General features: G+C 44.1%; 2 protein-coding genes across 4 annotated transcripts; one reads left to right on the top strand and one right to left on the bottom strand.

The window, feature by feature from the left end:
- Nucleotides 1-28,071: 28,071 nt before the first annotated feature.
- LOC129858084 (protocadherin-18-like) lies at nucleotides 28,072-34,842 on the bottom strand. Of its 3 annotated transcripts, none has more exons than XM_055927028.1 (4): nucleotides 31,956-34,842; nucleotides 31,397-31,485; nucleotides 30,887-31,071; nucleotides 28,072-29,585 (listed from the first exon to the last, which is right to left on the bottom strand). In XM_055927028.1, the coding sequence occupies exons 1-4, from the start codon at nucleotides 34,452-34,454 to the stop codon at nucleotides 28,624-28,626; spliced, it is 3,735 nt and encodes a 1,244-aa protein (XP_055783003.1). In that variant the 5' UTR covers nucleotides 34,455-34,842; the 3' UTR covers nucleotides 28,072-28,623. The 3 variants fall into 3 exon arrangements, with proteins under 3 accessions (XP_055783003.1, XP_055783005.1, XP_055783004.1); XM_055927030.1 differs by having other exon boundaries at nucleotides 30,956-31,071; XM_055927029.1 differs by having other exon boundaries at nucleotides 31,397-31,452.
- Nucleotides 34,843-37,451: 2,609 nt separating this feature from the next.
- On the top strand, nucleotides 37,452-64,344 carry LOC129858632 (mucin-2-like). The gene is made up of 3 exons (XM_055927941.1): nucleotides 37,452-37,681; nucleotides 60,442-61,684; nucleotides 64,216-64,344. Exons 1-3 carry the CDS (start codon nucleotides 37,452-37,454, stop codon nucleotides 64,342-64,344), a joined length of 1,602 nt encoding a protein of 533 aa, XP_055783916.1.
- The last annotated feature ends 7,745 nt before the right edge of the window (nucleotides 64,345-72,089 follow it).

Below are 72,089 nucleotides of genomic sequence, written 5' to 3'. Positions count from 1 at the left end.
GTCAGTTGGGTGAGCGTGAAAAGAGAACTAATCATAGACGTCAGTATTCTGAATGATCGTTGAGGAGCCGAGGGACACCCATCTGATGGAAACACCGTTTGGATGGATAAAACAAAAATATGATGAAAAGGAGGGAGAGAAAGACCAGTAGGAGAGAGAGAGAGAGAGATAAAGTGACAAAAAGAGAATGAGAGAGAGAGGAGAGAGCAGGAGGGAGAGAGAAAGAGAAAAAGAGAAAAAAATGGATTTTGAAATTGCCTTGCGCCATCTCTGCTTATTATATTTCACATCTTATTATGCGCCAGGGTTTTTGGAGATGGCTGTTTGTCAACGAATGTGCCCGGAATAGTAATGATGCCTTTCCTCAGTCAGTCATTCATGTTCATTTGCAGGGCTTAGAAGAAAGAGACAGTGTATTGTTACAACAGTCGTACATCCATGCATACTGTAGAAGCAGACACAGACACAAGGTCTCATGGCTCAGTATGAGCTTAAATAATATTTATTCATGTTTCCCATGATCATTCCTTTCCTTTCCCTAAACATGCTGCTCTATATCTTATCATCATGTCCGTATGTGTGTGTGTGATAAACAGAAATAAACATCAGATCCATCTCTCTACAGATGGTGGCTTCTGCCTGTCTGAACAACAGGTCTACTGAATAACCTGGGGGTGAGTGATGGACAGGCGCACCTGAGTGACAACTGTACAAAAGAAGAGTGAAGCGTCAAGGTGAAGACAGGTGGGGTGTTTCCATGGTAACGGGATCAGTTGAGAGAATGAACTTGAGTTATGTAATGTGGGAGAGAGTCTAGCAGCTGTCATTCATTGACTGATGAAAGTAGAACACTATGAGGGTGTTTGTACTTCCCTCTGCAAAGCATTCTGGTTTAGGATTGAATTTACTGACCATATGAACTTATTGCCAGTGGTGTGTATTCATTGATGCCAAGGCAAGCCAGGCTTCCCCAAAACTGTTACCGATAAAAAAATATAGAAAATAAATAATAACTCTCTGTGTTTCATAATTTTCCTTCATTTGCAAGATGCTGGATGTATCTCACTGGTGAAAGCATACAATCGAGCGAAACAGCGCCCCTCTTTCTCTGTATGTGTAGGCCATCTATCTGATACTGTCTGGTCCAAAAGAGAATGACATTATTGCCGCTCGTAGCATTGAATGTGAGGAAAGCCAGCAAGCATTTGGCCTCCCTTGATAAAAAAATGATAAAATAATAGCCAATCAACGTTGAGCAAAACTGAGCGAGCTCAACTGTGATTGGTCCTGGCGCACCCAAAAAAATTGTCACGGGAAGCAAGCTTTGATTTAGCTTTTCTCTGAACACAATGCATCGAGAGCATACATCATTGACAGAAACAACTTGAATTGTTGCATCTCATCTCTTCGCGTTCTTAGGAAACTATGCAGTATTTTGTTTCTTTTATATATTATTTCTTACACTGTTACCCCAGGAAATCTTAAGTCTTATTACATGCAGCCCGGGAGGAACTATTAGATTTAAGACCAAAGTCAACTTACCAACATTATGACCAGGAATACGACTTTCGCGAAGCGGATCCTCTGTTTGGTCCACCACCCAGGACAATGGATCTGATCCCAGCAGGCAACCTAAAAGCAACGGCGCTGCAGAAGGGGTAGACGGAGAGGTCTTCTGGTCAGGCTCCGTAGATGGGCACATCGCTCACTGCTCCCGAGCTACTACTCGCCAATGTCCAGTCTCTTGACAAGAAGGTACACAAAATCCGAGAAAGGGTTGCCTTCCAGAGAGACATCAGAGATTGTAACATTCTCTGTTTCACGGAAACAATGCTCACTCGGGATACGTTATCAGAGTCGGTACAGCCACCTGGTTTCTTCACGCATCACGCCGACAGAAACAAACATCTCTCAGGTAAGAAGAAGGGTGGGGGTGTACGCCTTATGATTAACGAGTCGTGGTGTGATCATAACAACATACAGGAACTCAAGTCCTTTTGTTCACCTGACCTAGAATTCCTTACAATCAAATGCCGACCGCATTATCTACCAAGATAATTCTCTTCGATTATAATCACAGTTGTGTATATCCCCCCCAAGCAGACACCTCGACGGCCCTGAAAGAACTTCATTGAACTCTATGTAAACTGGAAACCACATATCCTGAGGCTGCATTTATTGTAGCTGGGGATTTTATTAACAAGGCAAATCTGAAACAAGGCTCCCTAAATTTTATCAGCATATTGAATGCGCGACCTGGGCTGGCAAAATTCTGGATCATTGTTACTCTAACTTCCGCAACGCATACAAAGCCCTCCTTCACCCTGCTTTCGGCAAATCTGACCACGACTCCATTTTGTTGCTCCCAGCCTATAGACAGAAACTAAAACAGGAAACGCCTGTGCTCAGGTCTGTTCAACGCTGGTCCGACCAATCGGATTTCATGCTTCAAGATTGCTTCGATCACGTGGACTGGGATATGTTCCGGATAGCATCGAACAACAACATTGATGTATACACTGATTCGGTGAGCGAGTTTATTAGCAAGTGCATCGGTGATGTACCCACGGCAACTATTGAAATCTTCCCCAACCAGAAACCGTGGATTGATGGCAGCATTCGCGCAAAACTGAAAGCGCGAACCCCTGCTTTAAATCAGGGCAAGGTGACCGGAAACATGACTGAATACAAACAGTGTAGCTATTCCCTCTGCAAGGCAATCAAACAAGCTAGTATAGAGACAAAGTAGAGTCGCAATTCAACGGCTAAGACACGAGCGGTATGTGGCAGTGTCTACAGTCAATCACGGACTACAAAAAGAAAACCAGCCCAGTCGCGGACCCCGATGTCTTGCTCCCAGACAAACTAAACAACTTCTTTGCTCATTTTGAGGACAATACAGTGCCAACGACACGGTCCGCTACCAAAACCTGCATGCTCTCCTTCACTGCAGCCAATGTGAGTAAAACATTTAAACGTGTTAACTTCTTCTGGCTGCAAGCCCGACGTCGGTACACTTATGACAACAGCCAGCTCAAGTGCAGGGCGCGAAATTCAATATATATATTTTTTTTTAATATTTAACTTTCACACATTAACAAGTCCAATACAGCATATGAAAGGTACACATCTTGTGAATCCAGCCAACATGTCCGATTTTTAAAATGTTTTACAGGGAAGACACAATATGTAAATCTATTAGCTAACCACGTTAGCAAAAGACACCACTTTTTTTACTCCAACAGTTTTTTACTCCATCAGTAGCTATCACAAATTCGACCAAGTAAAGATATAAATAGCCACTAACCAAGAAACAACTTCATCAGATGACAGTCTGATAACATATTTATTGTATAGAATATGTTTTGTTAGAAAAATGTGCATATATCAGGTAAAAATCATAGTTTACATTGCAGCTACAGTCAGAAATTGCACCGAAAGCAGCCATAAAACTTACAGACACCAACGTTAAATACCTAATTACTCATCATAAAACGTTTCTGAAAGATACATAGTGTACAGCAAATGAAAGACAGGCATCTTGTGATTCCAGCCAATATTTCCGATTTATTAAGTGTTTTACAGCGGGAAAAAATGTAAAAAATGTAACGTTAAAAAAAAATGTAGCGTTATATTAGCTTAGCACAATAGCCAGAAACACTTGGGCGCCGGCGACTACAACAGATATATGAAATAACATCATAAAATGGGTCTTACTTTTGCTGATCTTTCATCAGAATGTTGGACAAGGTGTCCTTTGTCCAGAACAGTCGTTGTTTGGATTCAGAACGGACACTTTCCCTCTTCATTTAGCAAGCGCGCTAGCCGGGTGGCACGACACTCTCCATGTCAACAAACGGAAGAGAACGGAACACGGCATAACTCCCGAAAAAATGTCAATAATCTGATGAAACTATATTGAAAAAACATACTTTACGATGATATGGTGACATGTATCAAATAAAATCAAAGCCGGAGATTGTAGTCGCCTATAACGGCAGCTAAACAAAAGGCAATCCCACTGTCCAGCTCGCGCTCTTCAGAGTACCGAAAATGGTGGACACGTCATTCCAAGATGATGTGTTCCATCTCAGACCAAGATAATCACCTCATTTCTTCTCTCACAGCCTCTTGACACCCAGAGGAGGGTGTATGACGTGCATGTATACTAATAGGTCTTGTGCCCATTTATAGGCAGAAGAACAGAGCATCGATTTCAGACTTTCCACTTCCTGGTCAGGAAATGTGCTGCAGAATGAGTTCTGTTTCACTCAGAGAAATAATTCAAACGGTTTTAGAAACTACAGAGTGTTTTCTATCCAATAGTAATAATAATATGCATATTGTACGAGCAAGAATTGAGTACGAGGCCGTTTGAAACAATAAAACATAAAACATAAAAGTGTGTACTGCAAGACAGAGTGATAGACCATGTCGTCAACATGAAAGAGAGGGCGATCATGGCATTGGTTAACATGTTTTTTCCTACTTGCACGCACGCGCGCACACATACACACACACACGCAGAAATCAGAACAATGGACAGCCACATCATTTAGCTTACGTTGATTGTACTAAACATATTTTGGTATCTTCTAGTTGTCACTGTGTTACACTAAGCAGAGGTGATTTAATGATGTTTAAATGTTGAAGTTGAAATAGTGCTGGAAAAGTGGAGGCAGTTCCTGTTTTCTTTATGACTTGTGGTAACTCTCCATGGTTCTTAGTCAATAGTTGTTTAGTGATTTGAAAATGTCGGAAACATTAACTTGCTTGACCATGCTGTAGTCCATTTACCTGTTCGTTAAATGCAATATGCTTTGTGGACTTCACCGGACAGAGGTTTCTCTCTGGTTTTGTGATGAAACAAAGTTTAATTTATTTTGCCACAGTATCTTCTTATTGTCACGGATTCGGCATATACAGTGCCTTCAGAAAATATTCAGACCCATTGACTTTTTCCACATTTTGTTACGTTACAGCCTTATTCTCAAATTGACTAAATATTGTTTCAAATCTCAGCAATATACACACAATACCCCATAATCACAAAGCGAAAACAGGTTTTTAGAAATTTTTGCAAATGTGTGTAAATATTTACATAAGTATTCAGACCCTTTGCTATGAGACTCTAACTTGAGCTCAGGTGCATCCTGTTTCCATTGATCCTTCTTGAGATGTTACTACAACTTGATTGGAGTACACTTGTAGTAAATTCAATTGATTGGACATGGTTTGGAAAGGCACACATCTGTCTATATAAGGTCCCACAGTTTACAGTGCATGTCAGAGCAAAAACCAAGACATGAGGTCAAAGGAATTTTCCGTAGAGCTCCGAGACAGGATTGTGTTGAGGCACAGATCTGGGGGAGCGTACCAAAAAATGCAGCATTGAAGGTCCCCAAGAACACAGTTACCTCCATCATTCTTCAATGGAAGAAGTTTGTAACCACCAAGACTCTTCCTAGAGGTGGCCGTCCAGCCAAACTGTGCAATCGGGGGAGAAGGGCCTTGGTCAGGGAGGTGACCAAGAACCCGATGGTCACTCTGGCAGAGCTCTAGAGTTCTTCTGTGGAGATAGGTGAACCTTCCAGAAGGACAACTATCTCTGCAGCACACCACCAATCAGGCCTTTATGGTAGAGAGGCCAGACGGAAGCCACTCCTCACTAAAAGGCACATGACAGGCCACTTGGAGTTGGCCAAAGGCACCTAAAGACTCTCAGATCAAGAGAAACAAGATTATCTGGTCTGATGAAACCAACTGAACTCTTTGGCCTGAATACCAAGCGTCACATCTGGAGGAAAGCTGGCAGCATCCCTACGGTGAAGCTGTTTTTCAGTGTTTTTCAGTGGCAGGGACTGGGAGACTAGTCAGGTTTGAGGGAAAGATGAACGGAGCACAGTACAGAGAGATCCTTGAAAAAAAAACTGCTCCAGAGCGCTCCGAACCTCAGACTGGGGAGATGGTTCACTTTCCAACAGGTCGATGACCCTAAGCACACAGCCAAGAAAACGCAGGAGTGGTCCAGGACAAGTCTCTGAATTTTTGAGTGGCCCAGCCAGAGCCCGGACTTGAACCTGATCTAACATCTCTGGAGAGACCTGAAAATAGCTGTGCAGCAACGCTCCCCATTCAACCTGGCAGATTTTGAGAGGATCTGCAGAGAGGAATAAGAGAAATTTCCCAAAAGCAGGTGTGCCAAGCTTGTAGCGTTATACCCAAGAAGACTCGAGGCTGCAATATCTGCCAAAGGTGCTTCAATAAAGTACTGCGTAAAGGGTCTGAATACATATGTAAATGTGATATTTTATTTTTTTATTTTTAATAGATTATTATGGGGTATTATGTGCAGATTGATGAGGGGGAAAATTGTTTAAGAAAATTTAGAAAAAGTCAAGTGGTCTGAATACTTTCTGAATGCACTGTATAATACGGTCGCAAGGCATATGAACTAACAGGTTATAGAACAAACAACGCAGTTATAACAACACATAGGTTGTAATATGGCTTTTTTTTCTGGCTTGGCTTCCTCTGTGATTTTACCCACGCACCGCTACTGCTTATTCAATTGTCAAATGCAAGCCTCCTTTCACGCCTCGTTGCTCTCTAATTTGACGAAGACTCACTGAATCGTCCCCGCAGCCTGAAGTTACTATGGTTCAAAGAACTGTTCTGGATGTGGTTGTCAGTGCAGCTTAGTTTCCCAAAGTAAAACTTGACAGAAACGTTCTGTGATTACTGTAATAACCTGACATCCTCACATTGACAAATAGCCCTGTATTGTCCACTTTACTGGTTCTTCTCTGCCAGAAAAAGCAGCCCCAATTCTAACCATACATCTACTGCAGCATTAATCACATTTCATTTATATTTAACTAGGCAAATCAGTTAAGAAGAAATTCTTCTTTACAATGATGGCCTGCCCCAGCCAACGCTGGGCCAATTGTGCACGGCCTTATGGGACTCCCAATCACGGCCAGATGTGATACATCCTGGCTTCGAACCAGCGACTGTAGTGACACCTCTTGCACTGAGATGCAGTGCCTTAGACCACTGCGCCACAGGTAGGCCTATGACACAGTACTGCAGCACTGTAATAGACCTGGGCTGGAGCACTATGGTTCAACTGTGAAGAGACCAGCACATTAGTACAGGAGAAAATAGCATCCCAGATGTTCCCTTTTCACATTCAACCCTAGGCTCAGCACTTTTTCATTGAGTTATGAGCGACCAACGACCAACCCATTGCATTTTGAGGCAAATGCAAGTTAGCCCCCACCACCCCCTTCTGCTCAAGTAGGACTTTATGGAGAGCCATAACAATAGGGAGGAGGGGTATCCATTTTGAAAAGTGCTTACAGTCCAAAGCCCAGAGTCATAATCTAGAGTCCTGTAGCTCTCTCCCCCGAGGAGTGGAAGACTGTCTGAGAGAGTCTCTCCAAAGCTGTGAGGAGTTTCCTTTCTCTCTCGAGATCTCTGTACTATCCCACTTGGCACAATTTGGTTGAATCAGCATTGTTTCAATGTAATTTGTCAACATATTGCGACGTGACGTATATAAAAATAGGCTGAACAGCACCTCCTACTGGAGAATGTATCTATCTACAGCTATCCTTTTCGATATCCCATCCAGGGTTTTAACCATGCGCTGCTTAGCTTTGATATTTGTCACTGAGGATTACCAATGTGCTATTGTGAGAATGATTGTTGAGAAAGCTCACTTAAACATGAAATAGATTCACTGTTGCTATCAAGGTCGTTCCAAAGGGTAGATTTAACAGAGTAAATAAAATGTGACCAAACGATATCAATCATTTATCATCAGTGATGCTATTTAGGCATATATAGCATTTGAAAGTATTCAAAAGCTATTACATCAATTCAACCCAGAATTCAACTAAAAATAGATAGTACAATAGGCCTAGAGTTTTAAGCACTGGTTGATTTTACTGTCACGCCTGTTCCCGCTCTTCTTGCCCTGGCACTCGAGGGCGCCAGGCTCTCCAGGATTACACAATCAAGCCACCATCAGTACGCACACCTGCCTTTCCTCGTCACGCGCATCCGCGCTCATTGGACTCAGCTGAGCTCTATTACTTGTGTTGTTGCCTTCCCTATATCTGTCTGTTCCCTAGATCTGTTCCCTGCTTCGGGATTGATGTTTGTCATATGTCCTTGTTTACCCGTGTGCTAACGCTGTTCCTGTCGTGTTCTCTATTAAATGTTTGACTCCCTGTACCTGCTTCTCCTGTCCGGCGTCACTCCTTACAGAATCCCGACGCCATCATGCATCGGGGTGTACTGGCGTTCCGGTTGGTGGTGACATCGGTCCTGGGTCGCCGCCGATGGAACGGGGGTGCCTAGCCAGCTCGTCGGGCTTCCACGCCCTAGCTGGCTCGAGAGGGATCCTTGCCCCGGTTGGCTCGGAAGGCGCTCATCCCATGTCGGGCCACAGCCGGATTGTCAGGTCTTGTTCGCCCTGCCGGCCCAGGAGTTTTCTTGTTTTGTTGATGACGTTAGGCTTGGATTCCACCGCCGATGGAACCGGGGGTGCCTAAGCCAGCTCGCCGGGCTTCCACGTCCTAGCTGGCTCGAGAGGTTTCCTTGCCTCGGTTGGCTCAGCAGGTTCTCATCCCACGTCATGATCCACCGGATCATCGGGCTTCCACGCCGCAGCGTGATCGACAGGCGTTCATGCCTCAGCCGGATCGTCAGACTCTTATGCCTCAGCCGGCTCGACAGGCTCCCACGCCCCTGCAGGTTTGTGGGGAATTTACCCCAAGCCAGCTTGCCCAGCTGGGACGGCCTTGGTGGCGCCCCTAAAGGGGGGTATTGTCACGCCTGCTCCCGCTCTTCCCCCCCTGGCGCTCGAGAGCGCCAGGTTGCCCTGCATTATGCACTCCTCCCACCATCACTTACGCACACTTGCCTTCCCTCGTCACGCGCATCAGCGATATTGGACTCACCGGGACTCACTCAATCACCTGTTTATTACCTCCCCTATATTTGTCAGTTCCCCAGCTCTGTTCCCCGCTGCTGCATTGTTTGTCATATGTCTGTGTTACCCGTGTGCTGACGCTGTTCCTGTCTCGTTCCATGTCCATTTCCTATTAAATGTTTGACTCCCCGTACCTGCTTCTCCTGTCCGGCGTCGGTCCTTACATTTACATTTTAATTTATTTATATTGAATTGTGGTTGGTTGTCAACACAACCAAATATCAACATTTGAAGGATGTATCTTCTGTTTGGATAAGTTCCGTCTGTGCCACCAACTTAGTCTGTCTTCTAAACATCTCCATCTCAACCAAAAATCTAAGTTAAAAGAATAGGACTAAATCAAATCAAACATTAAAGTGCATTTAAAATTTGATTTGATGTAATAATATTCTTTAATCTCAACTGCAATACAGGTTATTTGGTTCTGCTATTAGATTAATCGCAGTGATATACATATTAATATGTTGTGTAAATGCACAAAATATCTAACATTGTATTCCCATTTGAACTTTGCTGTGCTTTTAAATAGTTGAAACTAAACAAAAAATATCAGACAGTTTTTCCATTGGAAATTGTTGTGCTTTTCTATGGTCGACATCACAGCGACAAGACATTGGAAATTCAACTCACTTTTGGCTGTCTTTTTGACTGGGTGAATATAAGTTGTAATCTCATTGATCAGCGTCTCAAACTAATATTACAAAATGATCCACGTTGAAATGATATTGTGCGCCCAGTGGGATGTTAGTCTCTGCAGTAGCATTCATTAATCACCACTGTAGCAGTTTACTGCCAGAGAAGGGAGGAGGGAGAAGGGAGGGAAGTAAGGAAGAGGAGGGGAGGGTCTGTCCCCCGTCCCAAAATATTCCAGGATTTATCATAGGGGATTGAGGAGGCTATTCTATTAGGGCGAGGAGACGTGTAAAGCATTAAGCCCTCATAATGCTTAACAATATCAAGGATTTATTTCCCGCCCATCCAAACGGCTCTCCAAGGTAGGTGCTTAGATAATGCCAGTGAAGGAATTGCAAAATCAATAATTATGGTCTGCCACCAGGTAGCGTACTGTACCTTCTCCCCTCATTAGTTTAATAAAGTATACCCCACTCCCTCTGTGTGGCCTATGGACATATTTTAACGGATGAGGGCAGTGGATGATCTTCATAAGTAAAAGTGACGATACATGATCCGTTTTGTCTCATCATGAGTAAGATTATATGGACAGGGGGAACCTACTCTAAGATGCTTTGTGAATATGGGCCCAGTTTAGATGAGTAACTATAGACTAGAAAGTCTGAATAGCATGGAACCATACATTGCAGGTCAAGGTTGCTATGGATGTTGTGGGTGGTGCATGTGGTGGGGGTGGCGGTGGTTGTAGTGTTGGTGGTGGTGGTGGTGGTAGTGTTGGTGATAGTGGTGGTGGTTGTGCTATCTTGCCTTGTTCATAGTTAATCAAATAATACTCATTCTGCCCCTTCAAAAATATAATCAATAACAAATAATAAATACAAAAATCATGATAATAATGTCACATGCTTCATAAAAAACAGGTGTAAACTAACAGTGAAACACTTACTTACGGGTCCTTTTCCAACAATGCAGAGTTAAAGATAATACAAATAAAAATAGTGACATGAGGATTAGATACACAGTGAATAATGAATAACAATAACGAGTAAAAATGACATGGCTATTTACAGGGAGTACCAGTACCGATTCGATGTGCAGGGGTACGAGGTAATTGAGGAAGCTGCAATTACATATACACCTCTCCTCCAGGCCATAACCCTCCCAGTCAACCAGGGACTGGAATCCCCTGCCCTGCGGTCGAACCTTCAGGAGGCGCCTCACTGCATTTCATTGCTAGAGGCATCACTACAGACCCTGGTTCGGTTCCAGGCTGTATCATAACCGGCCGTGATTGGGAGTCCCATAGGGCGGCGCACAATTGGCCCAGCATTGTTCGGGTTAGGGTTTGTGTAGGCCGTCATTGTAAATAGGAATTTGCCATGTGGTATCAGAGAGAACAGTCTATGGCTTGGGTGGCTGGAGTCTTTGACAATTTTGGGGCTTTCCTCTGACTCCACCTGTTATAGAGGTCCTAGATGGCAGGGAGCTCGGTCCCAGTGATGTACTGGGACGTACTCACCACCCTCTGTCGTGCCTTGCAGTTGCTGTGCCAAGCGGTGATGCAGCCAGTCAAGATGCTCTCAATTGTGCAGCTGTAAAACTTTTCAAGGATCTGAGGGCCCATGCCAAATCTTTCCAGCCTCCTGAGGGGGACTGTGTGGGTGTGTGTGGACCATGTTAATCCCTTAGTGATGTGGACACCGAGGAACTTGGCCCGTTAGGAAGTCCAGGATCCAGTTGCAGAGGAAGGTGTTCTGACCCTGGTTCTAAGCTTGGTGATGAGCTTTGGAGAGGACTATGGTGTTGAATGCTCAGCTGTAGTCAATGAACAGCATTCTTACATAGATATTATTTTGTCCAGGTGGGAGAGGGCAGTGTGGAGTGCAATAGAGATTGCGTCATCTGTGGATCTGTAGGGGCGTTATTTGAAATGGAGTGGATCCAGGCTAAAGCTGGGAGTGCAAAAACTTGAGACTTCCTTAACATTAGAGACAACACACCAGCTGTTGATAACAAAGAGACACATCCCTCCTCCCTTCGTCTTACCCGAGTCTGCCGTCCGGTCTTGATTGAGTTGTAGGAAAAGCAGCGAGATTTATATCCATGTTCTCATTCTGCCATGACTCTGAGAAACATAGGATATTACAGTTTTTCAGGTCTCGTTGATAGGATAGTCTCGAACGGAGCTCATCCAGTTTGTTCTCCAGTGATTGCACATTCGCCAATAGAACACAGGGCAAATGCGGTGTATTTGCTCCCTGACGTAGTCTCATCAGGGTGCCGGCTCTTCTGCCTCTCTTTTGCTGGTTCCTCTTTTGAGTCCTGAAGATTAAGGCCTGATCCGGATTAAGAAGAACGTCCAAAGCTTCCAACTTGTTGAAGCATACATTTTTGTCCAAATCGAGATTAGTGATCGCTGTTCTGATGTCCAGAAGCTGGTTTTGGCCATAGAAATTCTGGGGGAGACATTATGTACACAAAAAGTTAAGATCAGACTAAATTTTAGAATTGGTCAAGAGCCCGTAAGACGGCTGCTATCCACCGCAGCGCCATCTTAGATTATTTCTTCTTGCCATCCTCTTTAATGGCACGAAGGAAGCTTGAATTAGCGAAGCGAGAACAATCATAATAACCTGAATCGACAAAAGAGGCTACACTTCACTACCTCCTCTCAACTGTAAGAAACAAGATGGATGCTGTCTTGACTAGAAGAGATTCTTAGTTAAGAGGCAATCAATGCACTTGGCTTTCATTGTAATGAGAAACATTTATTGAATGTTTGTGTTTTGGGCCAGATGCTGTGTCTATGGGATTGGGAGCATAATCAAAGGCTGAACTGATTACAGCTTGAGGAGTATTAGTGCTAGCTAGCTGCAAGGCTCAAAGTGGTTGTGTTGTGTAGCCTAGCGCAGAAAGAGGAGCAGCAGCATATTGTATTTTAATACACCATGTGGTGCTACTCTAGAGAACATTGAGGAAGGATAAAGAGGAAGGATAATGCTGCTGTAGTCTATCCCAACTTTGATTATTGATTACAGTTGTCACGAAGTGCTATACAGAAACCCAGCCTATAACCCCAATTGAGAGAGAGACTGCAGAAAACACAGATTTTCTTAATGTAAATGAATTAGCTTAGCAGGTTGTAATACATTGGAGCATAATTAAATGATATGGCAGGGTCATCGACGAACTCGGGCGTATTAGATGTGGTGCTTAATGCGAGCAGGCAAATTCAATCGCTCCTATTGATCAGCCACTTTATGTTCTGTACCGTGGATCCCAGCACCTGACCTCCATTTCATTCTCAAGTCATTACAGTCGCCGGGCAGAATTTAGTGTGGCTGCAGGCTATCCGATGATACATCCAGAAGAGGAGGAGGAGGAGGAGGAGGAGGAGGAGGAGGAGGAGGAGGAGGAGGAGGAGGAGGAGGAGGAAGAAACTAAGGACTAAGGAGGAAAGATACATGTGGGTCGTTGGCTGGTTGCCCCCTTCTCCCTCACTGGTTCAGATCAATGAGGTTGGCTAATGGCTACATGTTAAATATACCCTTCCACTCCAGGCAGAACAAGAACGTCAGTTAGTGCTGCATCAGTTTTATTCTGCCCTGTCCCATAGGGTGCAATGTGACAGACAATTTGAAGTCAGAGTAGTTACTTATAAATAAGGAACAGATTGGATGGGGTTGAGGAGGGGGATGTGTGGAGGAGGGAAAACACGGAGAGTGGGAACGATATTGATTACACTTTCCATTTAAGAAAATGAGAGTTTGAGACCTTTAGCCCTGGCCGGACAATGTTAAACAATATGATGAGTGGGAATCAATGAGGTTGGGTTAGACTGTTTTGGGTGTGGGGGGTGGGGAGGTGAAAGGCCCATTAACCATCCAGTTTAGGGTTGCCTCGGGAGGGCAGTGGCCCAGCCCAGACCAGACCAGACCAGACCAGACCAGACCAGACAGTGAACATGCATAATCAATAGGATCAGTGCGTAATATCAATATGTCTGTGGATGGAGAGAAGAACCTTACACAAGAGAACACTTTCCACGATAAAGCTTTCTGTTTTTCATTGCTGGTGGACGTGGGACATACTAGAAGTAGTCACAGGAATACATATGTCCACATGGGTGAAAACTGTATAGGTCTACAAGCGTCCAGTTCATTTAAGCCCATACATCTGGGGAGCTAGAGGGGAAACGGCGATGCAATCTTCTGTTGTCTATTTGAGGACAATAACCGTCCCTCAGCAACAAAGGAAGACCACTAGAGGAGTTGGAAGCAAATGATTTGTCCTTTACTGTTGTTCCCATGCTTTTACACTGTCCACTACTGTTGTTTCAATGCTTTTACACTGTCCTCTACTGTTGTTTCAATGCTTTTACACTGTCCTCTACTGTTGTTTCAATGCTTTTACACTGTCCTCTACTGTTGTTTCAATGCTTTTACACTGTCCACTACTGTTGTTTCAATGCTTTTACACTGTCCTTTACTGTTGTTTCAATGCTTTTACACTGTCCTCTACTGTTGTTTCAATGCTTTTACACTGTCCTCTACTGTTGTTTCAATGCTTTTACACTGTCCACTACTGTTGTTTCAATGCTTTTACACTGTCCACTACTGTTGTTTCAATGCTTTTACACTGTCCTCTACTGTTGTTTCAATGCTTTTACACTGTCCACTACTGTTGTTTCAATGCTTTTACACTGTCCTCTACTGTTGTTTCAATGCTTTTACACTGTCCTCTACTGTTGTTTCAATGCTTTTACACTGTCCACTACTGTTGTTTCAATGCTTTTACACTGTCCTCTACTGTTGTTTCAATGCTTTTACACTGTCCACTACTGTTGTTTCAATGCTTTTACACTGTCCTCTACTGTTGTTTCAATGCTTTTACACTGTCCACTACTGTTGTTTCAATGCTTTTACACTGTCCACTACTGTTGTTTCAATGCTTTTACACTGTCCTCTACTGTTGTTTCAATGCTTTTACACTGTCCTCTACTGTTGTTTCAATGCTTTTACACTCACTTCTACTGTTGCTATTTTCTCACTAAGAGGAGAAGAAGGGAAGGAACCAACACTGCTAGAGGTCAAGTCAAACAGCTTAGGAGACATGGCCAGGGAGAGAGAGAGAGAAGAGAGGGAGGATGAGGTGTTGGAGGAGGAGGAGAGGGGGAACCAGCAAACATAAGAGCAGAGGAGGGTAGCCAAACAAATCAATCAATCAAATGTATTTGTTTATTTATATCCCCATTATCTTTTGCAGAAGCACCAGCTACTCTGCCTAGGGTCCACAAAAAACGTGACAAGTAACAAAACCCTGATAGACAAGGACAGTCACACAAATTGGAAGTACAACATATACAAACAATGCTTCCAATCCTATCGAGACACAGCATCTGGCCCAAAACACAAACTTTCAATAAATGTTTCTCATTACAATGAAAGCCAAGTGCACTGATTGCCTCTTAACTAAGAATCTATTCCAGTCAAGGCAGCATCCATGTTTCCATGCACCCATGTTTCTTACAGTTGAGAGGAGGTAGTGAAGTATAAACAATAATGTATTTCATGAAGCCCTTTTTACATAAGCAGTTGTCACAAAGTGCTATACAGAAACCCAGCCTAAAATCGCAATTGAAGAAGACAGGAGGGTGGATTAGACATTGACCAAACAAATAACCAAATCAGAGAGGGTGGCCAACCCCCATTCGGCCTCTTGGCTGTTTTGTTTTGATCTGACATGCACTGTCAACAGTGGGACCTGAAATGGACAGGTGTGAGCCTTTTCAAATCATGTCCAATCAATTGAATTTAACACAGGTGGACTCTAATCAAGTTGTAGAAACATCTCAAGGTTGATCCACGGAAACAGGATGCACCTGAGCTCAATTTCGAGTCTCATTGCAAAGGGTCTGAACACTTATGCAAATAAGGTTTTTCTGTTATTTATTTTTAATACATTTGCAAACGTTTCTGAGAACCTGTTTTTCGCTTTGTCATTATTTGGTATTGTGTGTAGTTTGCTGAGGAACATTTCTTTATTTCATCAATTTTAAAATAAGGCTGTAACATAACAGAATGTGTAAAAAGTCAAAGGGTCTGAATACTTTAAGACGGCACTGTGGAGAATATGAAGGAGAGGGATGGCTTCTGGATCAGTGTGAAAGATACGATTCCACAGAAACTGTTTATGCGTACTGGTGTATGGATGTGTGTGAATGCACGGGTATGTTAAATGCTTTTCTATGTGCATGTGTGTGAATGCATGTGCTGTCCCCTTGTGAACGCCTTTTACATCCAGAACAAAACTGTATATTACGGGCAGTCATTGGACACAGTCCCCATAATTCATCACAGAAATCTCCCTTCATGCAAGATTAATATCCATTTAAAGGCTTCCACTATGAAAGGTTATGAATGGACTTTAATATTAACTAGCTTTGCCTTGAGGATGATTATTCTAGTTAGTATACATTCTCATTCCTCTCTCTCTCTCCCTCTTTCATTTTCTCTCTCCATTTTCTTGCTCTCTTACATGCTCCTTTTCTCTCTCTCTCTCTCTCTCACACTTTCTCTCTTTCTCCCTCTCTCTTTCCTTTCTATTTCTCTCTCAAGCTCCTCTCCTCCTTCAAGGCATGCATCGTAAGCGTGGTACGTGTTCACATAATGGAAGGAGATAACACATCAGAATTATACTGTGGAAAAAGTGCTTTCATTTGTCTAACACTCACAGAGCGTGCACTCTGAAATGGGGCTTGGGTGGAAGTAAAAAAAGGATTCTTCACTTGAAATATTGATCATTATGAAAATTCATGCGTAGCATTTCGGTCACGCTAGATTTATAATTTCATGTCCTCTCAGCTGCTAGTGCTTCACATATGGACAGAAAGAGGAAATGTAGTGCGTGGGGGATTCTTCGTGTACAGAACGTTGCTGATTTAGAAAATGTGTTATGTGGTTGTCTGTTTCTCCACACATGGAGGGGAAACCTATTTAATTTTAGCATGCACCAAATGAAGTGCTTCTAATGTTTATGTGTAAATACAGAGCCGGTTAATAAAGTGAGTTTTGACATTCATCCCTCTAGACAAAAGATGTATGTTCCCTCTATCTGCATATGTACCCTCTCTGTCTGAAAACTCATTAGAGGAGAGAATGAACTTACAATGTGTTTCATCACTCTTCATGCTCTCTCTCTCTCTCTCTCTCTATCTATTTGGCTACAGTCCCGGAGACATTGAACATATCGGGAGTGTTTTATGACATGGTTCAGGCCTCAAGTGGAACTAGAAGACAGGATGACAGAGTGAAAAATATACCTCATTGTGTGTGTGTGTGTGTGTGTGTGTGTGTGTGTGTGTGTGTGTGTGTGTGTGTGTGTGTGTGTGTGTGTGTGTGTGTGTGTGTGTGTGTGTGTGTGTGTGTGTCAGAGGGCGGCTACTTGGGGAGAAAGAGGTGAGTCAGAGAGGCTCATAGTCTGGCTGTGGGGGTGATTCTACTGTCTCTAGTCTATCAGAGTCTGGCTGTGGGGGGTGATTCTACTGTCTCTAGTCTATCAGAGTCTGGCTGTGGGGGTGATTCTACTGTCTATAGTCTATCAGTCTGGCTATGGGGGTGATTCTACTGTCTCTAGTCTATCAGTCTGACTGTGGGAGTGATTCTACTGTCTCTAGTCTATCAGAGTCGGGCTGTGGGGGGTAATTCTACCGTCTCTAGTCTATCAGAGTCTGGCTGTGGGGGTGATTCTATTGTCTCTAGTCTATCAGAGTCTGGCTGTGGGAGGTGATTCTATTGTCTCTAGTCTATCAGAGTCTGGCTGTGGGGGGGGATTCTACTGTCTCTAGTCTATCAGAGTCTGGCTGTGGGGGGTGATTCTACTGTCTCTAGTCTATCAGAGTCTGGCTGTGGGGGGTGATTCCACTGTCTCTAGTCTGTCAGAGTATGGCTGTGGGGGTGATTCTACTGTCTCTAGTCTATCAGTCTGGCTGTGGGGGTGATTCTACTGTCTCTAGTCTGGCTGTGGGGGGGATTCTACTGTCTCTAGTCTATCAGAGTCTGGCTGTGGGGGTATTTCTACTGTCTCTAGTCTATCAGAGTCTGGCTGTGGGGGTGATTCCACTGTCTCTAGTCTATCAGAGTCTGGCTGTGGGGGTGATTCTACTGTCTCCAGTCTATCAGAGTCTGGCTGTGGGGGGTGATTCTACTGTCTCTAGTCTGGCTGTGGGGGTGATTCTACTGTCTCTAGTCTATCAGAGTCTGGCTGTGGGGGTGATTCTACTGTCTCTAGTCTATCAGAGTCTGGCTGTGGGGGTGATTCTACTGTCTCTAGTCTATCAGAGTCTGACTGTGGGGGTGATTCTACTGTCTCTAGTCTGGCTGTGGGCGTGATTCTACTGTCTCTAGTCTATCAGAGTCTGGCTGTGGGGGTGATTCTACTGTCTCTAGTCTATCAGAGTCTGACTGTGGGGGTGATTCTACTGTCTCTAGTCTATCAGAGTCTGGCTGTGGGGGTGATTCTACTGTCTCTAGTCTATCAGAGTCTGGCTGTGGGGGTGATTCTACTGTCTCTAGTCTATCAGAGTCTGACTGTGGGGGTGATTCTACTGTCTCTAGTCTATCAGAGTCTGGCTGTGGGGGTGATTCTACTGTCTCTAGTCTATCAGAGTCTGACTGTGGGGGTGATTCTACTGTCTCTAGTCTATCAGAGTCGGGCTATGGGGGTGATTCTACTGTCTCTAATCTATCAGAGTATGGCTGTGGGGGTGATTCTACTGTCTCTAGTCTGGCTGTGGGGGGGATTCTACTGTCTCTAGTCTATCAGAGTCTGGCTGTGGGGGTGATTCTACTGTCTCTAGTCTATCAGAGTCTGGCTGTGGGGGGGGATTCTACTGTCTCTAGTCTATCAGAGTCTGGATGTGGGGGTGATTCTACTGTCTCTAGTCTATCAGAGTCTGGCTGTGGGGTGATTCTACTGTCTCTAGTCTATCAGAGTCTGGCTGTGGGGGTGATTCTACTGTCTCTAGTCTATCAGAGTCTGGCTGTGGGGGGTGATTCTACTGTCTCTAGTATATCAGAGTCTGGCTGTGGGGGGTGATTCTACTGTCTCTAGTCTATCAGAGTCTGGCTGTGGGGGGTGATTCTACTGTCTCTAGTATATCAGAGTCTGGCTGTGGGGGTGATTCTACTGGCTCTAGTCTATCCCACTACCTCTCAGCAGTTAACACACTCAATACGTCAACATTATGAGGTCATTGCATCTCATCTGTGTAGCAAACCTGTTTCCTTCTCATTTCTCAAGCCAATTGAGCTCATGGAAAGCCGTAGTCATTCCACCCGCCTGCGATACGTTAGCAGCCAGCCTGCCCGCCACACTCCCGGGCCTGGCCTAGCCTCGTCAGCAGAACAGTGGGATAACAGAGAGGGCCGTTACCGAGGCGAGACGCCGCCTCCCTGAGCCAACCCTAATGGAGCACTGTGAAAGCACATGTTAAAGACCAGAGGCTAGCTCCATGAGGATGAATAGATCAGGATCCATTTAGTTAGATTTCAGAGTGGGGAGACGTCAGTCAGTCAGTCAGCCGGGCAGGGATACTCACGGCTGGGGTGTGCTAGGCGTTGGTGGAGGAGGTGGTGGTGGTGGGGTGAGTAACCGCCCTGCTTCCCTGACTATGTAAGTACTAGCGTGGTCCACGGAGGAGAGTGAGGGGACTACGTGACCTCGGCGGCTCTCTCTGCCTTCACCCGCCACCACAGCTCAATAATCAATGGGATCCATTTGACTGGGGGTCAGCGCAGGGCTGTGATCTCTCCCCTGCCGTTGTTAATAAAATCTATCACGCCACAGCGGAGTCCGACCGAGACGCATAATCGATAGGGCTTTATGAGAGAGAGCTGCCGGTCGAACATGGATCCCCCATCAAGCAGGATTCACCTCTCCATGACCCTTGCGTGACCTTTGACCTCTATCACTCAGGGCAAACGAGGTCGGTGGGACCGGTGATAATAGAGTGGATAAATCGAATATGTCTCTTTATCAAGAGGATGACATTTCCTCTCAGTTCTATTTCCGTATTGATGTGATGTTTCTGGCCATGGCAACCAGGGATGGTTACAGCCAATAGTAACAGAGACACAGGTGGCTGATCTAGAATGCAGAGAGTTGGAGCAATCACTGAACCAAATGGGAAAATAAACAGACAACGTACACACTCTCACACACACACACACACACACACACACACACACACACACACACACACACACACACTGTACATAAGACACAGAGGTCAAAGGTTCTTTTTTTATGTTTTTGGTGTCACTGGGGTCACAGAGAAACACAGTCAGGGGTCAGACCCCTTTGATTTTTTTACTTTTTATAGTTATAGACAAATTTGTTACACTGTGTGTACATGTGCATGAGTGTGTGTGTGTTTGAGAGAGAGTGTATCTTGACAAAAACAGTAAAAGGCAATGGAAGCTACAGGCAAACACACAATTAGAATCTGACGCTGAGAGTCTTCTGGTGATTGGTAGATTGTATGGGCAACTTTGCTCTGAAATGAGTCATATTCTCAACTTCTCCGTCTAACTTTATTTTTCTCTTTGATGAGGAGGAATGCCTCATGGTGCAAAGAGATATTGAGAGATGAGCGAACTGACATTATCAAATATTTGCAGAACTCTTCCTCCACTAAAGCAGTTGCTCAAATGAATTGATTTTGGTCTGTGTCTCTCCGCCTGGCGCTCAGTGGAGGTGGAATGGGTAATATCTGTGCCAGTGGAGACTAGAGATTCATTACGCTCTGTTCTGTTCTGTTCTGGCAGTGAGAAGCAATCAGTTTTGTAACACTGAGAGAGATAGACACCCTGTAATAATGGGGGAGACCTACAGTACAAGCAGCTAACATTACACATGGGGAACCCCCAGGTCAGAACCCTAGAGGATGGTAAAAGTGAATTGTTTGGCAATGTTAATGCAAAACCTATGTTGTTGATGTACAGTTTTCATATTCACACACAATGAGAATAAACTGGTGTTGAATGTAGGGAACAGAAACAGTGCCATCTAGTGGATAAATGGATAAACACAAACACAAACGCGCAATTACTGTATGCAGTTCTGCTCTCATTCACACACACACACACAAAGACATGCACAGAGAGGATGGTGACTATGGCAACAACATGCAATCTAATTGAAATAATCAGGGAATACGATGACATGTAAACAAACAATAAATTGCATAGATATTTCTGAAATGTTATTCTCAATGGTCATGTTAAAGGCAGTGAACTCCCAATGTACACACGAACACACAGAAGTTCAAAAACAAACACAAACAAACACACACACACACACACTCCTGAATAAAGTATAGGCCTCCACAGCGGCTGCATCATGTAGTATTAAATAGAGTGAAGGCATTAGTGGGCCCACAGGTGCCAGCCAGGGCTGTGGTGGAATACTTAGAGAGAGAGAGGCATTCTAGCAGCCCATTAATCTCCTGCTCTGATCCCCCACCCCACGCTAACATATTTACCCTAATTAAACAAGACAAACGAGACAGAGCCAAACACTCTTAAATCTCCATGATAAACATCTCAGCGACCGGCTGCAATATGGAATATGTTGGAAGACGTCACCGTTTCACCTTGTCTAATTACCCAGAGATCTTGATTAATATGCACGGCTCCCCTTCGTTTCGGATGAAGCAATCAATCCCAATGTACATTTATGTTTTTCTTTGGCGGGGGAATGAGACTATTTATTTTCCGACTGATTGTAAATAAAAGCTGCTGATGTGATTAATATTAGCTCAGCAAATGTACATTAGTAGGTGGAGGACACAGTGGAACAGGTGTTAAATAGTTTAGAATGGATTAGAGTGTGTTACGCACACACAACCCAGTGCTCCCCGTGATGTAGTAGACCAGACACCCTGAGTAATGACTTAACCATTCCCATCTCCATGACAGTGGATAATGTCGATAGACTCCTCTTTAACTGTCTAACTATCAGCCAGTGTTGACTCTGTTCACTACAACCCAGATGTTGAGAAGATGGCCTTTTTTACACTAACTACACACAACCACGCAGGAGGCCTACTGGGAATGTCATAGATAATCATAATAATCATAATAATAAATTGTAATATTTCGATATATATATATATATATAGCCAATTTGAGGTTACTTGTCATTCACAAAACAATCAATCTTTGTCTAACAGACTTACTTGACTTATTTAGTTCCGCTCTGTTACGTTTTTTTGACCTCATTCCAGGTGGTTCGTGACATCTTCATCTCTTCCTCATTCGCCCTACATTCATGTCTTTTTTGGGTAGCCTCTAACAGAAGCACAACCAAATTGTTAGGCACACCAACCAAACGCCCATACAACTGCAGGCACATGCACACGTCTCACCCAGACACAGCGTAATATTGGCCAGCATCTGGACTAAACGGCTACACATGCACACGTCTCACCCAGACACAGCGTAATATTGGCCAGCATCTGGATTAAACGACTACACATGCACTGACGTTTCCACAGATGCAGTAAACCCAGGAAGCACCATCCAGCAAGGTGTTGACAGACATGCAGGGGGATTACACTGGACTAATACCGCGAACACTGCCCGCAGAGTATACACTCTTAGAAATAAAGGTGCTAAGTAGAACCATACAGGGTTCTTCGGTTTGTACCCATAGGGGCAACCTTTTTGGTGCTGGGTAGAACCCTTTGCAAAGGGTTCTATCTAGAACCCGTTATCTAGGGTTCTTCATAGAACCCCCTGTATATGTTTCTACCTAGAACCTGTGATGCAGAGTTCTGCCTAGAACCCTCTATGAAGGGTTCTACCAAGACCAATTTTATCATCTAAAGGTTCTTCCTAGAACAGTCTTTGAAGGGTTCTATCGAGAAACGTTTTTATCTTTGGAGGGTTCTTCCTAGAACCTTCTATAAATGGTTCCACCAGGTGTATTATCCTTTACCATTTTATTATCTATCACAATACATGACATATATAAGGCCTTTCTTTAAGGGCCTAGTTATACCCTAACACAGGAGTGTTAGGAATTTCCTGGTTTACAGTAGTGACGTTACGTAAGGAGCTAGTGTCCGATGTCCACCAGATGCATATGCGTTTGTGCTTCACTTTTCAACCAGCTAAACGCCAGCTAGCTGGAGTCTGTGTTTGTACTTCTGTTTGTACCACCGCATGGTAAAGCAAAGCACGAGTTGAAATGATTGATTGCATGTGGTACACAGACTGCACTGCAGCCTAGTGTGGCAGCCCCAACTTAACTTTGCAGACTGCTACATTGACAATGAATGACTTCCACTGAAACACAAAGAGTCTGATGTCTGGAGTCTCCGGAGGCTTGCAAAGGCCAAATCTAGCTCCATACAGCAATGCCGCGCACATCCCAAATTTTGTAACAATGCGGAGGGTTTCTGTATAGCTCCGCATTGGCGGTATGTGGGGGGCGGAAGATCCTGTATAAACACAAACACTCTTCCTTGACAACTTCCTTCACAACAGCTCTGCTCTGTTGATAACATGCTTTTTCAAACCGGGTGCTGCAAAACGTGACTTTCCACTGATTTCGCCGTGGTTCCGGTGGCTTTCGTCGATCCTAAGCTGCTTTCAAACACCGTTCTCTACTGGACACCGTGCTTACAAATATAGGTTGGATTTTGTTCAGATAGTTTCACCTGACTTGTAGCTTGGCAGGTAGAAAAGGGGGAACTATGGAACATTCAGGTATGTGATTTTATGATGTTGAATCTCATCGAAGGCACACTTTTGAAATTTGTTTTATGTGAAACCACACTATCTGCATTGTTGTTCAAATATTTTATTTTATTTAGAATAGTATAAGCTTTTGTCTTTATCATTCTAAATAATGGCATGGGAAAATTGTAAACTTGAAGGCAAAAAAAGGGAAGCATGATGTAAGATGCAAATCTAGCATTCCAACTGATTATAGGCTACTAATGCCAACGACTTATAGCTGCCCCACGGAGGTTTGATGAAAACAGCGGAGTTAAAAAATGTCTATCTGATAATCACATGCTTCTATTTATTGCTGACCACCAGATGTCACTAATATGCATTGTGAACCGAGTAATAAACCGTTTCTCTGCACAATTTTGTGAAAGCTCCAAAGCATTCAGAAAGCCATGTTTCCCACCACTAGTTTACAGGCACATCAGGCCTGCAAGTCACATAATGCTGGCTTGCAAAGTGATGTAGAATTCTGATTAGAATCCTATGTAGAACCCTTCTTGCCTTCCAAAGAATCATCAAAGAACACTTTCTCCAAAAATGGTTCGTAGGATGTCAAAGGTTCTAGGTAGAACCCTTTGCCTTACAAAGAATCTTTGTCTTCCAAAAAGGGTTCTTCTGATCAAACGGTTCTTGTTAGAACCCTATCCTTCCACAAAGAACTCTTTTGGAACCCTTTTTTCTATTAGTGTATCTACCACACACGCACGCACACACAGTGATGGTGGCATGCTAACCTCCTGTACATTGGACTCCCGTCGCTCAACGTTATATTGCTTACTCGTATCTTGCAGAATAAATGTTTACAACCCCAAATGCATAATCTGGAATTCATTGGCTGCTTGGTGGGTTGTAATATGTGTGAACTGCTGTAAAATAAACATAGGCCTAAAATAAATGTTTTCAAAATGACCAATAAAATGAATAAGTTTTCTGTAAAACTGCCTTTTTTTGAAAAGGTATTGTTAGTATTTTTGACTAAACATCTGTCCTTTTTTGAATATGTTTGAGAATGTAATAATTATAAACAGCAGACATCCAGCTGATTTTATTTTAACAACGTTGTCTATAATAAGGCCAATGCCAGGAAAAAGGCCCACAGTTATTAATTTGTATTCATGCCATGGCTAACTCTCCACAACTAATATTCTCCTGCTAAACTGCTAAATGGCTCTGTAATTTCTTCGGCTTGTGCATTTATTTTGAGTGCTTACTTTGTGTTTGTCTTGTGTTTCCGCATCTCGAAGCGCCGCTCGTACATGTCCGTGCTCTACTATGAGGCTTGCCCGCTGATGTGTGCATGTATGCTCACAAAGAAGAAAGCAACCTTTTTCCCCATGGGTTCTGTTATTGTGTGACTATGCACCATTGCTAATTGTGGCTATGGTTTAGCCCAGAAAGGGGCTAGCTTGTTCTACCTGTCTTTGTTTGCCAGGGGTTCTGGAAACTCTGATGGGGAGAGTGTTCATGTGAGGGTATGCAGAATTTTGTCTCAACTGTAGGTTACCCCTAGACTGGATTGAGTAAACTGTACTTTATATAATTCTAAGAATTTTTGGGGGTTCATCGCATGTTATTGCCTCTTTTTTACAACAATTTAATGTATTCTAATTGCTGACATTATTTTGAGAATGAAATCACCACTTTTTGCTTCTTATACTTTGCTGCCTGCCCTTAAGATCGCAAGATACCTTTTCACAACCTACCTCCGCCAGAGAGATGTTGGTGCTGAGAAGGGCTGGCTGGCTGCTCAGTTGAGGGTTAGCTAGCTGGCTGGCTGGCTGGCTGCTTACTGGAGGGTTAGGGTCCATCAGCAGCAAAATAATCAGTGATAGTCTCTCTGTAGGCTCTCTCACATGTGTCCATATCCCAATGCTCCTATCCACAGCTCTTGGCACACAGCATGGCTCTCCTACAACCACTTAGGCATGCTGTGGAAACACAGGAGGTTGGTGGCACCTTAATTAGGGAGGTTGGGCAGAATGGAGCAGAATCAGTGGAATGGTTTCAAATGCATCAAACACATGGTTTTGAATGTGTTTGATGCCGTTCCATTCGCTCCGTTCCAGCCATTATTATGAGCCGTTCTCCCCTCAGCAGCCTCCACTGTGTGGAAACACATAAAGAAACAACACAGGAGATGAACTGAAGACCTACTGACTGAGAACACACTTATAGGCAACCAATAGATGACGGCCTGATTGGCAGACAGACAATATACTGGTTATACAGTAGACAAAGGTATATCTGATTAAGTACTGTTACCTTGAAAATGGCTGATGATTATGGACCAGATGGCCTTGTTTTCTCTCCATGACTTTAATCAGTCAGTTTCTGTCATGAGTGTGTTATTGTGTCAAATCAATACAAATGTGGACGCCATTGAAAAGACAGATCATTCCCAACAAAACCTCACAGATTACGACTCTCTCTCTACATGTAGTGCAGCTGGACCTTGACAGTATTGAGTGGAGATGAGAATATGGGGTTCTGTTAGACTGGATTTATTGCTGGGTACAGTCATCTGCAGGGAGGAGATAGAAGGTGAGAGAGGAGGGAGGGGATGTAGTCAGGGAGGATATGTTAAGCAGCATTCAGGAGAAATGGCTGACGACATGAAAAGCCAAACACTGGCTTCCTTTTTCACGACAGACTCCGGTGTTCAGCTCTGTGTTCTCTTAACAAGAACCCCTGGCTTTTCCTCTCTATCCCTCCCTCTTTATCTTTATCCCTCCCCCTCTCTTTCTCTCTCTCGCTCTGTGTTTCTCTATCATTCTGTCTCTCCATCCCGCAACGTCTCTCTCTATCTCTCCCTCTCTGTTTCTCTATTCTCACTCTCTCTGAATCGCTACCTCTTCCTCGCTCTCCTTCCTTCTCTCTCTGTAATTCTCTCTGTCATCTCCCACTACCTCTCCTCTTGCTCCCTCCCGCTAGCATGTACTCGTTCTCTCCTGCTACCTCTCCCTCCCTCTATCACTCGCTCTACCACTAGATAAAAAGCCTCTAATGGTAGCTATCTCACTATCAACCTAGGATATAAACAGACTCATGTGTAAAGGCTCAAATGCAGGAAGGTAGGAACACAGAAAACAATGAGATGTTGATAATTGTGTTGTAGTTCTAGTGGTTTCTCAGTGTCGATGCGGGAAGGGAGTGAGTGACAATACCAGATTATTGGCTTAGTGTGGGAAAGGTGTAATACATATGTAATGGGTAAAATACTGAGATATCTGAGCCAAATACAGACCCACAATAGTGCACGTACACACCAAATGTTTGCACGTACCGTACGGTTAGCCTCATCTGGTGTATTTAGACATGCTGACTGACATACGGACTAACTGACTGACATATGGACTAACTGACTGACATACGGACTAACTGACTGACATGCTGACTCACTGGCTGACTGACTGACATACTGACTGACATACTGACATACTGACTGACTGACTGACATACTGACTGACTGACATACTGACTGACTGGCTGACTGACTGACATACTGACTGACTGGCTGACTGACATACTGACTGACTGACTGACATACTGACTGACTGACTGACTGACTGGAATACTGACTGACTGACTGACTGACATACTGACTGACTGACATACTGACTGACTAACTGACTGACATACTGACTAACTGACTGACATGCTGACTGACTGACTGACTGACTGACTGACGTACTGACTGACGTACTGATGTTATTGGTTTGTAAGTATCTCCCTGGTTGAGTGTCTGTGATTTATTTGGACTACAAGGTTGAGAGCACCTAGTGAATTCAACTCCAGATGCTTGCCACTGCTGCTCATGAAGAGGAGGTACCTACTCCTGCAATATTTCAATCTGGCCTCTAGGGGGCTCTGTTTTGCTTCAAACTGAGTCTCAGACCTTCAGATGGGTAAAGTCATCCGAAGAACGAGCTTGGGTAGCAGTAGTAAGTGGTGATGATAGAACCAATGTTTTTCATTGCACTGGTAACATCAGCCATCGACCAAGAAGAAAATAGGAGGCAAAACTATACAGTCATGAACAGCCCCCTTCCAAATATATAGGACCTGAATTTGAGAATATCTGACTGTTACATCCAAGAGCAGTGTGCTAGAGTAGACCTGAGGTTTGAGCTATCCGGGATCCTTGGGAAGTCCCTACCACATGGAAGTTGACATTTAAAATGGTTAAGGTAAAGGTTAAGGTTAGGTAAGCATTATGGTTAAGGTTAGGGTAAGGGTTAAGGTTAGGATTAGGGTTTAAGGTAGGGACTTCCAAATGATACAGGTTTGCACTGACCGTAGTAGACCTGACCGCTAGTGAGCTCTTTTGACCAATAGGGGGAGCTCATATGGAACTCTTCTCATATAAATCTAGACAACAGTTCAGCATCTCTTTGTAGAATTATAGATACTCTCTCTCTCTCACACACACACACACATACACACACACACAATACCAAGCCCATGCCTCTAATATCATTATGTTTGCCAAATGTTGGAGATCTGTGAAGGTTCTTATTAATCTCATATGAAAACATTTAACTTAGCAAATAAACCTCTCTGACTTCCTTCTTCTAATACAATGACAACATTAGTCAAAGATGAAACATCGAGACAAACTCATATTAGTTCTGTGTTTTTTTTTCACTTTTATTTGTGTTTACCCCCAAGTTCCCACAATACACCACAAAGACTTCTGTCCAATAATTAATATATTCATGTATACATATAATAATAGTGACATAAAAAACATTTCACAATACAAAAGACAATGTTAAATATGTAGATTTTCAGTTGCATGTCAAAATGTTGATTATTTTTTTCTTCATTTAACATGCCTTCAATATATAAAAATAGAATTCTGATTGATTAAGTTTATATACATTTACTTTATATAAATATAAGAATACAAATGTATTTTTAAAATACAAAGATAAATACAGTCACATTGTGTACATTGTGTACCAAACAAGAAAATACAAACAATATTTGGATATTTAGCATTCACAAAACACAAATACGTTAGAAATGCAACTTTAACGACAATTGCAGGTCTATGTCTTTCGTTCGTTTCTCTTTTAATTTTTCCTACCCAGACTCCTCAGCTCCCCCTCCATAGACATGGCAGGACTCCTGACAGGAAGACAGGAAGTTGGAGGTCAGAGTTTAAAGGTGGAGGGTATTTAGGGTTGTCTAGCTCTGCCGGACATCCTGTAACAATTTGTTGATCTCAGCCACCAGCTCGCTGGCGTCCATCAGCTCATGGCGGCTGTCGCTCCTCTTCCCCTGCAGGTGTCCCAGCTGCCCCAGCACCGAGTCAAACTCATCCTCCTCAAAGTTCTCTGGGATTTCCTCCATGGCTGGGAGCCACTTACCGCATGGCCCCGGGAGGGGAACAGGGATGGGGGCCGGGGCCAGGAAAGGTGCCACCAGGGTGGGGCTGACCAGGGCAGTGAGGAGAGGGCTGTTCTTGGGGGTGGGGGCGTGGTGGCCGTGCCCATTCTGAGGGCTGTTTTTAGGGACGGCCTGGTTGTGGTGGTTGTTCTGGGGGCTGAGCTTGGTGCTGGGTTTGAGGGTGTGGTAGTTACCATTCTGGGGGTGTGGTTGGCCTGAGGGCCCAATGCTAGAGCCGGGGTTCTGGAAGTGGGTATTGGCGGCCCATGCTGCAACACCTTGCTGGTGGGCGGCAGCACTGGGCTTACCTGGGAGATGACCCCTCCTCCTGTCCAGTGACCCTGTCATGGGGACACCTACACCCCCCATACTCGTACCTGCCTTTTGTGTCTCGCTGACCTGGATATAGGAGTCCAGCGATGGGGGGAGGAGCCTCTGAAACACACTGCTCATCTCTGACAACAGGGACGTGGTTCCACACAGGTCCTCCTCCTCCCCCTCCTCTCCCCCCTCTGCCTCCTCGGCCTCCTCCTGGTTGTCCTTGCCGAAGGTGGAGAAGCTCTGGTTGCTGCGTTGGGCGTGAGGGTGGTCGGGGTCGGAGGGCTGGGGGGGCTCCTGGGGATCGCTGGCCTGGTGGGGGTCCTCTCCTGGGATGAAGAGGTTGCTGCGGTAGTCAGAGGAGGCTGGGGAGAGCAGGGGAGGCATCCAGCACTGGTCAGAGTGACCCAGGACACGACACTCCTCAGTGCACAGTCTCATCGCTACAGCGAGAGAGGGAGAGAGACGTGGTCAGGGATACAGAGTCACAAGGCACTGCACAGGGAGATGAAATACATAGGAGGCCATGCATTTCTACATACACAGACTATAGATTGTTCTGGGTATTACTGTTCTTTTGTTGATAGACTTTTGATGAGGGGAGATGTTGATGAGTAGGTATAGAACTGGGGGTGATTTTGAAGGGAGGAGATGAAAGATTGTCTTTCATAGTCTTTTAACATCAAACATTTGATGTCCATTCATGTTTAAACACAGTTGTGTGATCTGGGTACAAACATGGGTGGAAATCTAAGATAATTAGATAGCATATCACGCTGCAGGAGAGAGCACACTACCTTCAACATTAACATATCGGCACAATTCACTGGGCCAGATCAATGGCCACTATTACTCATTCAAAAGAATCTGCTTAAAAACCTGCATTTTCCCCTTTTGAAATCACGTCTATTCAATATTAAATCTTCAAATGAAAAATCTCTGAAGAATAAATTATACAAATCAAATATGCCAAGTTAAAGCCTTCATTACAGACCACTGGCTAGTCACTCATGCTATTCAGGGACTTCATTACCCTCTCATTACCATGAAAAGACCATTTATAATACATCTTAGAGCTGATGAAGGAAGAGTGCATTGGGGAGAATTGGAAAAACAGCAGCCGCAGCCATGTAGGCAGGCAGCATGTTGCCTTCCCCGCTGATGAAAGGCAAAAATAAAAGATGAACCGGACTGATTTACAAAAACAGCCTTTCAAAGCTGTCGAAAAACCCACTCCAACCACCTCTGCCTGCCTGCCTGCGAACTGCCCAGCAGACTGCCTGGCTGCCTGATCGCACTCTGAAATAATTGTGTTATGGAGGAGATGGGAGCTTTTTCTCATCAGAGAAACGGGTGATAATTCTGCCTCTTTTCTCCCTCCACAGTCCCATCCAGTCCCAGTCACTGTGCTGATAAACAGCTGGGGAGTGGATCTCTCAGAGGTGTTGGGGATGAGGGTGATTGATAGTTGTGGTGAGAGGTGAGGTGGTGTGATAATGTGTGTTGTGGTGGGGCTTAGCTCAGTGGAGACCTGTAGTGTAGGGTAAAGGCTAAGATGGGTGAGAGGAGGGATATGGTGAAAAGGGTGAGGATGGTATACCTGCATGCAGTCATTGTTGGTATAGTTCAGTAAAGAACAAGGGTATAGGGTGAGTGGCTGATATATAGAGGGGAGAGTGTTGTAGGCTGAAGGGTGAGTGTTTTGAGGCGAGGTGAGAGGGGTGATGAGTTGAGGGGTGTATACCTGCATGCGGATGCTGTGGATGTGGTCTGTGTTGGCCGTCATGTGGGTATAGCTCATTAAAGGCCTCACCCAGGAGCCTGTCGATGGGAGACTCTCGTCCTGCCTCGTAGTCACTATCCCCAGCCTCGCTGTCGCCACGACCACTGTCCTTCAGACTAAACTTGTCCATGTCATTCAGAGCATACCTGGAGACGGAGAGAGGAAATTATGGTTCAACTTTCATAGAAAACAACATTGGAGGACGGTTCAAGGCTTATGCATATCAAAACGAAGTGCAGTGAATTCTCAAGTGGCGAAGGTTTTTGCATACAATTATCAAGTGTTATTAAGGTTGAGTACTAAAATAGAACAAAGCAAATATAGGCCTACGAAGGAATACAGTCAAAAGCTTTTTAGGAATATGTAAAGCATTGTAGGATATGCCTTAGAGCATTACTGAGTTATGCACACGTACATTCTGATTCCCTTCAGGTGTGTTTATTTTAAGGTGCAGTTAGATGGTGTTATTACCTGTAGCTCCTGGTGTATTTGTTGCCACGGAAACTGGGTCTTGGCTGGTACTGGCCCTGATGGAGCATGGACAGAAGCTGTGAGACTTGCTACAATCGAAAAAGAAAATGTAAAAAAAAGAATGAAAGGAATGAATGAATAAATGAATACTGATGGGAGCAGACAGGCACAAGGACACAAGAGATGGATGGATGTTGAAATGACGTGATATGTTCTAAAACATGAGATGATCACTGGATATAAGCGATGGAGTACTGAACATACCACAACATCGGGGACAAATTCAGAACCAATACTGAATATTAAATATAAAACACAAAAATCATAATAATAAACATTGTTCAATTTCTATATCACCATAATATAAGACAAGGCCAAAACTCAGTCCTTTTTTCTATAGATCTATAGTTGATGGGGGTCTATTTTAATCCAAAGACATTTATGTGATTCAAGACTACCATTAGTAGCTACCATTAGTAGATAACATATTCATAAACCATCTACTGATACTGTACTAAGGACATGAAATTAGACATCGTTTCGCTCTGTCTCATCTTACTTCGACAGGGGGCGTGGCGTGGGCCAGTTCCAGAGCGAAGTTCTCTGCGACGTGATTGGAGGAGATGGTGACCAGGCTGTTGAGCGACTGGCGGCTGTGGTGGCTCTGCCTGCTACCCATGGTGCCCCTCTCTGGGGCGGGTGAGGCAGTGGGTGAGTGTGGGTGTGCCCGTATGGGCAGGGTGCCGTTGACGGTGGGGACCAGGGTGATGTCTCCCTTGTGGATCTGCCTAGAGGGCTTCTTGGGGTGGTTCTGGTACGTGTTCTCAGCCACCCTGCAGTTGTACGAGTTGTGGGGGTCCTTTTTCTCTCTGTTGCAGCGTGCTGTGGCGAACATCACCATGACCACCAACAGCAGGGCACACACGGCCCCCAGGGAGATGATGATGATGAGGGAGAGGTCCAGGAGGGAATGGCTGGGGCCCGTGGGGAGGCCTGGGGGTAGGAAGTCCATATTCTCCTGGAGGGAGAGGCGGAGCAGGGCCCCGGTGGACAGGCGGGTGGTTCCCCTATCCTGCACCTCCACCCTGATCTCCAGCACGTCCTTGGGAACCCCCTCCAGACTGCCGTTGGTCCGCAGCTCGCACCGCCGAGCGTCCATCACAAACAGGCCCTCTTCGTTGCCCCCGACGATGGAGCAGCTCAGCTCACTGTTGATGCCGGTGTCACGGTCAGTGGCCTTGACAATGGTGACCAGCTGACCGGCGGAGGCGTGTCTCCAGAGGAGGAGGTCGGCGGTGTGGTTACGTAGGAGCGGGGACTGGATGACGGGCGGGTTGTCGTTGTCGTCTAGCACGGTCAGGAGGACGGTGGCGTTGGAGGATAGGGGGGGGTTCCCTCCGTCCCGTGCTTGGACGGTGAAGGAGATGCGGCTGACATCCTCGTGGTCGAAGCTCCGTAGGGCGTAGATGGCGCCGTTGGACGGGTCGATGGTGACGTAGGTGGAGATGGGGCTTCCCTGGACCAGAGTGTCCACCACCGTATAGGTCACCTGACCGTTGGTGCCCAGGTCAGGGTCAGACGCCACCACTGTCATCAGGTAGGCCCCTGGAGAGTTGTTCTCTGACTTGTAAACCTCGTAGCGACTCTTCTCAAAGCGGGGCGGGTTATCGTTTTCATCCAACACCTGCACCGTGAAGTGTTTGATGGTGGAAAGGCTTGGAGAGCCGCGGTCCTCAGCTATGACCGTTAGACTGTACTCTGACCTCTTCTCTCTGTCCAGAGACACATTGGTCAGGATCATGTAATTCTTCTCATAGGTCTTCTGCAGCCGGAAGTGCCCATGGCCGTGCAGGCGGCACACCACGTCGCCATTGAGCCCTGCGTCACTGTCGTCCACGCGCACCAACGCTATGAAGGTGTCCACCGGCGCCCCCTCCGAGATGTAGGCCACTTCCTCCTTACCGGGAGTCATCAGGTTAATGTTGATCTCCGGTTTGTTGTCGTTCACGTCCACCACTTTGATTACGGTTTTACAAAGTCCTGGGATGGAGTTAGGACCCAGGTCCTGCGCCTGAATGTCCAACTCATAAGATGACGTAGTTTCATAGTCCACTTTTTTAATCAGAGTGACTTGGCCATTTTCAGGGTTCATTTTAAACGTATCCAGTATTTTGGGAGAGATATGACTGCTGAAAGAGTAAACTATTTTACCGTTAGTGCCCTCATCCGGATCTGTGGCGTTCAAATCAATCAGTAGAGTCCCAAGTGGTGAGTTTTCCAGGAGATTAATAACGTACACCTGCTCATCAAAAGCCGGACTGTTGTCGTTAGAGTCTGAGATGATTATCTTGAGCAGAGTGGAGCCGGACTTCGGGGGGGCTCCATTGTCCGAGGCCGTTAGCTGCAGCTGGTAGCTGGATTGCACCTCCCTGTCCAGCTCTTTCACCACCACCAGCTCTGCGTATTTGGCACCGTCGGTTCTGGTCCTTATGTCGATTTTGAAAAAGTTATTCGGCGTCAGAGAGTAAGAGTAAAGGGAGTTATCTCCCACGTCAGGGTCGGTGGCGCTGTCCAGAGGGATGCGGTTTCCCACAGACGCGCTCTCGGAGATCTCAATAGGGATGATGGCACGGGAGAACTGTGGCGAGTTATCGTTTATGTCTAAGACTTCCACCTCGACGTGGAAAAGCTGGAGGTATTCAGTTGGCAGAGTGACAACGTCAAATTCGATAGAACAGTTTAGGTTCTTTTCACAAAGCTTCTCCCGGTCAATCTTGGTCCCTATGGTAATTTCACCGTCCTCCTCCCGAACCGACAGAAATGGAGTGCTCCCCCTCTGCATAGCACGGAACCGAAAGGACAGTGAACTCGGTAATTTAGACAGAACATCCACCACGTCCTCCTTTAGTCTTGCAATCACTGTGCCCACTTTTTGCTCTTCATAAACTTTATATTTCAAAGTCTTACCAGAAACGGCCTGCATAATTACAACCAAAAATAATAATAGCGCAACGGAAAACACTATATTTCCTTTGGGTGTGTTCATTTTGGCACCCATCTTCAGCACCCGGGATGGGGCTACACTACCACGAAGGAGCAAGGTTTAAAAAAAGATGCTCTCTCAAAAGTCTAGCATGTTAAATTCCTTCAGTAAGTCATCTTTGGTGAAAAGTCGTGCAAATCGACTGGAGGATGAAGATTTGAGAACTCAAAATCAACCGGGTCGGAGTTTTCTTTTGGCTCCAGTTTTACACCAAAAACACCAACTCAAATACAGTGTTTTTCTTGCTGTTGTGATCTGTTGCATACATCCACTTAAGCCCGGGTCTGTGTGTGTGAGTGTGCGTCTGGAAATCTGAGCGGTGAGAAAAGGCGTAGCTCCGTTTGTGTTGCTGTGCGCTCTACTCTGTCGCGCGCTCCTGCGGTCTGTCTCGTCTACAGACTGGCCCTCATAGCCCGCCCCTCACCAAAACTGCGTCTTTTTCCTTAGCTCACACAAAAAGTCCCCCCAGCCCCCCCCGCCCCTCTCCTTTACACCCCCTCCCTAAATAAAGTGCTGCCCCTTCGCTGCCTCCAGGGTGTCCATTCCCAACACAGAGGGACCCTTGATTGCAGAAGCCGGGAGGACCAGCCTAAAGACGTGGTTTTAAAGTGTGCCACAACAATAAGGGCTGCTTATTCACGGTGAACTTTAAACATGGCCAAATTGACCCATAGCTGCCTCGGCACTCGCATATTGTTATAGCTGCAATTCACAAATGTGTGCCACTGTCAGATTGACTATGCTAAAACATAATCTTAACACTCTATTCCAACATTAAATATGATCAAGAATTTAAACGTTCCATATAATCTCCCTCGGTATGAGATACACTGCAACATAGCCCCGCTTGCATTTTACGAGCTGGTTATGAGCATCTGTTATGGCAGTAAAAAAAAAAATCGAGATATATTTTGAAGTGAATGTCATATGAAGTTGTTTCATATATTTAGCCTAACTGGAAAACATTGGACACAATATATATATAATGGGGTATTCAAGTGGGTTACAGTGGAAACAATATGGTTTCCAAATTCATGTTCCTAAAGTCGTGGTGATCAAAAGGTTGCATAGGCTCACATTGTATCTTTCATACCACCAGAGTGGAGAGAAAATATAAGAGGGTAAAGAGTGAATGTTTGTGGATCCAAGACTTGCGCTTTACTGGGTGAGAAGACCTCTGCGCGCCCTCATGGCTCATGTGGCGAATTTCTGAAAGGATTCCCTCCAGTTGAGTGTGCCTCGCAGCAGGTCACGCCGGCGGACACTTTTATACCCTGCATAATACTGTTTTACAACCTCCCATCCCTGATCCGGCTGAATTATCATCCTCAAACTCGCACTCAAGTGCAAACACGAGCAACTGGCGCTTTAAGAAGGCACCGGGCCATCTGGCACGAGGTTCAGACAACCCAAACCCATAATTATAGAAACACTACCAGAGAATTGACGCCCTTTCAGATGGGGAGGATTCAGAAATAATGCCGTTTCCTCGCGGCTTGCTTTGATAAATATCTCCAAAACATTTTTCTAGACTCCACCGGTTGGCCCCATTCAGCGCACAATTAGACACAAGTGGCAAACGTATGAATTCCCACCAAGCTATATTTGATGTGTTAACCCGGAGCACTAAGGTATTCTGATGGTAATTTTAGCCCATTGGACAAAACCATTTATTTCTATTCTCTCTGTAAAGTAGGATAGAGCATATTTACTGAGGTTCCCTAGCTGCATTTACATTCCTGGAGTGACTCGTGGGAAAAAGCAGCAGAGATGCGCTCGCTCTCTGCCATCTGTCCTCATGCATGGACATTGATTCAGCAGAGCTGCAAATTAATAAAACCCTCTCTCTAGTGATTCAGCACATACTAGACAATTACCAGATAATGAACACATTTATGTGTTTGATTTTAGACTTTTCTTTATAAGATCCCCACATACAGTAGAATGTGGCATTAGAACAACATAAATGGGACCCAAATATTCGTTTTAGATGCGTAAAAAGGTCCTAAACGCAGCATCCAAAACAAGCGCTCAAACTTTGAATGAAGTAACTGGTGCCAAAATATTTTGGGCGGTCCCTGGGAATGCAAGAGCAACAATGTAGACTGTTCTCTCACGAGGGCAGACATGCCCCAACTGTGTGAAAGGTAGCTATAGGGAGCCCGGGTGAAAAGGCCCCGTTAACGTTTAACAAAGTTAGACACGGGCCGGTGCCTCGATTCTCTCCATCTCACCCGGCTCTGAGAAAACCCCGAGCGAGCTTGAAGTGCCCTAATATCATTACTGCAGTGGGGAATGCAGGATAATCACATTTCCTCCACAAAGAAGACAAACACAGCGCGAGTTTTAACAAGAACGGGTTTAATTCGAATAAACATTAAATCAAGGCGGTATGTTTGCCGAAAGCAGATGCAAACTCAGTACACGCACTTATCTAGGCGTATATGTGTTAGGAACTCTTTAAACTATATATATATATATATATATATACAATGTCTATGTTATCATTATGTTGGGCATATGTGGCGACAAAACAGTTTCAAACCCGAATTGGCTTATGCCACAGTGGGCAAGAACATACAGTTATAGGAACTCTGCTACACAGGAATTTTAGGCCAAACACAGATATTTTTGTTTCAGTGTTGATATGTAAAATAATCAGATGCAGATCTCAAAGCAATGTATTTGTATAATGCAATTAGCTAGACTATATAGCTCGCCAATAGCTGCCCTACATAATGATCTCACATTTAACACAACTGTAGACGCAATGCTATGCTAAAATTCTGTGGTTGGTTTCAATCAAAGGGCTGCCTATATTAATTCAGAAAATGTTCCATTGTGTTAATTTTGGCGACAGTCTGGCCTGCTCATATGGCGCACTCTGTGGATGGAGAGGGGGTGCAGTGATTCAGCCCACTGGGGCCGTAAAGTTACTACTGGGAGCCTGGAGAGAGGAGAGAGCTGTGGGAGGGAGAGCTGCACTTTGTCATTGAAATGATGGAGATCTCGATGACAAAAGCGCTTAGCAGGTGGAAGCAGGCCGCCCCGGGGTCCACCGAAAACCGTCGGGAAAGCTGCCCGCGCGCCACTTACAAAAGCAATCACAAAAGGGAAAGTTTCTCCCCTCCCCCGTTCGGTGCGACAGCCGGAGGAATGCTCCTGATCCTGCGCGCGCCGGGGTCGCGGGCGTTTGTAAAGGCATGCGAGCATCTGCCGCCTCCCTCTCTCATTATCGTTCTGTTAGCTCGGCTCTCTCATGAGGAAAGGAAAGGCTTGGGGAGAGAGCTGGGTGAGTAGGGAAGAAGCACGGGTCTCTTCCGTGGGGCCTCGTGACAATGCTTGTTGTTATTCATCCGCTGCAAGAATCGTTGTGGTAACTGTGGGGGGGGGGGGGGGGGGGGGGGGCTATTGGCTATTGCCATAAGACACGTGCAGCAGAGCGGGTATATGTCTCACACGAAGATGGACACGGTTGTATAAATAGTTACAATAGTTTCCTCTGTCATTCAAGGTGGACCACGCAGAGTCTATGACAACTTGTATCAACATTTACACCAGGAATGCTTTCTTTGAAGACATTCCCATGACTTGGTTCAAATGAATGGCATGGAATTAGTCAAGTCTTTCATCATCCCCAGATACAAAGTTTTTACATATGCATTACTACACAATGCATACCCAAAATTTCATTAATGATGTCATGTTTTAGTGACATCAAATGTAGAATCATTTTTGAATGTATATATCTGAGTAGAGTCACACAGCCTACATAAGTCACACAGCCTACATGTGTTGTAATCTGTGCCTCAGTGTCCATTCCTTGGTCCTTATAGAATCACCAGTCTGGAGACAAGGCAGAAGGGCCCAAACAGATAACACTATCTGATATTGTTTTATGTCTGTGTGGGCTTCTGCTTGTCCTTTCTTTATAATAACACTGCACCCCCTCACACACCCTCTCTCTTCTCACCCTCATTCTATTCTATCTTCTTTTCTTAGTCTACCTTGTGTTCTGTTTCGTTGTGTTCTTGAACGTAGCGTTGTTTCGTTGTGTTCTTGAACATAGCCCTGTCTTTCATTTTTGTTCATTGTTTCACCTGTGTTTGTTACTCACCTGGTCTCATCGGCTCCTTATTTAGTTCAGTTCATTCTGTTTGTGCCTTCGTGAGGTATTGTTTGTTTTGACTCTACTAAGTCTTTTCCTAGCTCGGTTGTGAGAACCAGTTATAGCCATCAGTCTTAGTTTTGATTCGCCTGCCTGTTTGCCTACCTGTGTATGACAATTGCCTGCCTGTGACCACGATTCCTGCCTTCTGCGAAGGCGAAATAAACACCTGCCGCGCTCTGCGTGTGAATCTACACCTTTTCTCCCTGAGTATTCATTACAAGTAGAAATTAAGGTATTGCTTCATAGATGTTCACTGACACTACACTCTTAGAAAAAAATGGTTCCAAAATAGTTATTCTGCTGTCCCCATAGGAGAACACTTTTTGGTTCCAGGTATAACCCATTTTGGTTTCAGGTAGAACCATTGTGCGTTTATTTGCAGATTGGGGACAGGTGGAGCTGATTGGGTCATTAAGGTGACAAGTTGCACCTGGGTTTGGGATCAACTAGGAAATAAAAGTTCCTGGTGCCCAGTTCTGGCTCTCTCTCTCCACAAGCACCATTTTGTTTTGTGGTTGATTATGTTTTTTGATTAGGTGCACCCTTCAACACTTACACACATTTTACCTTCATGCATCTCCATTACACCCCTCACATGCCTACTTTCAAACTTCACAGGTTAGTTTTCCTTTGTAGTTTTATACTTTGATAGTTATTTAATAAATATTTATTTTACTCCTTAACTGCCAATGTGTGGACTCCCTTGCTTGTCACCATCTAAGAGCCAGGTTGTGATACATGTGCAACTCTCTGTGGAAAGGGTTCTACATGGAACCCAAAAGGGTTTTACCTGTAACCAAAAGGGTTCTACTTGGAACCAATATTATCCAAAGGATTATCCTATGGGAACAGCTGAAAAAGCCTTTTAGGTTCTAGATATCACCTTTTTCTCTAAGATTGTAGTGGGGAATTATGTCCTGAGTCATGGTTGTTCAGTGGCACCAGTGATGGATTCTAAATAACCAAATATCCCCACCACACCTCTGCTTAACCATGCGGTAGCTGAGAAACAGTAGCTGTGTTGTGTTTGTTGACCACTTGTCCCTTATTAGGCCCCATGGTCTTGGCTGTGGTTACTGTCTCATCTATTGGATCCCTTTACTACTGTGCTGTCACTCTGTGAAAGTCCCTTATTAATTGAGTTTATTCAACCTAACGGGCCTATATTCAACCTTTAGGACTGTCTGAAGGACCTCGTTGAGTCTGTCTGATAGAACAACAGATGTGTCGTGTGGTGTGGTGTGGTGCAGGGCTCTACGTGGTACAATTTTGGTCGCATATGCTCCTAAATATTTTGCTGTGCTACCTGGAATTTTAGTTTGGGTGCACAAGTGCCATAGAAAAAAATACCCCATATAACATTTAGTGGAAAAGAAAGAAAGGAAAAGGGAGAGCTTCTTCAGGAGATGAGCTTCAAAGGTAGCTAGAATTCATATGTAGGCTACATCTCTGTCTTAAAAATCACATTTTCTGGTGCACCTTAACCCTATATTTTGTAATTGCTGGCAATTCGTATCATGAATATGTCTAATATTTGTGATTGTGCTCCTAGATTTCTTCATGCGCTCCTACATTTTTCAACTTAGGAGCACATATGCTCCTTGTAAAAAATGGCAGCGTAGAGCCCTGTGGTGTGGTATGTAGTTTGTGTTATGTGCCTGCTGCTGTTCATGTGTGGTTTACTTTCTTGGGTTTGAATAGAAAGTGTTGTTCTGTAGCCCTTCACTCTTCAGGTCTGGATACAAAGAAAACACTAAAAGAGAGATGGCAATAGACTAGTCCTTGGTGTGTACACAAAGAAGGCCTTTCAAAATGACTTCTCCTCATAGGTACAGTACCAGTCAAAAGTTTGGACACACCTACTCAATCCAGGGTTTTTCTTTATTTTTACTATTTTCTACATTGTCAAATAATAGTGAAGATATCAAAACTATGTAATAACACATATGGAATCATGTAGTAACCAAAAAAGGGTTAAACAAATCAAAATATATTTTAGATTTTAGATTCCTCAAAGTAGGGATGCTTTGCCTTGATGAGAGCTTTGCACACTCTTGGCATTCTCTCAACCAGCTTCATGAGGAATGCTTTTCCAAAAGCCACATATGCTGAGCACTTGTTGGCTGCTTTTCCTTCACTCAGCGGTCCAACTCATCCCAAACCATCTCAATTGGGTTGAGGTCAGGTGATCGTGAAGGCCAGGTCACCTGATGCAACACTCCATCAAATCAAGTCACATGCGCCGAATACAACCTTACAGTGAAATGCTTATATACACGCAATTAACCAACAATACAGTTTTTAGAAAAATACAAAAATTACAACAAATAATTAAGGAGCAGCAATAAAATAACAGTAGTTAAGCTATATATAGGGTGTTCCGGTACAGAGTCAATGTGTGGGGGCACCAGTTAGTCGAGGTAATTGAGGTAATATGTATATGTAGGTAGAGGTAAAGTGACTATGCATGGATAATAAACAGAGAGTGGCAGCAGCGTAAAAATGGGGGGTGGGGTGGGGACAATGAAAATAGTCTGGGTAGCCATTTGAAGCTGTTAAGCTTCGGGCGGCAGCGTAGGCTAGTGGTTAGAGCGTTGGACTAGTAACCAAAAGGTTTGTAAGATCGAATCCCTGAGCTTATAAGGTAAATATCTGTCATTCTGCCCCTGAACAAGGCAATTAACCCACTGTTCCTAGGCCGTCATTGAAAATAAGAATTTGTTCTTAACTGACTTGCCTAGTTAAATAAAGGAAACATAAAAAATAAGCGTTTTTGACCTAGATTGGCGCTCTGGAACCGCTTGCTGTGCGGTAGCGGAGAGAACAGTCTATGACTAGGGTGGCTGGAGTCTTTGGCAATTTTTTGGGCCTTCCTGGTATAGAGGTCCTTGATGGCAGGAAGCTTGGCCCCAGTGATGTACTGGGCCGTACGCACAACCCTCTGCAGTGTCTTAAGGTCAGAGGTCGAGCAGTTGCCATACCAGGTGGTGATTTCGATGGTGCAGCTGTAGAATTTTTGAGGATCTGAGGATCCATGCCAAATCTTTTCAGTCTCCTGAGGGGGAATAGGCTTTGTCGTGCCCTCTTCACGACTGTCTTGGTGTGTTTGGACCATGATCGTTTGTTGGTGATGTGGACACCAAGGAACTTGAAGCTCTCAACCTGCTCCACTACAGCCCTGTCGATGAGAATGGGGGCGTGCTCGGTCCTCATTTTTCTGTAGTCCACATTTATCTCCTTTGTCTTGATCTCGTTGAGGGAGAGGTTGTTGTCCTGGCACCACACTGCCAGGTCTCTGACTTCCTCCCAATAGGCTAACTCAGCGATGTCAGTGATCAGGCCTACCACTGTTGTGTCATCTGCAAACTTAATGATGGTGTTGGAGTCGTGCTTGGCCATTCAATCATGGGTGAACAGGGAATACAGGAGGGGACTGAGCACGCACCCCTGGGGGGCCCCTGTGTTGAGTATCAGTGTGGCTGATGTGTTGTTACCTATCCTTACCACCTGGGGGCGGCCCATCAGGAAGTCCAGGATCCAGTTTCAGAGGGAGGTGTTTAGTCCCAGGGTCCTTAGCTTAGTGATGAGCTTTGAGGGCACTATAAACGCTGACCTGTAGTCAATGAATAGCATTCTCACGTAGGTGTTCCTTTTGTCCAGGTGGGAAAGGGCAGTGTTGAGTGCAATAGAGATTGCATCATCTGTTGGATCTGCCGTGGCGGTATGCAAATTTGAGTAGGTCTAGGGTTTCTGGGTTAACTTTACTAAGGGTAGGGGGCAGCATTCAACATTTTGGATGAAAGCGTGCCCAAATTAAACCGCCTGCTACTCAGGCCCAGAAGATAGGATATGCATATAGTAGATTTGGATAGAACACACTCTAAGGTTTCCAGAACTGTTAAAATAATGTCTGTGAGTATAACAGAACTGATACGGCAGGCGAAAACCCGAGGAAAATCCAACCAGGAAGTACTATTATTTTGAAGGCTGTTTTTTCATTGTAAGCCTATCCACCATACAAAGACTTAGGACCCAGTTTACAATCTCGGTGTCTTCCTCTACATTTGGCCGGTCTTTAGGCATTGTGTCAAGCTTTTACTTTGAAAAATGAGGGAGATACAGCACTTTCAATCAGTGGCCAGTGGAAATTTCCATTCATCAGCCATGCGCCCTGATCGGGAACGCGCCTTTCTTGTTTCTCCTTTCCTATTGACAAAGCTTTTGTCCGGTTGAAATGTTATTGATTATTTATGACAAAAACAACCGGAGGATTGATTTTAAACATCGTTTGGCATGTTTCTACTAACTTTTATTGTACTTTTTTAAAACTTTTCGTCTGGAATTAGTGCACGCGCCTTTTATTACTGGATTACTGGACAAAACGGGCGAACAAAAAGGAGGTATTTGGTCATAAAGAGGGACATTATCGAACAAAACAAACATTTATTGTCTAACATGGAGACCTGGGAGTGCCACCAGATGAAGATCATCAAAGGTAAGTGATTAATTTTAATGCTTATTCTGACTTTTGTGACACTCTCCTTGGCTGGAAAATGGCTGTATGGGTTTCTGTGGCTAGGTGCAGACCTAACATCATCGCAAAGTGTGCTTTCACCGTAAAGCGTTTTTGAAATCTGACACAGCGGTTGCATTAATGGTGTTGATGTGAGCCATGACCACACTTCATGGCTACAGACGTGATTGCTACAGGTCTGTAGTAATTTAGGCATGTTTCCTTGTTGTTCTTGGGCACAGGGACTATGGTGGTCTGCTTGAAACATGTTGGTATTGCAGACTCGGTCAGGGACAGGTTGAAAATGTCAGTGAAGACACTTGCCAGTTGGTCAGCGCATGCTCGGAGTACACATTCTGGTAATCCGTCTGAACCTGTGGCCTTGTGAATGTTGACCTGTTTAAAGGTCTTACTCACATCGGCTACAGAGAGCATGATCACACAGTCATCTGGAACAGTTGATGCTCTCATTCATGCTTCAGTGTTGCTTGCCTTGAAGCGAGCATAGAAGTTATTTAGCTCATCTGGTAGGCTCATGACACTGGGCAGCTCGCGGCTGTGCTCCCCTTTGTAGTCTGTAATGGTCCCACTAAGCGCAAACCAGATAGGATGACCTATTGCTGCAGAATGCTGGGGTAGCCATGCTGGTTTAGTGTGCCTTGAATTCTAAATAAATCACCCACAGTGTCACCAGCAAAGCACCCCCACACCATCACACCCCTTCCTCCGTTCTTCATGTTGGGAACCACGTGTGCAGAGATCAACCGTTCGCCTACTCTGGGTCTCACAAAGACACGGCGGTTGGAACCAAAAATCTAAAATTTTGATTCATCAGACCAAAGGACAGATTTCCACCGATCTAATGTCCATTGCTCGTATTTCTTGGCACAAGCAAGTCTCTTCTTATTATTGTTGTCTTTTAGTAGTGGTTTATTTGCAGCAATTCGACCATGAAGACCTGATTCACGCAGTCTCCTCTGAACAGTTGATGTTGAGATGTGTCTGTTACTTGAACTCTGTGAAGTGTTTCTTCGGGCTGCAATCTGAGGTGAAGTTAACTCTAATGAACGTATCCTCTGCAGCAGAGGTAACTCTGGGTCTTCATTTCCTGTGGAGGTCCTCATGAGAGCCAGTTTCATCATAGCGCTTGATGGTTTTTGCGACTGCACTTGAAGAAACGTTAAAACTTCTTGACATTTTCCGTATTGACTAACCTTCATGTCTTCAAGTAATGATGGACCGTCATTTCTCTTTGCTAATTTGAGCTGTTCTTGCCATAATATGGACTTGGTCTTTTACCAAATAGGGCTATCTTCTGTATACCACCCCTACCTTGTCACAACACAGTTGATTGGCTCAAAAGCAATAAGAAGGAAAGGCACACCTGTTAATTGAAATGCATTCCAGCTGACTACCTCATGAATCTGGTTGAGAGTGTCACGACTTCCGCCGAAGTCGGTTCCTCTCCTTGTTCGGGCGGCGTTCGGCGGTCGACGTCAACGGTTTTCTAGCCATCGCCGATGCACCTTTCATTTTTCCATTTGTCTTGTCTTGTTTTCCTACACACCTGGTTTCAATTCCCTCAGTATTAGACGTGTATATAACCCTCTGCCCCCCCCCCCCCCCCCCATGTCTGTGTGTGGAATTGTTTGTTGTTTGGTGTATGTGCACGCTAGACTGGTTTGCGCTGGGTTATGTCAACCCATATTGTGTTTAGTGTTCTTAGTGCCGTGTGTTTTGTTCGCCGAAATTAAAGGCTCCTTTGGCTACCCAACTTCTGCTCTCCTTCCCCTGACTCCCTAACAGCCAGTTACGCATACCTAACAGAGAGAGTGCCAAGAGTGTGCTAAGCTGTCATCAAGGAAAAGGGTGGCTACTTTGAAGAATCTCAAATATAGAATATATATTTGTTTAACACTTTTTTGGTTACTGCATGATTCCATATGTGTTATTTCATAGTTTTGATATCTTCACTGTTATTCTACAATATAGAAAATAGTAAAAAAATAAAGAAAAACCCTCAAATGAGTTGCTGTCCAAACTTTGACTGGTACTGTATGTATTTGAAACAAATACCATGCAAAAGATTTAGTACTGAGATTCCCTGTCAGCACATCAATTACACGAATTACAAAAGTTTTCAGCGACTCTGAGAAAGAGCATAGTGCCCGTCAAATGCATAGCAAGTATCGGGATTATAATGGCTTCTTTAGTCTGTGTCAAACACTACTTGAACTCCTCCAGTCGCCAACAGAAGCCTATAATATTATAAGTATCATACAGAGACAATATGACTAATATGATGAACACAGAAGGAGATTATATGTGGGGTTCCACCCTGCATTCATGTTGTGACGGCGCAAAGCCCCTCTCCCTGGTCAACACACATCTGGCATATGGTGTGCTGTTACCCGATCACTACAATATCTCATGCCCGCTTTTCATATCGCAGACAAAGATATCCTGTGTCAGCCAGAGGTGCCCCAGTTTAATAGCTGGGGATCTTCTCTTCCCACATCACTCCCCTTTTCTCTGTTCCACTCTCTCTGTCTATCTTCAAAGCAACATTTCTGAGGATTTCCAACAGTTGTGGAACAATGGGAACATGTTGTTGTTCGTAATAGAAAGAAAGATCCGATTTCAAATCCTCTTTCTTTGCTTGCTTGCGCTATTAAGTTACAAATAAGTGAAGACAGATTGACTTCCCCTTTCAAAATGAATGTTGATTAAGGATAATACACGTCTAACCGTGTTAAAATCAGACTGCCACGTTTCCGTAACTTCCTCCTTAGGCGGTGCTGTTAAATCCTAGATAGCTTGACAACTATCTAGATGGAAGTGTGCCATCTCAATAGATAGCAACACAATACTCCTATTTAAAGTGTCTCAAAGGTGGGGGATCAACACATGCAGCCAGGACAAAGAAACAACAGCCAACAACCGCAATGTAGTGGTTCTTTGCTGACCCGTGCTGCATGTGTTTGAGAAGAGAAAGAGTGAACAATAGCTCTTCTATGTGGGTTGGTTGAATGTTCCCCACATGCAGGGTCTCGGGGTGACATATTTTTGGGGGTGTTCATTCATTAGGGAAAAGATTTATTACCCCCCCCCCGTCCCCCGTCTCCCCCGTCCCCCAAAAACAGATGTGAAGCAGTCGAGACGCAGACTCTTTTTGGGGGGTGCTGATGCTGCCTTCTCGTTGGGCTGTGTTGCAGGGGCTAACGCCACGTGTTCCTAATTCTGGGCCCTTTCCGTGGAAACTTTTATGGATCCCCAGATCGCATTTCTCAGAGCTGCAGAAACATCCCCCTCTGTTGTTCTATGAGGTTTAGGGTGGTGTGAGCCATAGCCTGGGACCCATTTATCTTGAAGGGTGACGTCTAGCCACAACCCTTGTCCTTTAACTTCAGTTTGTAGTCTATTCCTGCAAGGAAGGAAGAGATCCCAGCACGAACACATTCAACTGTAAAACAATGATTTTTGGATTGAATGTGAACTGCTGCAGTCTGTTTGAAGCCCACTGGATTGATTTGATGTATTAAAGATGTTTATTTCCGCACCACTTTATATCCTTTAAGAGTTTAGACAAGCCAAGTCAAAACTCATGAACCATTTACTTGTCGAAATCACATATAGCAACTATTGTGTGCTTAAAACGAGTAAGCACTAAGAAAGTGCTTCGATTCGGCAGCTCTGTTTAAGGTCCCTAGCATCCTCAAAGTATGTAGCAGTACTCACTTCAGAAGGAGCTACACAGTCACAGCCACTGCAGTGTAACTCTCTCCTATAAAGCTAGTAAGCTGGTGGGGCTCTATTAGTTATTACTGCAGGATCTTACTTTATGACCGCAATTAAGCAGGCCAGACAGTAAAAACATGACTTGTGTTTATTATCTGTCCTGGTGGTGTGGAAGGGAAGGGGTACATATTACACGCCTCTGACTACAGGAGCATAATGGCTTCTAGACCAGTGGTTTATCTGAAGAACTCTGCCTGCTCGGGTTCATTGGGGTTGAGGAACAGAGGGGGTTTGTGTGTATGTGTGTATGTAAGTGCGTGTGCGTGTTTGAGTCACTTGACAAACTCTGATCGCTCCGGAATTTGCCGGCTAACGACCCCTCGGTTATCCCCAGGGTGTATTTGACATCCTTCAGTACTGAGATCCAGGGAGGAAATCAGAGTCTGTCTTTTTAAAGTCAGTCAAGTCAGGGAAAGGTTTTAATCAAACACCATTAAGGAGAGGGAGGCCGTCGATGCTTTGGTGCGTGTTTGGCTCCACGCCAACTCTGCCATTTTACCTCAGGGTTCCGCAGAATTTAGGTTCCCCCTTAAAACAACAACTCAAAGTCATATTTACTTCTAGTCCAGACCTTGACTGCTCTCAAAAGTCGCTCCAGATAAGTAAAAGTAACATGTAAAGGCAAAAAGCAGATACATGTTTTGAATAGAAATTCGGTATTTGGGAGTGAGTACACGGTACAAATGAAAGTAAACAAGAGTTCTGACAGCCAAAGAGTCTTGAGCGTCAACAGAAATGTGTGTGTTACAGAAATGTGTGTTTTCTACAAACCCTCTGAGAGGAAGAGCATCAGCAGCCCCTGTGTTAATGCTTAACATCGATGTAGCTGCTGAACAGCAGGAGCAGATATATAGTGGCAACGTCACTCTGATGAGAGAGAACATTAAAAGCAGCACAGATACACATTATAGCTGCAAACCCTTAGCATTGGAATAACTTATGAATCATTCATAAGCATCCTGCTGTATGACGTCTTAGTCTGAGAGAAGGGGAGAGAGATTTAGCAAATTTGCATTAAACGAAAGTTGAAATGTCAAACTACTAAGCGTTGCTTTATTGGCGAGGACTTGCCAACCCTTTTCCTGTGTGCGAAGGAAAGAGCTGGAACGCGTATGCTAATTGATTGTCTGATGGGCTATTAATTCAAATCAGAGCTCGCACCGGATAAATAAAAATAACTTTCAAAACACGCTAATGATCTGATTTTACTGGCCTGCTCTCCTTGCGAGTGTTCCTCGACGCAGACTCAAGGCACACATGCACACATACACACACACACAGCCTAGTCCCAAGAGTCTCATCAGAACCCTCTCTGAGAGAGAAAGAGTAAAAAGAGAGGGAGCGAGAACGAAGAGAAAAGCAACAGAGGAGGCTAGTTTGCGTAGACGTGTTTCAGCTAATGAAAGACAACACTAATTACACTGCTAGTGTTCATATCCATTACAAAGTTCTACTGATCAGGCATTACACCTTATTCATTAGTCTTGTCTGGTTCCCCATTTCTCTATTCTTCTGTTCCCTCCATCTCATTCTCCTCTTTCTGTCTCCCGTTTCTCCCCCTGCTGATGCTTCCTCCTTCTCCCGTTGCGGCATGGAGGTTGAGAATATCCTAATATCGGTATACCAATCCTCTTTATTAAACAGTACATGCGGTAGATATGTTGTACTTGTTTGGCTAGCCACTCATTGACTGTGCAGGCAGACAGACATGCATTTGTCGCTGTCAATGACAGCTCTGATGCATGTCAACGCACAGTCCTACATTTCTACTCAGGATCAATGAATTACCATGATTAGATGCAAGAGGAATATATTTGAATCTCAGTAGAGCACTCAGCTGTTGGATTGCTACAGATGGATGGCTACCGATGCAGATGGATTTCTACAGATGTCTAACACAGTCTACCGTCCCCTTCTCTCTCCCAGGCCTCTTCAGGCCTCTCTCCCCTCCTGCTGAGGGATAAGTGACACTCTGTCTCTCTCCATGGTGTCCAGATGCTAATCCATCATTGTTAATGCCAGGCCAGGGACTATGGTAATAAGTAACTCTCCCCCTACCCCAGCCCCCCTCCCAACACACACACTGACTTTTGTGACGGCTCGGGTCCTTTGTCAGGCCGCTGCTGACCCCCTGACCCCTCGGCCCTCCTCCTATGGGAACAGGAGGAGAGGAGACAACAGGGGATCTAGCACATAGTCACACACACACACATACAGACATACGCACACACACACATATGCACACAAACAGGCATATGAGCACACACAGGCATACGCACACACACATGCACACACGCACCACACACCGGTACAGAAAGTTCACTCACACACACAAACATTCACACACACCGACTCACTCACTTATGGACACACACACACACACACACACACACACGCGCGCGCGCGCACACACACACACAAAAACTGACCCAGAGGATTACACTCACACACACAGACACACTTTCACACAAAGACACTTGTATGCTGACACAGTCACTCATCTCGTTCTTTCTCCCTCTTCTTTTCTTTCTTTCTGTCGTTTTTTTATTTGTGGGGGGTAAGATCCTTCCAAGTCATTAGTAAGCAGAGTGTGTTGAGCAGGAGATTAAGAGAGACTCTTTTTAATTAAAAGCTAGAGAAAGAGAGACGGGGCGAGATAGCAGACAGACAGAGAGAGAAAAGAGGGAGAGAAAGAGACAGAGACATAACATTAAACTAGTTTAACTCCAGGCTCAGTCAACTGAATACCCCTCACACAACTGAACTTATCCTTCAATCAGTCTAAGTCAATCTGTCTATCTTCCTATTGTTGATGTCTGTGAGAAAGAAAATCCTGTGCAACAACATTACATTCCCAACTGATGAACATTTGAAGAGGCCTCAGAGCCAAGATTACACATGAACTCTCTCCGTCAACGACAAACCTGGCATGTTCTCTCCCGCTGCTATCAACATTTGTTTTTTAGCGGAGAAGGCTGAACATGTGGCCTTGATTTTTTTTCAACTCTAGATAGCCACATTCCTAAATGGAACACGAGTGTTTAACATCTTCGAGTTAGAGAATGCTTTAAGGAAATGAATCGGCGGTATTATAGTCTATATTCCTCTTGGATTCACTCCGAGTGGAACATTGCAGGAGATGATCAGAACTTCTGGAGAGGAAAATCAAACAGGAGGATCGGACTTAAAGAAGGGTGTTGCCGTAGAGCATATTTTGAATCACACTACTTTCCATCAAACCGCCATCAAAACAACCAGCACAACACTGACCTCCTTTCTACCTTTCTGTTCTTCCTGTTTTTGTATCTTTGTTTCTTAAAAAAAAAGTTAGTGTGCATCACTTTGTCTGGGTTGGAAATGACCGTCCGGAATTCTGTTTTTACAAGGGTTAGCTAATGAGATGGATATTTTAGAGGGAATTTTAGCATGGTTTCCTTAGCATTGTGAGATTAACGACAAGGGTTCATTTGTAGGGTAATTACAGTGCCTTCAGAAAGTATTCATAACCCTTGACTTATTACCACATTTTGTTGTGTTACAGCCAGAATTCAAAATGGAATAAATCGTTTTTTTTCTCTCAACCGTCTACACACAATACCGCATAATGACAACGTGAAAACATGTATATAGAAATGTTAACACATTTATTGAAAATTAAATATGGAAATATAAAATGTACATAAGTATTCACACCCCTGAATGAATGCATGTTAGAATCACCTTTGGCACTGATTACAGCTCTGAGCTTTACACACCTGGGTTGTACAATATTTGTACATTATCTTTAAATTCTTCAAGCTCTGAAGTCTTGCCAAAGATTTTCAAGACGATTTAAGTCAAAACTGTACTGTAACTAGGCCACTCAGGAACATTCAATGTTGTCTTGGTGAGCAACTCCAGTGTATATTTGGCCTTGTGTTTTAAGTTACTGTCCTGCTGAAAGGTGAATTTGTCTGCCAGTGTCTGGTGGAAAGCAAACTGAACCAGGATTTCCTCTAGGATTTTGACTGTGCTTAGCCCTTTTCCGTTTTTTAAAATGTTTTAATCCAAAAAATCTCCGTAGTCCTTGCCTATGACAGCATGATGCAACCACTGCCATGCTTGAACATTTGAAGAGCGGTACTCAGTAATGTGTTGTGTTGGATTTGCCCCAAATGTAATGCTTTGTATTCAGTACATAAAGTGTATTTTTTTTTTTTTACTTTAGTGCCTTATTCCAGAAAGGATGCTAGTTTTTGAAAATTGTATTCTGTACATGCTTCCTTCTTTTGAATCTATCATTTAGGTTAGTATTGTGGAGTAACTACAATGTTTTTGATCCTTCTTCAGTTTTCTCCTATCACAGCCATTAAACTGTTTTAAAGCCACCATTGGCCTCATGGTGAAATCCCTGAGCGGTTTCTTTCCTCTCCTGCAACTGAGTTTGGAAGATCACCTGTATCTTGTATTGACTGGGTGTATTGATACACCATCCAAAGTGTAATTAATACATTCACCATGCTCAAAAGGGATATCCACTGTCTACTTTTCTTTATTTTTACCCATCTACCAAAAGGTGCCCTTCTTTGCGAGGCATTGGAAAACCTCCCTGGTCTTTGTGGTTGATTCTGTGTTTACAATTTACTGCTCGGCGGCGGGATCTTACAGACAATTGTATGTGTTGGGTACAGAGATGAGGTAGTCATTCAAATATCATGTTAAACACTATTCTTTCACACAGAGTGAGTCCATGCAACTTATTATGTGACTTGTTAAGCTAATTTGTACTCCTGAACATATTTAGGCTTGCCATAACAAAGGGGTTGACTATTATGGGGTATTGTGTGTAGGCCAGTGACACAACATTTCAATTTTATACATTTCAAAATCAGGCTGTAACACAATGAAAAAGTCAGGGGTGTAAATACTTTCTAAGTCTTATTGGTCTCTATTTGTGCGAAATCATGCAGACCTGTCTACTGCATCATTGTAAAGATAAGATCATCTACCATGATAAGATAGCATGCTTGTGAGTAACCTTTGTTCAACTCTAATCATTTAACTTTCTCTGTTGTAGAGAGAGAGAGAGAGAGAGAGAGGTCCTATATCCACACATAGGTCTAGTAGTAGTAATAAATGATGTCCTCTCACATTTCCGTGTTGTGGTATGGTGTACTCTGATGAGAAATGGGTTGAAGAAACAGTAGGATAGGAGAGTTGGATCTTATCTGGGTAGACTGAAGTTGGTCAAGATCTGGACTGGAGAGGATGTTCTGTAAAGGACAGGGCCCAGTTACTGTCTACCCATTGTCTTACTGAAGTACAGGCGCTATGCAGTTTGTTTTCATTTGGACCTTACTTACTTCATGCAAATGGATTGTGAGTGGGAGTAGTAGTATGACAAAGCATCTGATGTTATTGGAGCTGCACATATAATCCTCTTTGCCTGTGTTTTACAATAGCTCTGAAAAGATGAGACAACAAGATGAGATGTCAACAACAGACAGGATAGCGTGATGTTAAAAGAAACATAGATTGGTAGTGACGCTGTACAAAGCAATGGTAACTGTAGAGCTGAAACCTCTTTAAGCCTTCCGCATGCTTCGGTTCGGCTGGCGCCTAGCAGAACCTGGCTATGCAAACCAAACGAGTGTGCTCATATACAGTGCTCCCTTAAAAGACCTTCGCTTGAAATACGAGAAGAAACAGCAATAGTACTGTTTGTCCATTTTGAGATGCTGTAGCAAGTATACGCTTCCTCAAAATAGTCCGAACTAATCTGAGATAACTCAAGAAATCTGTCTTCAATTTTTATGTTTTTGTTTAGATCTTAGTCACGCAATTTCACATCTAACTAAGATGGTTGGTGCAGTATTTCTTAGTCACGGGGTAAGTTGAAATAAAATAAAATGGAAAGGGTTCAGCATTGCCCTGCAGCAGACAACTTCACACAGCAGCCAGAGTGAGAGTGAGGGAGAGAGGAGGGGGAGCAAAGTTAGAGGGAGGGGAAAAGAGAGGGAGAAAGAGCAAGACAGCAGTTAGAGAGATATGGATAGAGGAAGTTGAAAGAGAGGCGAGAGAAAGAGAAGAGAGAGGAGAGAGAAAAAGAGCAGCGAGGGAGAGAGAAAGAGTGCAGAGAGGGAGACAGAGAAAAGGAGATCAGGGGTCTGAAGTTCTGATCAGTAATTAGTGTGCAGTCTCTCTCTCTTTATCTAGCCGAGCAGCGCTAGTCAGCTAATCAGCTCAGCAATCAGCCTATGTGTGTTAGCACTACAATTCATTCCACTCCATTTGCCCCTCGCTCCCCAACCCTCCTTTTACATTCTGTCACTCCTTTCTTCTCCTCTCCTTTCTTTGGAAGGAGACACCCCGTGAACAGGCTGTCGGCTTGGCGCTCACAGAAAGGGGGTTATATTTCAAGGCGACCAACACCACCCAGTAAAGGGGAGGGGGGGCTTACACACCATATACGCACACACACACCCCCACCATCTAAGCACTTAACCCGACTCCCCCCCACCTCTTTCTCTTTTTCCTTCACTGTAAAAATAAATCAATCTCATCTGTAGCCTCTAAGGCTCTCTGGCTCTCTCTTTCTTTCTCTCATTCCCTCTCTTTCTCTCTCCTCTTTCACACAAACACACTTCGGGGAGCTAGCTGTTCAAACAACATTTTGTTCCATTACTCTGTGTGTATGTAGAAAAGTTTCAGTTCCATTACTCAAAATAAAGGAATGGTGTTTGAGATTTCCCGTCTACCCTCCCTCCCCCCTCCCTCTCTCTCTCTCTCTCTCTCTCTCTCTCGCGCTCTGTCCCTCCCTCCAGATTGACGGTCAGAGAAGATGCAGCAAGCTAACAGTGAGTAAGCCAAATGATTATTCACAGGCAGAGGTCCCCCCCCCCCTCTCTCTCTCTCCTTATTTCTCTCCCTGGGCTGGGTTGTGGTCCCAGGGCCTGGCCTGCCATATGTCTGGTGGTAGAGCAGGCTGGCTGGGGCGTGATATGAGGTTTCACCCGGGAACAAAGGCAGGCCTGGTGCTCAATGATGTCTATGAATGTATGGGGTCACATTGACAGAGCTGGGGACAGGGGAGGAGGTAGGGGGGAGGCAGGAGGAGGTAGGTCAGTGTGTTGTCCCGATTTGGGGAGTGGGGGATTCTACGTCAGCCTCAGGGATGACAAGGTGGATGACCCCCCCCCTGTCCCTTCACCCCTACCTCTCACTGCCCCCCCCCCTCTCTCTCTTACACACACCCCTTTACTGACTCTGTTTCTTCCATTCTCATTATTTTCTCTCTATTCACATGGCTGTCTCCTTTTGTCCTAACAAAGTTAAGTCCAAAAGTTGTGCGCAGGGTGATAGAGGGAGGTGGCAATTGCAATGTGTGCATGTGTGGGCAATGTGTGCATGTGTGGGTTACTATCCAAATGCAATCCGTTACAGTTGCTAGTTACCAGTCCAAAACTGTAATCAGTAATGTAAGGTTTGGATTAGCCAAACTCAGTAACGTAATCTGATTACTTTCAGTCACTTTTGGATTACTTTCCCTTTAAGAGGTATTATAAGAAGACAGAAAGGATCCATCAAACACATTTCGTGTTTCATCATAGTGGTATCTGACCTGTGGTCAGACTCAATCAGGTGGAGACTTAAACATGCACCTTTATTCAATGCTGAATTGAATGTAATTTATTTTTTTCAGCAAACATCCTTTCTGAATTTAAAAGTAATCATCTAGTTTGTGTGTGTGTGTGTGTGTGTGTGTGTGTGTGTGTGTGTGTGTGTGTGTGTGTGTGTGTGTGTGTGTGTGTGTGTGTGTGTGTGTGTGTGTGTGTGTGTGTGTGTGTGTGTGTGTGTGTGTGTGTGTGTGTGTGTGTGTGATCATGTGAATGTGTGTGGCTGTTGCAGTGGGACAGAGGGGCACAAAGAAGCACTGTAGAGTCCACCAGCTGGACAGATGATTTAAAGCTATTTAATAGTGTATGGAGACACAGTTAAAGCACACGCACACAAACACACACGCACACACACACACACACGCTCAAACGCACACATATGACACAGGCCATTTCTCCTAACCTTTGAGTTTGAGCTGACCAGATTATTATCCCATGGCCAAGCAGCTTCTCTTTATAAAGTTACTGATGTCCACTTCTCCTGTGTCTGTCTCCATCAGTTAGGAACGACATCACGTAGACCCTATAAACCCAAGCAGGGGTCCCAGGCTATTTACCTGCCCACTTTTTATGACTTCAGACAGAGAGTTATTTGTCCTTTATGAGTTTCCACTGTTGTCTCTGTCTGGTTAGAGTCTGAACGGGAATTATCCATGCAATAAGATGTGTTTTCCTTATGAAAAGCATGGAAAGCTCTTCATAAACAGCGCACACAGTGCCTCTAGAAAGTCAAATCAAATCAAACCTTATTTATCACCTGCGCCGAATACAATATGTGTAGACCTCACCGTGAAATGCTTACTTGCAAGCCCTTAACCAACAGTGCAGTTCAAGAAAGAGTTAAGAAAATATTCCCAAATTAACTAAAGTAAAAAAGAAGTAACACAATATAATAACAATAACGAGGCTATGTACAGGGATTACCGGTACCGAGTCAATGAGCGGGGGTACAGGTTAGTTGAGGTAATTTGTACATGTAGGTGAAGTGACTATGCATAGATAATAAACAGTGAGTAGCAGCAGTGTAAAAAACTAATGGAGGGGGGGACAATGTAAATAATCCGGTGGCCATTTGATTAATTGTTCAGCAGTCTTATGTCTTGGGGATAGAAACTGTTAAGGAGCCTTTTGGTTCTAGACTTGGCGCTCCGGTACCGCTTGCCGTGCGTTAGCAGAGAAAACAGTCTATGACTTGGGTGACTCGAGTCTTTGACAATTTTGGGGGTTTTCCTCTGACACTGCCTAGTATATAGGTCTTGGATGGCAGGAAGCTTGGCCCCAGTGATGTACTGGGATGTACGCATTACCCTCTCTAGCACCTTACAGTCAGATGCCGAGCAGTTACCATACCAGCCGGTGATGCAACCGGTCAGGATGCTCTCGATGGTGCAGCTGTAGAACTTTTTGAGGATCTGGGGACGCATGCCGAATCTTCTCAGTCTCCTGAGGGGGAAAAGGTGTTGTCGTGCCCTCTTCACGACTGTCTTGGTGTGTGTGGACCATGATAGTTTGTTGGTAATGTGGACACCAAGGAACTTGAAACTCTCGAACCGCTCCACTACAGCCCCGTCGATGTTAATGAGGGCCTGTTTGGCCCGCCTTTTCCTGTAGTCCATGATCAGATCCTTTGTCTTGCTCACGTTGAGGGAGAGGTTGTTGTCCAGGCACCACACTGCCAGGTCTCTGACCTCCTCCCTATAGGCTGTCTCATCGTCGTCGGTGATCAGGCCTACCACTGTTGTGTCGTCACCATCTTAATGATGGTTTTGGAGTCGTGTTTGGCCACGCAGTCATGGGTGAACTTTGAGCACAGGAGGGGACTAAGCACACACCCCTGAGGGGCCACAGTGTTGAGGATCAGCGTAGCAGACATATTGTTGCCTACTCTTACCACCTGGGGGCGGCCCGTTAGGAAGTCCAGGATCCGGTTGCAGAAGGAGGTGATTAGTCCCAGTGTCCTTAGCTTAGTGATGAGCTTTGTGGTGTTGAACGCTGAGCTGTAGTCAATGAACAGCATTCTCACATAGGTGTTCCTTTTATCCAGGTGTGAAAAGGCAGTGTGGAGTGTGATTGAGATTGTGTCATCTGTGGATCTGTTGGGGCGGTATGCGAATTGGAGTGGGTCTAGGGTATTCGGGAGGATGCTGTTGATGTGAGCCATGACCAGCCTTTCAAAGCACTTCATGGCTACAGACATGAGTGCTATGGGGCGGTAATAATTTAGGCAGGTTACCTTCGCTTCCTTGGGCACAGGAACTATGGTGGTCTGCTTGAAACATGTAGGTATTACAGACTTGGTCAGGGAGAGGTTGAAAATGTCAGTGGAGACACTTACCAGTTAGTCCACGCATGCTTTGAGTACACGTCCTGGTAATCCGTCTGGCCCCGCGGCTTTGTGAATGTTGACCTGTTTAAAGGTTTTGCTCACATCAGCTACCGAGAGCGTTATCACACAGTCGTCCAGAACCACTGGTGCTCTCATGCATGCTTCAGTGTTGCTTGTGTTGAATCGAACATAACATTTATTTAACTCGTCTGGTAGCCTCGCGTCATTGGGCAGCTTGCGGCTGGGTTTCCCTTTGTAGTCGGTAATAGTTTTCAAGCCCTCCCACATCCGACGAGCATCAGAGCCGGGTGTAGTAGGATTCAATCTTAATCCTGTATTGCTTATTTGATCGTTCATCTGAGGGCATAGCGGGATTACTTATAAGCGTCCGGATTAGTGACCCACTCCTTGGAAGCGGCACCTCTAGCCTTTAGCTTGATGCGGATGTTGCATGTAATCCATGGCTTCTGATTGGGATATGTACGTACGGTCACTGTCCACATCACTTATTGAAGAAGCCGATGACTGAGGCTGTATACTCCTCAATGACATTTGATGAATACCGTAACATATTCCAGTCTGTGCTAGCAAAACAGTCCTGTAGCGTAGCATCCGTGTCATCTGACCACTTCCGTTTTAAGCGAGTCACTGGTACTTCCTGCTTTAGTTTTTGCTTGTAAGCAGGAATCAGGAGGACAGAATTATGGTCCGATTTGCCAAATGGAGGGCGGGGGAGAGCTTTGCATGCGTCTCTGTGTGTCACGCCCTGACCATAGTTTGCTTTGAATGTTTTATGTTTTGTTTGGTCAGGGTGTGATCTGAGTGGGCATTCTATGTTGTATGTCTGGTTTGTCTATTTCTATGTGTTTGGCCTGATATGGTTCTCAATCAGAGACAGGTGTTTTGCGTTGTCTCTGATTGGGAACCATATTTAGGTAGCCTGTTTTGTATTGTGGGTTGTGGGTGATTGTCCATGTGTAGTGTTTAGTGTCAGCACTATTTGTTATGAAGCTTCACGGTCGTCGTTTATTGTTTTTTTATTAGTTTTGCTGTTTTGTGTTCTCTTTCTATTAAAAACAAGATGAACACATACGACGCTGCATATTGGTCCTCGGATCCTTCAAACTTTTCCTCCTCAGACGAGGAGGAGGAAGACAGCCGTGACACTGTGTGCGGAGTAAAGGTGGTCTAGAGATTTTTCCCTGGTTGCACGTGACATGCTATTAAAAATGAGCTAAAACGGATTTAAGTTCCCCTGCATTAAAGTCCCCGGCCACTAGGAGCGCCGCTTCTGGATGAGCATTTTCTTGTTTGCTTATGGCCTTATACAGCTGGTTGAGTGCGGTCTTCGTGCCAGCATCAGTTTGTGGTTTTAATTAGACGGCGACGAATAATATAGATGAGAACTCTCTTGGTAGATACTGTGGTCTACAGCTTATCATAAGGTACTCTACCTCAGGCGAGCAATACCCCGAGACTTCTTAAAATATTTGACATCGCGCACCAGCTGTTATTGACAAATAGGCACATACCCCTGCCCCTCGTCTTACCAGATGTAGCTTCTCTGTCGTGCCGGCGCATGGAAAATCCCGCCAGCTCTATATTATCCATGTCGTCGTTCAGCCACGACTCGGTGAAACATAAGATATTTCAGTTTTTAATGTCCCGTTGGTAGTATTCACACCCCTTGACTTTTTCCACAATTTGTTGTGTTACAAAGTTGAATTCAAATCGATTTAATTGTACTTTTTTTTCAACAATCTACACAAAATACTCTGTAATGTCAAAGTGGAAGAAAAATTAATTGTAACATTTGTTAAAGAATATATGAAGTAATAAAACACTAATATGTAATAAAACACTAACATATCTTGATTAGATAAGTAGTAACCTCCCTGAGCCAATACATGCTAGATTCACCTTGGGAAGTGATTACAGCTGTGTCTTTCTGGTTAAGTCTCTATGAGCTTTGCACACCTGGATTGTAACAATTTTACACATTCTTCTTTTAAACATTCTTCAATCTCTGTCAAGTTGGTTGTTGATCATTGCTGGAGAGCCATTTTCAAGTCTTGCAATAGATTTTCAAGACGATTTATGTCAAAACTCTAACTAGGCCACTCAGGAACATTCAATGTTGGTAAAAAACTGTGTTTTAGTTCATTGTCCTACTGAAAGGTGAATTTGTCCCCCTTTTTCTAGGATTTTGCCTGTACTTAGCTCTATTCCGTTTATTTTTATCCTAAAAAACATACCCATAACATGACGCAGCCAGTGATGTGATATGTTGGATTTGCTCCAAACATAACACTTTGTATTCAGGATGTAAAATATATTTCTTTACCACATTTTTGGTAGTTTTACTTTAGTACCTTCTTGCCAACAGGATGCATATTTTTATTCTGTACATGCTTCCTTCTTTTCACTCTGTCAATTAGGTTAGTATTGTGGAGTAACTACAATGCTGTTGATCCTTAGGTTTCTCCTACCACAGCCAATAAACTCTGTAACTGTTTAAAAGTCACCATTGGCCTCATGGTGAAATCCCTGAGCGGTTTCCTTCCGCTCCGGCAACCGAGTTAAGAAGGAAGCCTGTTTCTTTGTTGTGACTGGGTGTATTGACACACCATCCAAAGTGTAATTAATAACTTCATTCAATGTGTGCTTTTTTATTTTGACCCATCTACCAAAAGGTGCCCTTCTTTTGGAGGTATTGGAAAACTTCCCTGGTCTTTGTGATTGAATCTGTGTTTGAAATTCATTGCTCGACTGAGGGACCTCACAGATAATTCAATGTGTGGAGAGGTGTGAAGATTTACTATCGTTAAAGTTTTTATTTCAGTGTAGGTAGTAAGCTTCCCACAGTTTGACTTGAGAGCAGCCGTAAGGAGAAAATGTTATTTAGTCATTAAAAAAGGTAGTCATTAAAAAATTATGTTAACACTATTATTGCACACAGAGTGAGTCCATGCAACTTATTATGTGACTTGTTAAGCACATTTGTTGTCCTGAACTTATTTAGGCTTGCCATAACAAAAGGGTTGAACACTTACTGACTCAAGATATTTCAGCTTTTCATTTTTAATTAGTTTACATTTCAAAAAACACAATTCCACTTTGACATTATTGGGTATTGTGTGTTGGCCAGTACAATACATCTCAATGTCATGCATTTTAAACTAAGGCTGTAACACAAAATGTGGAACAATGCAAGGAGTGTGAATACGTTCTGAAGGCACTGTATCAATGGCCAAGGACTTCATTCAGTTTGTTTAAGTTAGACTAGATGATAGTTCGACTAGATGATAATTAGACTAGATGATAGTTAGACTAGATGATAATTAGACTAGATGATAGTTAGACTAGATGATAATTAGACTAGATGATAGTTAGACTAGATGATAATTAGACTAGATGATAGTTAGACTTGATGATAATTAGACTAGATGATTGTTAGACTAGATGGTCAAGCAAGACATATTGACTATGATCTAAACAGCTACCTTCTTTCTTATGTCTTATTTAAAGTACTGAACAAGCCCTACTGAAAGTTCTACTGTAAGCCCTACTGTAAGTCCTACTGTAAGTCCTACTGAAAGCCCTACTATAAGCCCTACTGTACGTCCTAATGTAAGCCCTACTGTAAGTCCTACTGTAAGTCCTACTGTAAGTCCTACTGAAAGCCCTACTGTAAGTCCTAATGTAAGCCCTACTGTACGTCCTAATGTAAGTCCTAATGTAAGCCCAACTGTACGTCCTAATGTAAGCCCTACTGAAAGCCCTACTGAAAGCCCTACTGAATGCCCTACTGTAAGTCCTACTGTAAGCCCTACTGTACGTCCTACTGTAAGCCCTACTGAAAGCCCTACTGCAAGCCCTACTGTAAGCCCTACTATAAGTTCTACTGAAATCCCTACTGTAAGCCCTACTGTAAGTTCTACTGTAAGCCCTACTATAAGTTCTACTGAAAGCCCTACTGTAAGCCCTACTGTAAGCACTACTGTAAGCCCTGCTGTGAATCCTACTGTAAGTCCTACTGTAAGTTCTACTGTAAGCCCTACTGTAAGCCCTACTATAAGTTCTACTGAAAGCCCTACTGTAAGCCCTACTATAAGTTCTACTGAAGGCACTACTGTAAGCCCTACTGTAAGCACTACTGTAAGCCCTGCTGTGAATCCTACTGTAAGTCCTACTGTAAGTTCTACTGTAAGCCCTACTGTAAGCCCTACTATAAGCCCTACTGAAAGCCCTACTGAAAGCCCTACTGTAAGTCCTACTGTAAGTCCTACTGTAAGTCCTGCTGTACGTTTTACTGTAAGCCCTACTGTATGTTCTACTGTAAGTCCTACTGTAAGCCCTACTGTAAGTCCTGCTGTAAGTCCTACTGTAAGCCCTACTGTAAGTTCTACTGTAAGCCCTACTGTAAGTTCTACTGTAAGTCCTACTGTAAGCCCTACTGTAAGTCCTGCTGTAAGTTTTACTGTAAGCCCTACTGTAAGTCCTGCTGCAAGTCCTACTGTAAGCCCTACTGTAAGTTCTACTGTAAGCCCTACTATAAGTTCTACTGAAAGCCCTACTGTAAGCCCTACTGTAAGCACTACTGTAAGCCCTGCTGTGAATCCTACTGTAAGCCCTACTGTAAGTCCTACTGTAAGCCCTGCTGTGAATCCTATTGTAAGCCCTACTGTAAGTCCTACTGTAAGCCCTACTATAAGTTCTACTGAAAGCCCTACTGTAAGCCCTACTGTAAGCATTACTGTAAGCCCTGCTGTGAATCCTACTGTAAGCACTACTGTAATAGCTTGTTATTTGCTTTTACATACCTATTAACTTTTCTCTGTCTTTGGATTCTTTGTCTGAGTTTTAATGTGGAGACACATCTGGATAGAGTTGGAGAGACAGAGAGAGAAGTAGAGGGAAAGAGAGAAAGCAAGAGGGAGAGGGTGAGACAGCGAGAGAAAGAAGTGTTGATTTAACTGAAGCAGCAGAGTTCCTTTGTGAGAGTCTGTTGGAGCTGGATTTGGTTTATTGGGACTGGGAACGGGGGTGGAACAGAGGGGTGGCAATGTTTGAGAATATTTCCTTTGGAAACTGTTGAAGCCGAGCGCTGTCTTGAAGCCACAGCAGCAGTCGCCCCCCTCTCTCTTCTCTATGCATACCTCGCTCCCTCTCTCTTGTGGAGAGCTGGGCAGAAGCAAAACAATGAGCCCTTTTATCCTCCACCCCTAGCTTTCTCTCTCTCTCATCCCCTCTCACATCTGTTTACATGGTCTCTACTCACCACTCCAGCCCCCCCCCCACTCCCCCTCTGTCCCCCTTCCTAACCCAAAGACTGAGGAAGGTCCAGCTCTCTCCATTTGTGTTACTCCTCAAAGACTCTGTAGTGGCTAACCACACCCCCAGAAACAAACTGCAACCGCCACATCCCTCTATTCCCTATGCCACTGGACACACATACATACGATGGAACACACACTAGAACCTCCATTTCAACAGTTGTGGTCTCTGGCTCGGGAACAATTCTCTTCCCACACTAAAGTGAACTTCCTTGACGCATGTAAGACCAGATCACTTTATTGTTCGAAACCACAAAGATCTTCATTGGAAGTTCCCCTGAATGTTCAGATGTGTAAGGATCAGGATGTTGCGAAAATGAACATCTGTAGTTATTCACTGTCCCACCTCAATGTCTCCTGTCACTGACGTAGGACGGTTAGTTCTGATTGGTCAGCATCATTTAAAGAAATAATGCACCCCAATGCTTCCTCCACCACCACTAACCCACACCCACACACACACTCCCCTGCACCACTTCTGAGACAGAGCAGAGGAGCTAAATGAAGATGAATGGAGAGCATCTGATAGAATAAAGCGGAGGAGAGGAGGAGAGGCAGACTCAGACCTCTTTATCCTTCCTGTAACACAAGTGTTTATATTTCCATTTTAAAACGACTTCAACTCGGGTATTTAAACATGGAAAGTATGTTCAGCTCAACTTCTGAATTGAAATGTAACTGATTGGTTCTGACTCTGCTGGTCTTTGCAACACGCACAGCTTCCATCTGGCTAGTACTGTTCGTGTATGTGTTTGCGTGCGTGTGTGTGTGCGTGCGTGCGAGAATCTTAATGGTTTCCCGGCCGGTCCTTCATGTCTCAGAACCCAGCACCCTGTTGATCATGGTTTCTCAGTGTGTCCATGTGTGTGCGCCATGAACACTCCTGACATCACTCAAAGCAAATATTTGAATATTAACCGTCACCAAGTTCCAGCTTTGTGGTTTTTAAAGAATCTGCCATTTGAGAATAGCATGGAGCCAGATAGAGTCCTACCGCACCCCTCTCTCTCACTCCATTCCCCCTCCATTCCCCCTCCCTTCACCCCCCATATTTATCTTTCCTTTTCTTTCTGCAAGTCTTTTTGTCTGGAGCTCGGGATACAGCAGTTTCTGCTGAATGTGCCGTAAAACCATGAACTTTATAAACTTGTGTGTGTGTGTGTGTTTTTATTGGAAGGCCCGTGTCGAGGTCTGTGGTTTGAAAGAGTCCCTCTAGAACTAGGAGCGAGTGAGAGAGGAAACGAGGGAGAGAAAAGGGAAAGGGAGAGAGAGAGCTTCATGATGAAAGTGATCAAGCTATGGACTCTGTCCCAGACTCTCTCTCCAAATGCACAAAAGCCTGCTGCTTTCTGGGTAATTTCATTATGTGTGTCCTTTTGGTGAAATCTGGTGGTTTGCTAGAAGAACAGCGTAGCTTTGAGGGCTGTGCGTGCACGTGTGTGTGTGCTGTGTGTCTATGCATGCCTGCGTGTGTCTGGGTGTCTGTGCTTGTGTGTGTATAGATGCATTTGTGCTTGCCTGTGTGGGTATGTGGATGCTGTGTGATTAGTTAAATATGGCTAGGTTTAGCCCGTAAGTCCGTTTGAGATCTATTCTTGCCTGGCTGCAGGGAGGCTTAGGAATGCAGTCACAGTCCTATTTGGGAATTCAGGCAGGATGCTGTTGGGACTCTATTTGGAACCCACCAGTTTGGCCTTCTTTCCACTGTTAAGGAAACAGTCACATTGTACTGTAGGATGAAAAAAAGTGTTGTTTATGAACATCTAGCTACAGATGCGCTCTCTTAATTTAACCAGCTTCTCACAGCAGGAAAATAGTCCTGCAGCGACAGGAAATGTGAATTATTATATGTATTATAATTGATATACATTTTTTGTAGGGGTTGATGCATTTTTCATAAGTGAAAATTAAGTCTAAAATGTTTAAGTATTCACCTCCCCCTCTCTTTCCTTCCCATCTCCCCCATCACCTGATGAGAGGAGAGGAGAAATAAGAGGGATAAGAGATCCAGGCCAGGAGCCAGGGTCAGGGGGAGTCCAGCAGGAGGAAGCCCAGCAGGACAGCTCTCAGAGCAAGGAGGGTCAGGGAGGGTCAGGGTTTGTCTAGAGGACAGAAGCGACATAATGGGGACAAGAATCATGAGACCTGGATCAAATCATCTCTCTAGGGAAATTCCACCTGAGCACTATTTAGAAAATTAGTACTGGTGAAACGTTTAGTCTGTTTGAGCATCTATAAATGCATGGTACAGATGTAGGAACTAAATTTGAGCCAGTTTGCAATAGCATGAAAATAATCCTGCAGCGACAGGAAATGTGAATTGTTATGTGGATTATAATTAATGGACATTTTTGTAGAGGATGATGCATTTTTTGAAGGGGAAATCAAGTATCAAATGTCATTTTTAAACCTCTAATACATTGCAGGAAATGCATTGCAGGAGAATTCTCCTGCAACAGGGTGATCAATTTAAGTGCCTTCATCTGTACTCAACAATCAGCAGCATTCACATTGTATCCTCAGTCTCTAGGCTATGTGAAGCAAATACATGTTTCAGGAAAAACACTGTTCTATTGTGTTTATGATCAAAAGTTGGACCGGGAGTTTGGAAAAATTGCCTCTATGGGAAGAGGTTGTAAAGTTAGGCATAAAATAAACATACCGATTTTAGTATGCTTTAAAAATAGGGTATGGTGTTTCCTTCACTCAGCATTCATGGTTGTTTGTGTATTTTTATTTATGTGTGGTGGGGGAGGTATCCGTTCATAGAGGCTCATGGTCACTCAGTTATGCACGTAGTGATGGTCCACACACACACACACACACACACACACACACACACACACACACACACACACACACACACACACACACACACACACACACACACACACACACACACACACACACACACACACACGAGAAAGGCTCCACTTTCACAAATGTAATGTAGAGCGCCACAGGGCCTGGTGCTGCTCTTTTCTTGAATAAATGTTTTATTCTGATGAGGGGGCATTAGTAATGCAGGCATTAGCGTGTGTGTGTGTGTATGAGTGTATGAGTGTATGAGTGTATGAGTGTGCCTCTGTGAATGCCAGTGTGCATGGTTTTGGTGTATGTGTGCGTGTGCGTGCGCGTGTTATTCCAACGATGAAGCTTTGAATGGCATTAATGCAGTTGTGATGGAATCAGGCAGAGTTAAGATTCCATCTCTGGCTGCCCATGGCAACTCATAGGCTTATACCCTGCTGTCCATGACCCCTTCAACCCTTTCTGATCCCTGACCTCTGATCTCTCTGCTCATCTATATATTGAGAGTGAAAAGGGCATCTGTCAAAGCCAGCTCTCTTTCTCTCAACACTCACCGTCTGTCATGTTCACACCAGCTCAACTTATGCAGATCGACGCTTTCTCTTCCCACAATTCATACGCCGGAAATAGATTTTCGCTGAAGGCAATTTACTGTCTGATCGTACTGTGCACCAGTGCAGGCAATCTGCACTATGTATTCCACACAGCTGCCTGTGTACTGTACAGTGTGTGTGTGTGTGTGTGTGTGTGTGTGTGTGTGTGTGTGTGTGTGTGTGTGTGTGTGTGTGTGTGTGTGTGTGTGTGTGTGTGTGTGTGTGTGTGTGTGTGTGTGTGTGTGTGTGTTTAATTGCATTAAAATGCACTTGCGCATAACACAAACACACTCACATACACACAGATCAGTGTTGGTCTGACATTACCTACAGAATAGAGCAGTATGATGATGTCCCACAAGGCTTTGGTCTGTCATTGTTATATTGTTTTCATTGTTTATCCCCCCCTCACTCTCTCTCTCTCTCTCTCTCTCTCTCGCGCTTGCTCTCTTTCTCTCCCCTCTCCTTTATGAGGAGTAAAACAGAGAGAAAAGTGAGTGCAGCTGTCAGAGGTCGTGCTGTGTTCTCCTGCCTTACCTCCTGTTACCTGCCACACCATGCACCTGTCGCAGGCAGACACACCTCTCACACAAAGAGTAGGAAGCAGGGAGGGAGGGGCCACTCCAAACTGAATATGCTGCAGTAATAACTGTATAGGGTTGAGACAACCGTAGAATATCTACTGTTTGTGTGAAAATTAAATTAAGAATGTCACAACAGTACAGAATAGAGTCAAGGGCCTCATGTATTTTCAAAGCACATATAATTTGTGTGTTAAAGGTTTTATGTTGATACTGAATGTTGATTATAAAGATTGGGAGGAGACCAAATTAAATGTTATTTTCATTTGGTAGTGCCAGGTATTATTACAAGCTTAGCTTTTATTACTGTTATTGTCACAGTGCCAGGTTTGTGCTGGATACTTGTAGACGTTGTGTCTTGGCTGTAGTCCTACGGGCCTGAGCAGCTAGGTCATTACCTACTAAATCCTTCAGCCACACATTCATTTATAGTACAAAGATGATCTTATTGTAACACACACACACACACACATACACACATAACACATATGGAATTATGTAGTAACCAAAAAAGTGTTAAACAAGTCAAAATATATTTTATATTTGAGATTCTTCAAAGTAGCCACCCTTTGCCTTGATGGCAGCTTTGCACACTCTTGGCATTCTCTCAACCAGCTTCATGAGGTTCCATTTCAATTAACAGCTGTGCCTTGTTAAAAGTTAATTTGTGGAATTTCTTTCCTTCCTAATGTGTTTGAGCCATTCAAATGTGTTCTGACAAGGTAGTGGTGCTATACTCAAATAAGCAAAGAGAAATGACAGCATCATTACTTTAAGACATGAAAGTCAGTCAAAGCAGAAAATTTCAGGAACTTTGAACGTTTCTTCAAGTACAATCGCAAAAAAACATAAAGCGCAATGATGAAACTGGCTCTCATGAGGACCGCGACAGGAAAGCAAGACCCAGAGTTACCTCTGCTGCAGAGGATAAGTTCATTCGTGTTAACTGCACCTCAGAAATTGGAGCCCAAATAAATGCTTCACAGAGTTCAAGTAACAGACACATCTCAACATCAACTATTCAGAGGAGACTGTGTGACCAGGCCTTCATGGTCAAATTGCTGCAAAGAAACCACTACTAAAGGACACTAATAAGAAGAAGAGACTTGCTTGGGCCAAGAAATACGAGCAATGGACATTAGACCGGTGGGAATCTGTCCTTTTGGTCTAATGAGTCCGAATTTGAGATTTTTGGTTCAAACCGCCGTGTCTTTGTGAGACGCAGAGTAGGTGAACGGATGATCTCCTCATGTGTGGTTCCCACCGTGAAGCATGGATGAGGAGGTGTCATGGTGTGGGGATGCTTTGCTGGTGACACTGTCAGTGATTTATTTAGAATTCAAGGCACACTTAACCAGCATGGCTACCACATCATTCTGCAGCGATGCACCTATCTGGTTTGCTCTTAGTGGGACTATCATTGGTTTTTCAACAGGACAATGACCCAACACACCTCCAGACTGTGTAAGGGAAATTTGACCAAGAAGGAGAGTGATGGAGTGCTGCATCAGATGACCTGGCCTCAACAATCACCCAACCTCAACCCAATTGAGATGGTTTGGGATGAGTTGGACCGCAGAGTGAAGGAAAAGCATTCCACAAGTGCTCAGCATATGTGGGAAATCCTTCAAGACTGTTGGAAAAGGATTCCAGGTGAAGCTGGTTGAGAGAATGCCAAGAGTGTGTAAAGCTGTCATCAAGACAAAGGGTGGCTACTTTTTTTAAAATTTGTTTAACACTTTTTTGGTTACCACATGATTCCATATGTGTTATTTCATAGTTTTGACGTGTTCACTATTATTCTACAATGTAGAAAATCTAAATAAAGAATGAAAAAGTCAAAATAAAGAAAAAACCCTAGAATGAGTAGGTGTGTCCAAACCTTTGACTGGTACTGTATGTCTGAACGTGTGTGTATTTGTGTATGGCTGAATGTGTGTGTTTGTGTGTGTGTTATTCCACTCATTCTCTGTCTCTCCCTCTCTCCCTCCCACTCACCCTCCATTCCCTCTCTGCCTCTCCTCACATCGCTCCCCTGCTGTTTTCTGTCTTGACTTCCCTTCCTTGCCTCCCTCCCTTCCTCTCGCCGACTGTTATTTGTCATAGCTGTGGTGTGCACTTTTAAAACATCTGCTTACATTAATAGCACACTTTAGCATCAATGATGTATTTCTTTAAACATATCTGCACATATTCATTACATGGATTTATAAGTCCTCCTGTAGAGCACCTGTACAGTCAATTTATACCAGGCCTGATCAGACTCATCAGCACATCTTAAATATTCAAGGCAGGCCCATTAGATTTATGGTCTGCCTGAGCAAAGATTATTTAAACAGAGTTTTTTTTTCACATATATTTTTTTCTGAAAAGGACACAATTCTTTTCTAGTTGTTTATGCAAAGTCAGCCGTTATACAGTCTGTCTCAGACTGCCGATGATAAAGGACGAGAAAAGATGTGATCACTTGGATTTGGCATGTTTCTGCCTACCTCTGCAGTATTTCACCACACACACATACACTCTCTCCCTCTCACTCTCTCTCACACACACATTTTTCTAATCTGATTGTTCTGGAAAACTGAATTTAAAATTGCAATCAGTCTGTAGTGCAATTATTAGTCTGTAGTGCAATTTTTCCTTCTGTGCTGAACCCTCAATGCAAAAGAGCATAATCAGCACAGCCTCAACAGTTGGGGGGGGGGGGGGGGGAGAAGAGACAGAGACAGAGACAGAGACAGAGACAGAGAGACAGAGAGACAGAGACAGAGAGAGACAGAGAGAGACAGAGAGAGACAGAGAGAGAGAGAGAGAGAGAGAGAGAGAGAGAGAGAGAGAGAGAGAGAGAGAGAAAAGTCGGAAAGTAATGACCTCTTGACTTTTTCCACATTTTGTTACGTTACAGTCTTATTCTAAAATTGATTCAATAAATAAAAATGCTCAGCAATCTACACACAATACTCCATTATGACAAAGCAAAAACCGTTTTTAAAAAAAATATTTGCTAATTTATTACAAATAAAAAACAGAAATACCTTATTTACATAAGTATTCAGACTATGTATACTTATAGACTCGAAATTGAGCTCAGGTACTTCCGGTTTCTATTGATCATCCTTGAGATGTTTCTGCAACTTGATTGGAGTCTACCTGTGGTAAATTGAACTGATTGGACATGAATTGGAAAGGCACACATATGTCTATATAAGGTTCCACAGTTCACAGTGCATGTCAGAGCAAAAACCAAGCCATGTGGTCGAAGGAGCTGTCCGTAGAGCTCCGAGACAGGATTGTGTCGAGGCACAGATCTGGGAAAGGGTACCAAAACATTTCTGCAGCATTGAAAGTCACCAAGAACACAGTGGCCTCCATCATTCTTAAATGGAAGAAGTTTGGAACCACCAAGACTCTTACTAGAGGTGGCCGTCCGACCAAACTGAGCAATTGGGGAGGGGAGGTGACCAAGAACCCAATGTTGACTCTGACAGAGAGTTCCTCTGTGGAGATGAGAATAACTTTCAGAAGGACAACCATCTCTGCAGCACTCCACCAATCAGGCCTTTATGGTAGAGTGGCCAGGCGGAAGCCAGTCCTCAGTTAAAGGCACATGACAGCCTGCTTGGATGCACCTACAGACTCTCAGACCATGAGAAACAAGAGTATCTTGTCTGATGAAACTCTTTGCCCTGAATGCCAAGCATCACGCCTGGAGGAAACCTGACATCATCCCTATGGTGAAGCACGGTGCTGGAACCATCATGCTGTGGGGATGATTTTCAGCAGCAGGGACTGGGAGACTAGTCAGGATTGAGGGAAAGATTAACGGAGCAAAGTACAGAGAGATTCTTGATGAAAACCTGCTCCAGAGGACTCAGGACCTCAGACTAGGGTGAAGGTTCACATTTCAACAGGACAACGACCCTAAGCACAAGGCCAAGACAACGCAGGAGTGGCTTCAGGACAAGTCTCTGAATGTCCTTGAGTGGCCCAGCCAGAGCTCGGACACGATTGTACATCTCTGGAGAGACCTGAAAATAGTTGTGCAGCAACGCTCCCCATCCAACCTGACAGAGCTTGAGAGGATCTGCAGAGAAGAATGAGAGAAACTCCCCAAATACTGTACAGGTGTGCCAAGCTTATAGCTTCATACCCAAGAAGACTCGAGACTGTAATCGCTGGCAAAGGTACTTCAACAATGTACTGAGTAAAGGATCTGAATATGTATTTAAATGTGATATTTTTAGATTGTTTTAAATGCCTAAAACACTATTTTTGCTTTCTCATTATGGGGTGTTGTGTGTAGACGGATGAGAAAAAAAACATATATTTAATTAATTCTTGATATGTAACGTAACAAAATGTGGAAAAGGTCAAGGGATCTGAATACTTTCCGAAGGCACAATACACACATATATATATGAGAGAGAGAGAGCGAGAGAGAGAGAGAGAGAGAGAGAGAGAGAGAGAGAGAGAATTTTAAACCATTTTCTACGCAACTAAGCTCATGAAATATTGAAATAGCTGTAGTCTACGGAAGGAACATCCTGCTAATATGTTTGATATTTCCATGTAAAAACCAAAAGCCTCAGAGAGGTGAATTATAGATGACTGCTTCCTAATGATCTGTGGATAATGTGGAGAGAAATTATGAAGTAGAGCAGGATGACAGGATGAGAGGAAGAGAGGGATGAGAAGAGGAGAGAGGGCAGAGAGCTCACAGGGATAGTGGATGTTGGGTGCTAGGCTTCTGGAAACCAATATATATAGGCTACTGTATAGCATTTTCTGACTCTTAGAAAGATTGACCTATATCTAGCCTGTGGGAAACTAGTGGGTTCATTCACGCTCAACATGAGATGACCGTTTGACCAGAGAGTGACCAGAATATCAATATGACCTGTATAAAGTATTGAGCCTGGTTGCGTCTCTGTCGCTGCATTTGTAAACGTCAGGAGAAGTCGTGTGGAAGTCTATCAATACTGCAGGAGATTGAGATCAGTTATGCAAGTCTGGTTGGACCCTGGTCAAAAGTAGTGGACTAAATAGGGAATAGGGTGCCATTTGAGATGCAGTCCTAGTACTGTCTCAGTGACCATTATGAAAACAATCATCACACTGATGACAAGGGAATGGATACTTAAGAGAGAATAGCAAAAACTTTCCACTTGTCTGAGAAAGCCAGGACATGACTGCATACTGTTCTGTATTTCAGTACATTACCATTTCATTTTTTCCCCAGAGCCGTTGAGCAGCCAAACCAAACGGAGCAGCGAGACCCTGTTACCATGTGACCATACCAAACGTTACGGTCCAGTGCGCCTCAAATACTATGGTGAATTTTCTGATTAAGTTACTCCTCTCTGTCTCTCTCTGTCTCTCTCTCTCTCTCTCTCTCTCTCTCTCTCTCTCTCTCTGTCTCTCTCTCTCTCTCTCTCTCTCTCTCTCTCTCTCTCTCTCTCTCTCTCTCTCTCTCTCTCTCTCTTTCAGTCTCTGCCTCTGTTTTTTTTAACCTCTTCATTCTTTCCTTTTTGCTCAGTTTGTCTGTCAACACCCACTCTCTCTTTATCTCTTATCACTCACTCTCCCTCTCCTCTGCACTTTACTCGTGCCTCTATCTTTTTCACTCTGTCTCTATCAGTCTCTTGTAATCTACTTGCTGAGGTTTTGTTACAGGATTCTGTCTCTCTCCATTATCTGTCGTCTCCCCTTCACTTCATTGTCTTTCTCTCTCTTGCTCATCTAGTAAATGGTGCAGAGAGAAGTTAGTATAATCAATCCCTCATTGGACTGGCTTCAGTCCCCTTGTCCCCTCTCTCTTCCTACCCTTTCTCACTCTGTCTCTCCCCCCTGTCATCCCCCTGGCTGT

The sequence above is a fragment of the Salvelinus fontinalis genome, chromosome 6 (assembly GCF_029448725.1).
Source record: "Salvelinus fontinalis isolate EN_2023a chromosome 6, ASM2944872v1, whole genome shotgun sequence".
Taxonomy (NCBI): domain Eukaryota; kingdom Metazoa; phylum Chordata; class Actinopteri; order Salmoniformes; family Salmonidae; genus Salvelinus; species Salvelinus fontinalis.
This window is presented reverse-complemented; position numbering and strand designations above follow the sequence as displayed.

Excerpts from the sequence above, each read along its gene's own strand:
- LOC129858632 (XM_055927941.1), top strand. The coding sequence starts at position 37,452 with ATGACAAAAGCGCTTAGCAGGTGGAAGCAGGCCGCCCCGGGGTCCACC. Across the intron at positions 37,682-60,441 it reads CCCTCTCTCATTATCGTTCT|CCCTACTGAAAGTTCTACTG; the intron begins GTTAGCTCGGCT and ends GTACTGAACAAG. Across the intron at positions 61,685-64,215 it reads GCCCTGCTGTGAATCCTACT|AGGAGAGGAGAAATAAGAGG; the intron begins GTAAGCACTACT and ends TCACCTGATGAG.
- LOC129858084 (XM_055927028.1), bottom strand. The coding sequence starts at position 34,454 with ATGGGTGCCAAAATGAACACACCCAAAGGAAATATAGTGTTTTCCGTT. Across the intron at positions 31,486-31,955 it reads ACGCCACGCCCCCTGTCGAA|CAAGTCTCACAGCTTCTGTC; the intron begins GTAAGATGAGAC and ends TTTCGATTGTAG. Across the intron at positions 31,072-31,396 it reads AAATACACCAGGAGCTACAG|GTATGCTCTGAATGACATGG; the intron begins GTAATAACACCA and ends CTCCGTCTCCAG.